Source organism: Corvus cornix, chromosome 1 (assembly GCF_000738735.6).
Source record: "Corvus cornix cornix isolate S_Up_H32 chromosome 1, ASM73873v5, whole genome shotgun sequence".
Taxonomy (NCBI): Eukaryota; Metazoa; Chordata; class Aves; order Passeriformes; family Corvidae; genus Corvus; species Corvus cornix.
The window spans coordinates 69,506,684-69,578,772 of record NC_046332.1 but is presented as its reverse complement, the minus strand read 5'-3'; the positions used below and the strand labels follow the sequence as shown (position 1 = coordinate 69,578,772).

The 72,089-nt window shown below is 36.9% G+C and overlaps 1 protein-coding gene across 5 annotated transcripts; it reads left to right on the top strand.

Annotated features, from left to right (window-relative positions):
- The first annotated feature begins 12,591 nt into the window (after nucleotides 1–12,591).
- On the top strand, nucleotides 12,592–64,939 carry RBM26 (RNA binding motif protein 26). Of its 5 annotated transcripts, none has more exons than XM_010409889.3 (22): nucleotides 12,592–12,975; nucleotides 23,807–23,925; nucleotides 24,629–24,765; nucleotides 25,665–25,753; nucleotides 26,341–26,552; nucleotides 28,384–28,644; nucleotides 30,791–31,030; nucleotides 32,515–32,682; nucleotides 33,032–33,172; nucleotides 34,206–34,317; nucleotides 35,079–35,238; nucleotides 36,634–36,798; nucleotides 40,261–40,392; nucleotides 41,397–41,468; nucleotides 44,586–44,714; nucleotides 46,879–46,953; nucleotides 47,595–47,765; nucleotides 51,488–51,592; nucleotides 54,110–54,319; nucleotides 55,989–56,075; nucleotides 59,275–59,388; nucleotides 62,772–64,939. In XM_010409889.3, the coding sequence occupies exons 1-22, from the start codon at nucleotides 12,905–12,907 to the stop codon at nucleotides 62,859–62,861; spliced, it is 3,060 nt and encodes a 1,019-aa protein (XP_010408191.1). In that variant the 5' UTR covers nucleotides 12,592–12,904; the 3' UTR covers nucleotides 62,862–64,939. The 5 variants fall into 5 exon arrangements, with proteins under 5 accessions (XP_010408191.1, XP_019147719.1, XP_019147718.1 ...); XM_019292174.2 differs by having other exon boundaries at nucleotides 26,341–26,579; nucleotides 32,515–32,655; XM_019292173.2 differs by having other exon boundaries at nucleotides 26,341–26,579.
- The last annotated feature ends 7,150 nt before the right edge of the window (nucleotides 64,940–72,089 follow it).

The window sequence follows — 72,089 nt, the reverse complement described above, 5'->3', positions numbered from 1 at the left end:
TGGTATCTATCCACAGACTTTCAACACCCTCTTGAATAAATAGTGAGGAGCACTGTTTTTTAAACCAACAAGATTATAATAAATGTTGACAAGAGTCAGATTCAGGAGTTGAAAGATACCCCTTTCTGTGTGTCTGTGTCTACGCTTTCATTGCAAATAAATTTAAAGGAATTAGAAGTCCTGTTGCAACCTGTGACTTCATTATTATTATCAATATTTTTAAAACTTCTGATTTATGTGTGAGTTTTGCCAAAGCTATTTGAACATTAAGGAAACTTCCCTGTCTGACCATCCAGGAGCCACTCTGGCAGTCACAGTCACCACCTGAGACTGTCACTGCTCGGACTGAGGTCCCTTCACAGTGGGTGGCTCTAGGGAGCTGACAGCTGCCTGTCTTGATACCCCACACATCCCACTCTCACACAGTCAGACCAGGTTTCCATACTGGCTCAACCCTAGGATTTCCATAGCAGAATCTCAGATATCTGGATCCTTAAAATAATTTAATCATGGTGCAGTCATAGAATAACAGGCCAAGCTGGTGCCTCCAAGGACAGACCCTGAACAACGAGCTCCCTGGACTTTCACACCCTCACAGTCTGTGCATGGTAAAGTCTGGGGTCTTCCAGCTGAGTCCTCAGCTCCTGCTGTGTCTCTGACTGTCTGGTCACCTGGCTGGGCCACAGGTCCCTGTGCCCTTTGTTCTGCAGAGGGCCAGCAGTTCATGGCTTCTTGCCTGGGGCTCCAACACCCAGAGCCCAACCTGCAGCTCAAACTGCACCTGTATCCCGAGCTACCGGCACTGAATGTATTCCTCAACACAAATATCAAAGTAATTTCTAGCCAGGATTTCTTGATTACAGATCAACATGGAAATATGAAAAGGACACAGCAAACAAATATATTATTCTTTATAAAACATTCTCATATCTCTAATTCCACGGCCTAAATTTTAAAATGCCATCAGTTATTTTGAACGATTTTTTGGGAAACTCACCTAAATTATAAACGGGCCTGATTTTGATAAAATGCTACAATCAGAAAGTATTATGCAATCACCCCCGGAATATCTGTCCCTTTTCAAGTATCTCAGATGGAAAATGAAATTTAAGTACTTGAAACCACAGGCTGATATTCATAAATGTAAGATGAATATAGAAGAAATCCTGTTACTGTTCAAGTTCTTCCTAAAATTTATTGACTTATGTAGGGACAGTAGTGTACAAATTCTTAATGTAATAGTTGCTCAACAAACAAGAAACTTTTTTTTGATTTTTTGTTTTTAATAAAGGCATAATATTAAGAAGTTTAACTAGCTTCCCTTGAATTTCCTTTTCTTTTCATCCTACTTCCTCCATTCAAAGCTCTGTCCGTTGGTTTGTTTCCATATACTTAATTAGATTAAACTAATCCACATGTATCTTAGTATATTTATAGGATATATCATTCCCTCAATACCCTTTGCTGGTGACAGTAGTTTCTATTTTTAGTTGAACAACATATTTACTGAGTGCTGGTGCAAGTGTTTGGCTTCAGATTTGTAACAGAGTCAAGGTTTATTGAGCCAACAATTTCGTGGACATATTAATATGGCTGATACTGAGGATACAAATACTTGTGTACAAATTCTGTTTATATTTCCAAGAATTATATATCTAAAATTCCGTCAGCTTCAGTCCTTTGGACGTGCATAGGATTGTTTTGGTTTTTTATTAATTAAAACACAGCAAAAACATACCTACATAACAAACAAATAAACAAACAAAAAAAAAAAGGAAGAAGAGCAAATACCAATATCCAGTTCTTTTTTTTTTCAAAACCTGACAAAAATTTAATTTCACTGCATTTTACTTCATTTCATATAATTTCATTGCAGGGTAGCCCTTACCATTAGCCGAAAACATTCCTAAAAATGCTTGTTTAGAGTAGAAGAGTTTCCGCCAGTGGAACTGTCTCCCATGAGTATTTTGGGAGAGCTCTCCCTCTAGTGGGAAAAGAGAAGACTTTTGGGAAGAGGTGTTTTTCCGTCACACCACATGACAGATATACACGATGGGTCGATGCTCCAATATGGGAAGAGGAAAGAAAAAAAGGCATTTTGCTTACAATCAGAAGCTAGATGCAGGAAAAAAATCATTGTGGACCACCTCAGAGTGTTTTATGGAACTGTATAAAAAGGTGATTATCATCTTCTGCCTTTCCCAAAGGGAAAAAACCCCCAAACAAAACCAACAAAAAACCCCAAACAAAAACAGTTCTCTTATATCAGATGTGCGGCATCTTTTATGTATAAATATATTTGAAAGTCCTTCAGAACTTAATAACATGACTGCATAAACAGCAGGTAGAAAATCCTCGTTTATTTATTGATTATTCTAGGAAGTAGTCCAGTTTCAGATTTCTGAGAAAATTCCGTGTTCCTGTTGTATCAGCATTTAACATATAAGCCTAACTAAAACCAGAAAAACTGTCTCGACTGTCTTCCCTTCATCCACTGTGATTCATCAATGCTGATAAGCTTCATCCATTTTGATAAGCTATACCTTCCTCAGAGGCTGCAGAAGAAAATGTAAACATACTCTGGAAAAGGTGTTAAAAATGGGAAACCTTCATTTACTTTGTGTGGCTACACCAGCCATTCACTACAACCCTTTGAGCCCTGTTATTCTGCCAGTTCTTTACCCAGTGCACTATGTACTGCTCATTCCACAACTGGACAACTTGTCCAGAAGGATGCTATGAGGGACAGTATACAAAGCCTTACTAAAATCTAGACATCTACACCCACTGCATTCTCTTCTTCCATGAGGTGGATGACCCTGTCTTAGAACGATATCAAATTATAGTTGCACAGGAATTTCTCTTTGTGAGCCCATGTAGATTGTGACTGATGACTACATTATTCTTTAAATGCCTTTCAGTAGTACCCAGTATAATCTTCTATATGATTTTACAGAAACTGAGGGTAGAATAAAATGTCTCTAATTTCCTGGGTCTTCCTTCACTCTTTTTGTGGATGGGAATAACACTGGCCTATTTCCAGTCAGTAGAGACCTCCCCCAACACCCAGTACCTTTGGTAGATGGTCCAGAAAGGTCCTGCCATAACATCCACCTTCAGAACTCTGGGATGAATCCCATCAGGTCCCATGGACTTGTGAATGTTCTGCTGATACAGCTGGTCCCTTACAATTCTGGTGTCCACAAATGGAGAACCACTGTTCCTGCAGCCCTGTGACTCGGTGACTCGGCACCCCAAGGCTTATCAGTAATACTAAAGACTGACTCAAAAAAAGCATTAAATGCCCCTGTCTTTTCTTCATCACCATTTGTCAGGTGACCAGCTTCATCAGGTGTTGGTTCAGTATTTCCCTTAGACCTCTTCTTGCTATCAACATACTTTAAAAAGCCCTTTTTATTGTCTTGACACAACACTGACAAATTTCAATTCTTGGACTTTCGTGTTTTCTCCCTACAGATGAGAACTACAGCTCTATGATCTTTCTGCAAAGCCTGACCTTGCTCCCAGAGAACATACAATTTCTTCTTCCACCCAAGTGGCAAAAGGAGTTCCCTGTTCAGCTAAAACAGTCTTCTGTCCCACTTGCTTGACTCACAATACCATGGCATTGCCTGCTCTGGGGCTTGTAGAAAGTGGTTCCTCAAAACTGACTTGCTCTCATAGAAAGCCCTAAGTCCTCAAAAGGCAGGGCACTGCAAACTGGCTCCCTCAGCAACGTAAGGCTTGCTCATTTCTAGTCCAGGATAGTGACTCCACTGATCTTTTTTCTCATTACACTGAAAATTTTAAACTCCACCACTTTGTGATCGGTGTAGCCAGATGATTATCATTCGTACTACCATCACTTCTCCTACAAGTCCTCTATATACAGATAAGAGGTGATAAGATCTTATCTGTTGAGTATATAAGGAACCATGGGAAGACACACAGAGAGCGATGAAGTGACCTGACATGTTGCCTTGTGCAGTCTGAGTGAGAAGCCAGCCTCCTGCTCCCTGAGCGCCTGCGATAGACAGTCTGTGGCCCTGAATGACAGAGCTGGCCATCAGCACAACTGGCAGCCTTCACTCGGGCATTGCCTGACTTGTAAGCTGTCATCCTTGTAGTGCTGTCAGTGCTCTTTGGACACAGATCTCAAACCAAGGACATAAGAATGAATCTTTTTTCAGTACTACAAAGCCATCACACAGATTATACATTTTAATTTTATTCGGGGAATTCTTTAAAAAGCTTCACCCAAGTCCTGCTACAGGAAAGCAATGCAACTCTTCTGTATCAACTGGTTAAGTAGTAGAAATGATTATCAGGGTGAAACAAGGCACTTGCTGATGGTTTTCTCTCCAAAGTCAGGAACATCTAAGTGGTATGAGAAATTATAAATGAGAAATCTAAGAAATTATGACAGAGGTGAGACATGGGAAGTTCTAACAATTGCTATTAAAAAGTTGGAGAGAATTTATGTACCCTTTGTGTCTTTAAAATAATGCTTTTAATACCTGAAAATTTCTGAGTAAACATAAGATCTGAAGTTAGACTAAAACTATAAAAACACACTGAAAGACATGTTCTAATATTAGACTGCAGTGAATCAAGTTTTTCTCCTGTATTTGGATTCTGGTAAACTTCACCTTCCTCGATGTCTGCATATGAAAATGCAAAAATACCCCTTAAAAGTTTTTAAAATGTTAAAATAGTATACCAGCCATTCATAAAATTGCAAAGAGATTTTTTTCCTTGCTTTTTTTGTTTTGTTTTGTTTTGTTTTATAGGAATTGAGGAAAATATCCAGTGTTTAACTTCCCCTAATTAAATATTATTAAAAAACTTGGGAGAAAAAAACAAGAGAAGAAAAAGAGGATTCCACAATGTCTCCTCTTACAACAAGTTTAGTGATTTTCCTCTGGAAATAATCCAAGCTGCCTCTAAAAGCATGACCAAGAAGCAGCAATGTCTGTGCTCCCTCTCCTGGCTCTGCAGCAACATTGACCTGGGCAAATTCTAACCAGGCTGACATCAGGCCTGAGGTCTGTGCACAACAGAAAGAACAAAAATGTAAAGCACCGTACTGTTTCAGTTTCTTCACTGAGAAAAACTAAAAGTTGCTTCAAATGGAAATTAAAATTATTTAAAAAATATTTTATTTCCAAGCTTCTCGAAAGTTTTTTTCCAAGATCTGACAGTTAAAAAATATAAAAATGCCTTGCACAAGGGACAACAGCACTTTTCCCATATTTGTAATGCTGCAGGTAATTTTTAAGAATAGTTAGTTGCACACATCCTGATCTCCATGGTGGGTAATCTGAAATCTTTAAAATAATAATTTATCTAATAAATTTTTCACAAAGAAGATTTAAATAACCTTTTTAATGCTAATATTAGATCCTTTTTAATTGTGTAATTGTAAACCCAGTAGCTCCCCAAAACCAAATGGTACCAGAAATAAAAAGTAGATAGCTTCATCCTCTCAGGAGTAGTTTATTTGTATATTTCTGTAGGACGAACTCATAGAACCAAGACTTTGTCACTTCACCGTATGTGATTATGTATAGTCTACAATGAAGAAGAATAGGTGGTGTGAACAATACAACTTTCACCTCAAATGTGACAGAAGGTATCCTTTAAAATTCTTTGCAGTGGTTCTACTACATTTAACACAGAGAGCTTAGATCTGTAGTACGAAGCCATCCTTGCTGGATTAGTCATGTGGCGTCTCACAGCAATCTTTAACAATGGCTGGTTTTTTCAGTTTTAACTCATAAAATTTTTTATTTATAATTGAAAATAAATTAGTGGTTTCAAGATAAATGGATAAAGTGCATCCTGGCACTGGAGATTACTTTTTCCATTTACTACAATTTGAATATGATCTTAGATAGCTGAGCCATCTCAGAGGCAACAAGGTTCATACTGTGACTCAGGAATGCCTTCTCTCCGGCGTGGTGTACCCTACACAAAAACTCTGAAAAACAATTTTCCTCTACTCTTCTTCAATTTAATAAGAAGGTGAGCTGGGCATGAGGGGTAGCAGGAAGGACGAAATAGAGATCCTGCTTGCTTCCTCCAATGTTTTTTGTATTAGTAACATCTGAAATGGAAAGGATACCATATCTTTTTTAATTTTTTGCACAAGATTTGCGAAGCAAAATACACTAGACAGCACTAAGTGAAAATCTGCTACTTCAGGAATCAACTGTCCATATACTGTGTAGCATGACCCAGAACTGTAGGCTTATGGCCAAAAACGGGACAGTGCATTAGGTGGCGTCTAAGACACACTGTAGACAGGACATTGAAAATAACATTTGGGATGGACCAACCTAATTACTAGGGAGGCAGCCTCTCTTCCCTAACAGGAAATCCCACCCACAGCATGTGTTCTTCATGACACGACAGCTGAGACCGCAGCAGCACCAGCATCGTCACAGTTGCCTCCAGCCTCAGCCCCTCCTTCACAGCAGTTTGCCCGAGGGAATTGGGGAACGCAGGTAGCCTCTTACCCCACACACAGGCATAAGTTCAGGTGTGGCTCTGCCCCATAATCATTTGCTCGTGCAAACAAAGGATGACACAGTAGCTTGAGATTCCATTAAGAAGATTTCTGGAAGAAGAAGTTCTGCTGGTTGGTGTCATAGGGGCAGAGTTATGAGCTATGTCTTTCCTTTCCTGCTACTCTGCAACTTGGGAAGGAAAGGAAGGAGGTATTAATTACACCCTGGCCCCTTTTCCAGTCATCCTTCCCACAGGCGCAAGCAGGGGCTAAGCTTAATTTTGCTGCCATTGGCAAAGTGGAGCAATCCTGCCTCTGTTGGTACAAATTAACAACCAAGTCCACAACAAGCTACCCCTGCATTAGTACAAACTAATGAGGTTCGACACCACCAGCATCTTGACTTACAAAAGCAACAGTTTCTACTTTTCAAAACACAAGGACATTTAGAGATACACAATACAGGCTTAGCATAGTGTGACTTCAAAGTGTGAAGTATTCTGATAAATATCAACTAAATATCCCACTACTGGTCTCTATATTTAAGCAATAATTAAAACCACAGAATTTGTAGGTTTGACTTCTGATGGTTGTGACTTGTTACAACCTTGGCTTCCAAGAAAACCTGTTGAACAACTGTTAGGTCAGTTCAAAAAAGCAATGCTCTATTCTATGACTTGCAATCTCAGGCTAAATGCTACGTGCACCAGCTATGAATACTTCAAACACTTGTGGCTTTGGGACACTCTGCACAAAGCCTTTTATAGAATTGTAGGGTGGTTTAGGTTGGAAGGGACCTCTGGAGTCCTCCCCTGCTCAGTAGGGCCACATAGACCACTTTTCTCCAGCTATGTCACCTATCTGCTTCCTGCAGCAAGAGGAGGCCGAAGAGATATATAATCCCAAAGTTTAGGTCTGCTGTCTAGAAAGACTATGGACAAGAACGTTGTCTAATGTCCACAGCTTATTTAATAATTGAATTTCTGGTTTCAAGGTTAGAGGAAGACATTTACATCTTACAGACCATCTGCTCTGAGAGCTTTTACAGGCCCTGTTTTTTAAGTGGCAGTGGCTCTGTTTGATTAAATTCACTATGCAGCAGTCAACAGTAAAAAAGCAAAGGACTAAACATTCATATAAACATTGATCTTTTTGGATCACAGTCAAGTAAGAGTATTACAAAGCTGACCTGCTTTGTGATACCTGTGAAAGCACAAGTAGGTGTATTCATGGGGAAATGCAGAAGTGCCTCAGCTTTCAGATACTCAAGAACTGATAAACATTTCCTATTTGTGAAGGATGGAAGGAGGAGCCCTCAGGTCTGGATCAATTCTGTGACATGATCCTCAAAACTCATACTGACGCCTCCTGAAATGAAACTCGCTTTAGCTAGCCAAGGAGCATCAGGAGGAACAACATTTGGCTCCTTAACACAGAGTAAAGACAGTACATGTACAGATACATGTCTATATAGCAACCAATGGCAAACCCCAAAACTCATTGTAAGTACAAACTAAAAATCTGAACAACATACAAAAATGGTTTAGTTCCATCAATCCATCTTGATGCCATCCAGTTTCATCAGCCCTGCTTTTTTAGACTGTGTGTTGATGCTAGGGGCTGTAATATGCTGTAGGGACATAGAACCCTTGATCTTCAGATCATCCACTCTGATACATCTGAGGTCTATAATGCTGAAATGCCTTTTCTGGGAGACACTAGAAGCCCCAAGTCTGGAACGGGTGTATTATACCTCCTATGCAAAACCAGAATCACATTTAACACCAGAAAAAACCCTCCAGTCAGAGATGAATGTTTAAATACAATTACAAATGCAATTGCATTTTCCTAAATAAAAAGGTGAAGCGTTAGAAGCATAGATTGAAGAATTTTGTAATGACGTAGACCAGTCTGGCTTGTCTTCAAAAGAAAATTAAAATCACTTAAAAAACAAAAAAACCAAGCCAAACCAAAACAACCAAACCATACACAAAAAAAATAAAAAAGAAGAAGAATTAACTTTTTTTTTCTGTATGACAGAAATACTGACTAATGAAGGCAGGATAGGTCTGGCAAAAAGATGGATGATGTGCCTAAATTTATTCTCTTCTACAACTATTTTCTGTATTTAAAAAAAAGGGACAAATCTGAGTTAAAAAGACAGTTAAGAAAATATCTATGGACAGTTAAGAAAATGTCAGCTTTCAAACAAAAATCTTTAACAGTTAAAAATTGCAGCTTTACACATTGATAAAGATTGTTTATGAGCACAAGTTCCATGGCTTTGGAAAGGAGTCAGAGAAAAAAAATCTCAAGAAATGTCAGGAAGGATCAATCTCTCTTAACTTCACTGGCCACATTCAGCTCTCACGTTAGCAGGTGATCCAATAAAAATGTGGATAAATACAACTCATTGTTTTTAGACATCAAAGGTCACTACATTGTGTTTGATAAGATTACTGAAAACTAAGTGTACACCAAACCTATGAACTTTGGGAGTTATTATATATGAAAACATCTATACTACTCTGAAGAACTTAACAAAGGTTTCCTAAGCCAAAAGGACTGTTAGGAGTCTGTGATGCACGAATAAGTAAAAGCATTAGATTTGTATTACTTTATTTGCATAACAGCTTATTTATATTTTGAGTTTATTGATGTTAAAATGCAACATTTATATTAATCCACAGAATATATATGTCATTTTTCATAGTTTTGAAATTATGACGTAGTTACTTAGTTCCTATTAAATGTTTGATACTCATAGGTCGTATACATGATACAGATTGTCACTATCACATATCAGCTGTAACTGATTTTTTAAATGAAAGTGTTAAATTGTTGAAACCTAATGACAGCTGTTCAGCGTGTTCTTTTATTGCTTTCCAACCTTTTCAAAGACTCATTTTTCCTTGTTATCTTCTTCAGGGCTTTTTTGTACAGGTAGGGATGAAATTTAGGGTCTGTTTTTTTCCTTTGGACTGTATGTGAATTTTACATTGAAGAGCTACAGGAGAAATAAAAACTTACTTGTTTTATGACATTGTAGAAGTTAATTATTACTTTGACCCTTTGTACAGATTCTCCATTATGTTGCATTAAATGAAACATGATCGTTACAATTTTTTTTTCAGTTAAAGTACTGATTTCACATGTGAATGAAGTTTGAGTTAAGTAAAAACTATTCCTTTTTTGTGTGTTTTAAAAACTGCTACTAACAACCTAAAGATACTGTATCTTAAGTAGAAACCACCTTATATATAGAAGACACTTTATTTTTCAGAGGAAATTATTGCCTCAGACCTAATAAATAGTTTTATTTTGTACTCCTCTAATTCCAGCTGTGAAATGAAATGAACATTGCCCAAAAATGCTACAAAACAGTGCAGTCACTTCTGAAGACGTGGGATGTAAATATTTATAAGGCTTTTAATATTTCAAGTCTGCAAACTCTAGAACTGGGAAAGCCAGCATTTATTTATTTATTTATTTATTTACAGTTACAATGAATATAGCCACAGAAGTGTGATAACAGCACATTTCTGTAAACACAGAAATGTTCAAAAACTACCACATGCAGGCAAGTCTTATCCAGTGCATAAAGTGCATTTGTGAAAACCTTTTTGTGATCACTAATTTCATTTAGTTAGAGCATTGTGCTTCCAAATGGTTGAAAAAGCAGTTTAGAAAATGAAATATCAAACACAGAAAAGTTGTTACTGTGATTATATCCATACATTTATGTGGGGAAGCCTTAGAGGCTGTGTTTTTTTGCTGGCTGTTGTATATCCAAGGATCAAAGGTACTTGCAAAGATGAGAGTGGACTGATGCAGTGCTTGTCTGAATTATTTCCATTAGACACTGACTTTTGCAAAGAATTAAGGGACAGATCCAAAATAAAATTAAGATTCTTATCACAATGCCTAATCTCTGTGCGCCTGTCCCTTCAGAGACCCATCACAATCCCAAGCTTAGTGACCTTTTCTACATGTTCACGAGGAGTTTAACTTACAAGTTGGTGACTGTGAGTCGAGGACTTTTTACACGTTAACAGAACAGTTTCCAGAATATTTCAGGCTCTGGTGAATTTCTGTCTACTGACTGGATGTGCTGTTCATTCTCCACTGTGCAGGAAAACCAAAGTATATCTTGTAATTGGGAAGTCCTCACCAAAGTACCTACTAAACTGGCAGCTTATTTAGTTGGCTTGCTACACTCTCCAGTCTTCAACAAGCTTTCAAGGATGATAATCAAGCCATAAATAATTGTGTGCAGGCAGCCTTAGCCTCTTCCAGCTCTCATTTAGCTGTCTTAGTGACAGTCACTTGAAGTTCCTCTCCCTCTGTGAACACCAGGCAGGCAGTTCAGGAGTCATCCCGAGAAAGGCAGAGTGAATGATTTCCTTGAAACACTTGCCTTTGTGCACTGCCTGTGCACAATGCCTGACTCAGGAGCTCAGGTGCGATGCAGATCTTTCGAAAGCCCAGATCAATCTGACTGAGGGACATTGAGCCGGGACATTTTCTTTCAGCACTCGGGCACCAGTGAAAGCAGCACATACATAACTCTCCATGGGAAGGCACCACACTGGTGGGCACAGCTGTGCAGGGAGCTGTTCCATGTGTTCCCACTGCCACAGCCCGTGGGGATGTCCGAGCAGCGGCGTGGGCTGGGCTCCCCCACCAGGTGCGCCCTGAGGAGCTGGGATCCCCCGCGTCAGGAAGATACGGAACTTTGCGGCCAACTCTCATGTTTTAAAAAAACATTTTTTTTGGTCCCAGCTTTTCTTAAAAAAAAAAATTAAAAAGTAAAAAAAAAAAAAAGGGATGTTTTTCCTTTTCCTATCAGTGGCAAACATTTCTGGGAGTTTGCACATGGGGAGCCGAGAGAGTATTGGCTGTGCTTCCCCTCCTGCTTGTCCAGGGTGCGGTTCCTTATTGCAGCTCCCGACTGGCTGCGAGACTGGGGGCTGCTCTCCACTGGTGGGAGGGTGGAGATGGGCAGCAACTCTGTCCAGTTGAGGGCTTATTACAAGGAATAATCCCGAGCACCAGTACAGATTGAGGGTGACCTGCTAGAAAGCAGCTCTGCTGAGGAAGACCTGGGGGTCCAGATGGACAACAAGCTGTGCATGAGCAGCAGTGTGCCCTGGTGGCCAAGAAGGCCAGTGGTATCCCGGGATGCATCAGGAAAAACATTGCCATTAGATAGTGGGAGGTGATCCTGCACCTCTACGCAGCCCTGGTGAGGCCACATCTGAAATGTGTGTTCTGTGCTCCTCAGTACAAGAGAGACATGGAGCTCCTGGAGCAGGTCCAGCAGATGCTATGGCCTGTTCAGCCTCAAGAAGAGACAACTGAGAGGGGGTCCCATCAGTGTCTGTAAGTATCTGAAGAGAGAGTGCCAAGAGGATGGAGCCAGGCTGTTCTCGGTGGTGAGGAGCAATAGGGCAAGAGGCAATGGGCAGACACTGATGCACGGGAAGTTTCACCTGAATCCAAGGAAAAACTTCTTGATTGTGCAGATGACTGTGCACAAGAAGAGATTGTCCACAGAGGTTGTGTCCCTCAATGGAGTTATTCAAGAATGATCTGGAAGCAGCCCTGTTCAATGTGCTCTAGGATGACCCTGCTCGAGCAGGGAGGTTGGGCCAGCTGACCCACTGTGGTCCCTACCAACCTCACCCATTCTGTGGTTCTGCGATCATATTAGGTAAGGCTAACAGCGTTTCCAGGAAACAAAACAAGTACATGCGCATTTCAAACACCAGTCGGGAATACAAAATGGCATTTCTTTTGCCACTAGAGCCCTGTTCGGTCCAGCCACGGCATCAGGAAACGGGTGACCGCTGAAAGACACCGAGGCCGCCCCTCGAACCCGCCTCACCCCCGCACAGCGGCCTCCCCGCTCGGCCCCGCCTCCCGGCAGCCCCCGCGCCGCCCGGCCTCGCGAGACTCCCGGCTCTCGCGACAGCGGGGCGCCGCCATCTTACCCGCTCGCTCGGGTGCTCGCTCCGTCGGGCACTGCGGCTCAGGGCGGCGGGGGGGCCGCCCGTCCCGGACCGCGCCGCCGCCACACTCGGCCGCGTCGCCGCCACACTCGGCCGCGCCGCCCTCCGGCGGGGGGGACCCGCGCAGCGCCCGGGACCCGCTCCCTGGCAGAGGAGCGGCGAGAGCGGGGCCCGCGGGAAGCAGCCGCTGCTCGACTGGTTCCGCCCCCTCCGTGTCGCTGGGCCTCCGGCCCCTGCCAGGCGGCCTCTGCCGAACCGGGAGGCGGCGGAGGGTGCGGGGAGGCGCGGCGGGAGCCGGGTTGCCGGCCGGCGGGGCGGCGCGGACCCGCCGCCGGGGCTGCTGCTGTTGCTGCTGGCGGGGAGGCGGGGGCCCGGGCCGCTCTGGATGGTGGTTAAAATGATCATAGAAAACTTCGAGGCGCTGAAATCCTGGCTCAGCAAAACCTTGGAGCCCATGTGAGTAACCGCGACCGTTCCTTGCCCTCTCGCCCCCTCGAAATAAACCTTCCCCTGCAGAAGATGGGGGTCCGCAGGGGCGGGAAACGTGGTGCCGGAGAGTCCCGGGAGGGCATCCCGGGAGATGCTCTCTCAGTGCTCTTCTTGTCCGGCCGCCTTGTGTGAGGGGTTGCGTTGCTCTCCCGCTCTCCCGTCGCCTTCCTCGGCCGGGAGGTAGGACCATCTCCCTCCGGAGGATGCAGCTTCCCCCCCTAGCGACCGCGTTCCTGTTCCCTTTGTAGCCCAGGGAGAGCGGGAGACGCTGTGTGTGCGTGTGCAGCTCGCTATGCCCCGCGCTCAGCCCCGGAGAGGCTACGGTAACGAGCACGGCCCGCTGCCCTATTCTGGGACCTTCTCCGAGAGAGCTCAGGTGCCACTGGGACGTCTTGCGGGATCCTGGGATCTTCCCAGTAGCATTTCTTACAGACTCGTCGCACATCATTCTTGGTTATTTTGGATATGTGACACACTCTGGTTTTCCTTCCCCCCAAATAAAAATTGCATCAGTAGAGGACTTGGGAGTAGGAGCCCCAGAGAATAATTTACCTGTTTGTGAATACCTGCGTGGCCTCTAAGCATAACATTCGTGTGAGTAAGTGAGGCTCTTCTGCAAATATATCTTGCTTCTCTGAATAGTATTTTAGTGGAACTGAGGTGTGAACTTAGTTTTAAAGGTTTATCTTCTGGAAGTGTGGTGTCTGTAGATCAAAGGATACACTTTTCTTGTCATTCTGAGCCACTTTTTAACATGTCTGAATTAAATTGCTGGAGTTTGATTTGAATCAAATGAACTAGAACTTCTGAATTCAGTCTGGTGTTAACTTTTGCCCTGAGGTGTTTGCCCACTGTAGGTTTTACTCTTGACGAGTTCAGATGGGGGCGGGGGGGGCAGAGTTTGCTTTATGGCTTCCATAGCCATTAGTTAAGTATATGTGTGTACGGATACAGTTTGTAGGGCTTATGTTGAAATAACTTGGAAAAGGTATAATATGCTGGAACATTTTAAGGAGAGCTTCACTTGGGTTATTCTTTTGTTTGTTTGGGGCTTTTTTTTTTTTTAGGGGGTGGGGGGGAAGGTAGTGGTGCTGCTTTATTCCATGGGGTCTGATCCACACCACACTGAAGTAGATGAACCATGAATTTACTTTTAGTGGACTTTCAATTAGGCCTGCAGCAAATTACACTGAGTGTCTTTGTTGTAAAAGGTTTGACGTTTAAGATTTTATTTTGGGGGGAAAAAAGATCATCGTCTTGTAAAGCTGTGGTTTGGGGAAGGTGAATTACTTTTTCTCTTGAGTCAATATAATGCAATATTCAAATAATGTACCTTGTTTTGTTTTGGGGTAGTAGACTTTCCTAGTCCTTGGCTGCATAATGCTCACTGTTAGTTTCTGGATACTTTCTTGTATGAATATTTTGTTGATGGAAATCAGCAGTTCGATGTTAGTATTTTAGAGTGTGCTGGTTAAGAGGTTTGGAACAGACTCAGGTTGGTCCATGTTCCTTTGTTTGAATATTAAACCATGAGATCCCCTAGCAATAGTCAGCAGTTAAAGGGTGAAATTGAGATTTTCAGCTTTCGTGATCAGTGCAATTTTCTGCTTTTTTTCACTAAGAGGACCAGCATGTATCTATTAGGTTAAATGTGGTATGTGAGCAGATCAAATGTAGTTGTTGATCTGGAAAACTATGGAGAGCTAGGGAGTTGCTGGTCTGAAGGATGTTGACTTCTCTGAATTTTTAGCTTTGGGAGGAAACAAACCAGGAAGGACTGTCATTCAGTTTTCTGCATTGTTGAATAGATACTGAAATTGGTGGAGATGTATTGTCTTTTCTTAGCAGTCAAATACTCTTGGAGGTGCTTTTGGTGTCAGCTATCTGAAATGTGTGACTACAGCCATAGCTTCTGGCTGTATGAAAATTTCAGTGTGCAGCTACTTCTAAAGAAGTAACTGTTGCAATACTAGTACAGCGAGGTTCTAAGTGCTGATCCTCTGGAGGTGTTGCCATAGCCCAGAAATGATTTTTGACTTGTCTTTTCCCGTTAATGAAACAAAAGTGCCAAGTGTTTTTGTCTAGTGGCTCTCTCAGAAGCCTTTAGCTGCAAGATACGTAGCTTAACCTCCTAACTACACTAAGAAAGACACCACTGTATTAGGTTGTTACGGAGGTGGTTTCTTGGTGGTTTTAAGGGGAGAAGCGCATTTAAGAAGAAACACAAATAAATTTTATACAAACACGTATAGATCTATATTAATGTGCTAGTTACCTCGAGCTGAGTGTAGAGTTAGCTGAGTTAGAGCATGCTGCACCTTCTAAGTTGCCCTTTCCAAGCAGATAGCGTTTTTTAATCAGGATGTGTAAGTTACTCCAAAGGCCATAATGCATGTCCTTCTGAAACATAATGTTTCAGAATTAAAATATAGCAGTAGCCACAAAAATTGTGTCATTTTATCTTTAAACTGCTCTAAACCGCTAACTTCTTAGTATAATGAAACAAGTGTGTTACATAATTGTATGGACTGGACATGATTCAGTTGTTGGATTGCTTTCACGTGGAGTCTCTGGGAAGCACTGTTCATAGACAGGAATGTTTGAAGGAGAGGGATGGTGGAGGATTTAAGATTTGGAATTTTTTGTTAGTGGTAGGTTGTTGGGTTTGTTTGTTTGTTTTGGACTACTCTAATGCCTTTGGCAAAGCCTTGGTGATCCTCCATACAAAAAGGCCTTATCTGAGTTTTGTCTTGTTGCAGTGAGGCGGAAACTGCAAATGCTGCCATGCTGGAGCATTTGCACAGTCCAGCTCCGTTTGAGGGGTGATAGGTCTCTAGGAGCTTTCTACAGCTCTTCAAGAAGAGGCTGCTTTTGTGGTTTTGGAAATAACTCTTTGTGCAGCTCTGTTTGGTGTACAGAGAATTGCTAAATATACACATGGAATCATTGCAGATACAGCCATGTAAATGTAGTACCAGTATAAATAAAGTGGCAAGAGGCTTTTTGTGCTGTGGCTACTGTGTTTGACTAGAATTATCTTGTATGTTCAACTCCAGTCAGCTCTGTAAAGAAGGCTTTTGTTACTAGTCATCCTCTTTGCTTGCAGACAGCAATGAGCTAAGTTTCTAGTGTTACCCACTTTCATGTCTGTGGCATGGTTTCTGTCAAGTGTTGGAAAATAATGTTAAACTTGGAATATAACTGCATGCCTGTGACTTCTGATTTCTATACTAACAAGGCATTCACTGAGCCTGTCAATCGTGATGGGTTTCTTTTCTGCAAGTCCATTCCAGATACTATATAAACTGTGTATATAGTCCTTGCTGGAATATCAGGATCTGGCTTGGCAAAGTTCCAAGTAGGGATTTCTTTAATTTTTTTTCTTGAATTTGTTTTAATCTCTGCTTGTGAAAAAACTAGCTTTTTGTACTAATGCTACACTCACAATTTCGCTTTTAAGACATTGTAATGTTCTCCCCCTTGCCCTAATTCTCTACAGTGGAAAGTTTCCTTGGTTTTAATTACTTTGTGTAAAATAAATTAAGATATTTCTGTGGCCCACTGAATTTTACTTTCTGTTTGATTAAGGCTCCCATATCTAATTTTTTTACAGTTCACTGTATTTTTATTTTTGTGAAGGTTTCTTCCTGTACTAAATCAAACTTGAAAAAAAGGTGAAATGCCTACAACATTTATGCCATATTTAGGCATACCTCATTGAAATGGAAAGGTATTTTGCATTGGTGAATTCTGTAAGTGAACATGGTGGTGTAACAACTTACATCAGATGAAATAAAATGAAAATTGTTTAAAGTATATTTTGAATATATTTATGATTGGAATATTTTATGGCAAATTATCTGTGTTCTATTGTGTTCAGTTATGCCCTCACTACTCTTTGTTTGTCAAGCTTTTTAACCCTTATTTTTTGGCTTCACATGTTACTGACAAAAGGTAGTGAATAAAAAAGGTTTAACTTTTAAAAAAGGTGGTGTAAGGAATATGCTAGTAAGCCAGGACATTGAAAGCATAGAAATAAGTTAAAATGAAAAACCTTGTCATTCCTTTCCACATACATTTGGCACACTATCCTACCAATAACACTTACTGGCCCACCATGAAATTTCTCCCATTTTCTGTGAAACTTCCTAAGAAGTTCAGAAGCAATAAATGTTTCTCTACATTTCATTACTTTGTTAACACTTTGCACGAAGTTATTTGTAACCTAAATAACTAAAGCACCAATACACATCACTGGTATGTCACCTTTAACACTAGTTATTTTTCTACATCTATTATGAAACTTGATAGTCTGTTCACCTGACTGAGAGCTACTGTATTTGAGAAATCAAGCTTCCTAGCTTAGAGTGCTGATACTGCTACGCTTCTGTGTAAAAATATTATGTTAGTATTAAAATATTGGTATTATTGGGTGTAGTTCAGAGCAGAAAATAAAAATACTCCTGTTACAGGAAACCTTTTTTGTTCTTACCGTGAACATCAGCAGTGAAGTGAAACCCCTTTGACTGCATTGGAAGTCATAGAGACGCTCTGATGAGTTTTGCTTTCTGTAGTGAATGGGTGTTGGAGAGCCAGCAAGCTGACAGCTGTTCTGCCTCATGAGAGCTGTCTTGAATCTAGGGGTGGCATTCTAGGCTGCCAATTACTGGTTGCAGCTGTATGAACATGTCAGATCTGGGTATCATAATAATTTAGAACTGATTTAATGGCATCATTAGCTTGATTAGCAGCTTTGGAGGCTGCTGAATTCCTCAATGTGTTTCTATTGCGTTAAGTACTGTTAGAGAGTTAATGAGAGTGAGTATCGTAAGAGTGGTCCTTCTCAGCCACGATAGTGTCTTAAGAGTTGGGTCTTGCTGAATGAGTTTGTAATTTATTTTACTTACTGAACAGTGTAGCTTTTAATAGAATTTCTTTTTTCTTAGTAACAACAGAGTGGTACAACTGCCTGAATTAGGCTGCCTGCACTGCCCAGTATGCAGTGTACATCTTTCTGCACCCACTCAGCCCTGCAAGTACAAAGCATTTCTCTCAGCCTTCAAACGCAGCCATGTCCACCTTGGTTAATGTCAAGAACTGAGCAGTTTTTTAGCAATCAGTCTGCAGGCAACAAAACTAGACTCTGAAATTTAGGTTGTTAACGCTCAGGATCAGAGCACAACAAATAGCGTGCACCTACATGTTATTTCCTTCACAGCAGCACCATTCGTTGCCTGGAGGACTGCAGAAATGCTTTTGAGGTTTCACTGTGTTGCGGTAGTTTAAATTTATGAAGGAACTAGTTGCAGGATTTGCAGCATCTTTTTGGTTTGTACATTAATTTTAAAACTGAAGAAAGAAACCCCTTGTGTAGTTTCTTTACTATCTTAAAAAAGTAGTGTGTGCGTACAGTATAAGCTCTGTTAATATGGGCTCTTGTACATACAGCTACACCAATAATGTGATTTTGCAAACACCTTTAATATCTATTCCCCAGGAACTCCATTTCTCAGTTAGGCTAATGTATATAGATGCATGGTAATTAAAAAAGTCAAAGGGGGTTCTCAGAACGTATTTTATATTTAAAAAAAAAATCTGAGTATTGGAAACGGATAGGTTAAAAGTTTAATGAATTGCAAAGTATTGAAATAAGAAGAAAAGACTGTACAGAGGGGTGAGTCAGTCAAATTACTTTTCTTTTTTCAAATAATATGTACAACAAAAAAATTAAGGCTCAATTTTACTCTGACAGCTTCAGCTTTTCTGGTTTATCTTTACTTGAAAGAGTAGTTTCAAATAATGACTCAAAACCAGGTGAGGTCAGAAACACGGGGTTTTGAACTTTCCTGGGAGCTTTGTTGAACCGTTCCTTCTGTGATTGAGCAAAATATTTGCTTGGGAATTACTTTCCTTTTTGAAGCTTTTATCTGTTGCATAGCAGTTGGAGGTATACATATAATTCTCTGAAGAACATGCAAAGATCTAGGAAGAGAATTCTTCTGTCTGTGCCTGTATATTCAATAGTGTTATTAAAGCAGGATTGCATGAGCCATCTCCCTTGTTTAATAGGGAGAAGTAGGCACTGTGTATTTTCTGACTTGGAGAGTACAGACTGCAGAAGAGTATTACTAGAGGTAAAAACATTTAACATTGTTAGTAACAATGATATATATTCAGAAATTGGGTGTAAGAAAACATGCTATGGTGTTTAATTGCAGCACACAGTGGGATGTACTTGCTGCAGTGGAAATGAATTCAGATTACTTGTGCCAGCTGGAGTTTGTTTGTTAAAGAAAACACAATTGCAAAAACAGGAGGAGAAATTTGTGATTACAGATGCATATTAGTGCTTGCAGCACTTGCCTGCGGAACGTTGAGGGGATGGAGATACGGGAATCAGAGTTGAGAAATGTTTTTCTACCTGTTTTGGTGGATGTGACCATTTTTCAAGTAGCCAGACTCTATCATAAGAATGAAGTTATGTATAAAGTTCTGTCACACTTCTAATGCGCAGATTGTGTTTATGGTGAGGACTGATGTACCACACCATGTTCAAGTTCAGCTAAGGATTCAAACCTGTATTAATAACTGAAAATGTATATCATTCAGAGAGCAGTAGAATCAACATGTGAATTTACTGATTATTTTTAGTGCAACTTAGAGTACTTGAAATATGTTGGTGGTATTCTCATTTTTCTGAGTTGTCAGTTAAGGATCTTTCACTATTTCAATTTGCAAGAACATAGCATGATACATATATTGTGTGATAAATCCTTGTGCTACACAGTATATTTGCTGCCATCAGTACCTTTCCTGTTTTCTTTATTCTCACGTTATTTGTTAACAGAACAAAGTCGATTATAAGAGCATAAAATGCAAGACAAAGAGGTTTAGAAAAAGCTAAAAATATTCTAATAAAAATTCTATAGCTAAAATAAAGCTAGCTCAAAATGGGTGAAAAATCCATGTATGCACAACAAAGAGCAAGCATATTGCGTATCATTCACACACAAAGGCTGCTATTCTGTAAGAAAGTACTGTTAAACTAGAGAATGTAAGATCTTGTTTATCAGAAGAACTCGAGGCCCCATAATCCAAACCAGCGGATTTTGACTAAACCAGTGGATTGAGAATTTACAGAACATTTCAGAATTAAGTTTGGGTGAAAAAGTGGAAAGGAATTGCTTTGTAAAAAAGCAGCTCTCCCCAAACAAAATGATTAAAGATCATGTCTAGAGCTCTTGATAGCTATAAAGAATCAGGCAGACCTCCTTTATTCACAGTTCTGTAAACTTTAAGTTTCTTTTTTACTTATGAGACCAGTTGGTCTTCTCTTCCACCTCTTGAGGTTGCTAGCAATTTAATTTTAGCATCATCTTAAAAAAAGGCATTTTATAAGAGTTTAAAAAGCAATAAAAGATCAGATTATAAACTTGTTAGATCTATTTAAGATACTGTCTACAGAAACAGTCTTCACAGTAGTGTGGAGAAAACAGATTAATTGTTTGTGGGTTTTTTCAAGCTTTGAAGAACAGCTATAGAAGAGACTTCTGTTTCAAGTCAGTACTTAAAAAAGGACGTCAGCCTCTGTGTAAAGATCATTTGCAGTTAGTTTAATTTTAAAAAATGAAAGCACATAAAATCATAATGTTGATTTACAAACACATCTTCATCTCACTCTACCACAAAACTCATTGTATTCATTATTACTTAATTAGTGTCAATTTGAAATAATTTGTCTGTTACTATTTTTTAAAAAATAGTATTTGTTAAGTAGCCAAAATTGAAAGCATGTAAATTCTTACTGTTTTAGAAATTCTTCTGTACACACTGAATAATAATAATTGTAGAATGCAGTACAATTGTTTTGCATTGTTCATATGTGGCCGTACAGGGTGTTAATGCTGAAACGTGTGCACGAGTGCACAGCAGAAAGTGATCCTGTGTTTTGCAAATTAAAAGTACATTTTCACTGAGAATATTTTTACAAGCATATCTTGGAGGTGGGTGAATGAGTTCAAGTCCTGGGGTGGACAGGATTGCTAAGATTTCCGAAGTCATCATGGTAGGGAGGATGAAAGCGTTAACTGTTCATTATTTTTAAACAGCTTTTGTTTGTTTGGGTTTTGAGGTTTTGTTTGTTGTTTTCTTGCGGTTTTGTGGGGTTTTTTTGGTTTGTTTTTTGGGGGTTAGTTAATGGTTTGTTTATTTTGTTACAGTCTAGGTGTCTTTCCAGAGAAGATTTTCTCATTTTTATCCTGCTCATGAAAGAAGAATTGGTTTAAATTGAATATGAGGTTGTATAGTCAATACTGTAGGAGCTGGAGAATTAAATACATTGTAGTAGCTAAGAGCAGTAGGCTTTTACCTTCTAGACTGACTTGGGGTTTTTTCCCCCCTTGTTCTTTATTTTTTTGCCCCCTCACTAAATTTTGAGTGCACATGTGTCATTTAAGTAAGTTGTAGCAGATTTTGAACAATGACAGGTGACTGTTCATATTATCAAATGAGAACCAAGTTTGTGGAAATTCAAATTTAAAAAGAAAAACTGAGGATAATAATGTGAAAATTGTCTGCTCTCCACCTGTTATGATGAAAACAGCACATTAATTTTCCAAGTTATGAGTCAGCTTGAAACTGGGAAAGTATTGAAAATTTGAAGTGCCATTGAAGTTGCATGTAGAAGCAGTAAAAAAAGTTAGTAATTTTGCAAATTCAAGGATTGAGAGGATATGAAATGCTGGTCTTAGGGTCTGCTGAAGGCTGAGAGAGCACCCTCATTGCAGTCTATGATGAATACCTGTTCAACACTGGACTTCTAGATAATCTGCTTGGCTGATGGGCTCAGGTGTTTGCAGCGTTAAAGAGACTCGTTAAAGAGTCCTACAGCTCTCACTGTAGGAGGTTGTGTGCCTGCTTCCAAGATGACTGACTTGGTGCTTGGGCAGTATTTTCGTTTGGGTAAAGAGTTGTTAGAGCTGAATGTGGCAAACTAGATGTGAAAAATTCCTGAAGAATTTTCCGTCAGTGTGCAGTCTGGTTTTTGATTCACAGTATATATTTTCATTTTGTTCATTTAGCGTGTGTGGGTTCTTTTGGAATGTAGACTGATTCTGAACTCCCATTTCCTATATCTATAAATAATGCAGACTAACATGGGATACTGTGGTGCATCCAATAGCAGCCCAAGTTGCTTTTTCAGCATGAAATTCTACTATTGCCTGCTTTCTAGAGGATGCTGGGTTACGTTTGAAGCTCTGACCTTTAACTTCAGGGCCCTGTGTGCTGGGCCCAGGCTATCCATAAGTGATGCTGACAGATCGGCTTCCTTTGCTTAGTGGATATGTTTGCATGGGGGATGTTGCTTGCTGTGCAGGAGATAAGTTTCTCTGGTGAGAGGAATTAGGTGGTGTGATATGTGCATTTAGGGATTTGGTTTCTTTTGCCTAGTGTCCAAAGTAATGTCATTTCAATGATCAGCATTTAGATTAATAATTAAGCTTCAGCATTTGTATCTTACTCACTATGGAAGGGATTTGGAGCTTCTGTTTTATTCCTTTGTTATGACTGTTGGAGCTCTATGCTAGAGCAGTATTTGTGTAATGTTCACATTCAGTGCAACTCCCTGACCACAGATTAATTTTTCTTATTGGTTATTTTTTTTAGAAAATATGTACAGTTAGGATGTATCAATGCAATTTTTTTTTTCTTGTAGCTCTTTAAAACATTAGTACAAACTTTAATTACCACCCAAATAAGCTGTTTGTATCACAAGACTGGTGTGCATCCATTAAATCCTGCCTTATTTTGTGAGGCCTGAAGTCTTCCTTTGGTATATGCTAAATAACGAGATTAAATTGTTTAAGATCAGTGTCTCACCATGTCATTAGTTACTGTTTTTGAAACATGAATGGTTTTCTGCAGAAGTCTCACTTGCTTTGGCAGGTTTTACAACACCGCCACAAAGTTCATTGTAGATCCCTATTGGTGAAACATTGTAAAAAAAGTATGCCAGTTATATTAAATAATGTTCTGCTGAATGTGAATACATGGCTTTCTTTATCCTAAGTTCTTTGTTGATGTGCGTAAGACCATCAGCTTCTACATTGAGGTGCTCTCTACTTAATCGTAGGTGGAATTCAGATGTCAAATGGATAATGATCCCCTAAATTTCCCTCCATTTTCAGTGTACTCCTTATGGGGGTATCTGTTACAAATATTTGAATTTAGGCTTTTGAAACCAAGTTTGAAACTGAAAAAATCAGTTTCAGTTTTTATGGTGGTCATATGTAAGTAGTAGTAAGAATGTTCAAAAGTGTATTTAAGTGGATACTCGAGAGTCTGATTTTTTTTTTTTTTGGTAGCGCAGATCACTTCTACTGTATCACTGTATTAATTTGTAATTGGATAGACTGACTTTTCCCAGTTAACAGTTACTCAGTGTTACATTCGGAATTATTGATTCCATCTTTGGGGAATTAGGGAAGTATTTGTTGTCTTTGTTTTTAATACTGTTAGGCAGTTGAATCTGTTTCTTACTAAATAGTTTGTTCTAGTTTGTTCTGATGTTTTCTGTGCAGTGTTGTTAGGAAATATTCTAGGCAATTGTTCTCTTGAAAAGGAAAGTGGTGCTTAGAAATATTATGTATCTGGACTCTGTTTTGAAAAATACACCTGAGTATTTTTCAATTGCTGTGGTAGGAAATGGTTTTGCTCTATATATGTATTGGTCATGCCAGTTTCGGACATTAATTTCCATAATTAAATTGCTTTTTTTCCCCTAACTAATCTGTTGCAGATGTGATGCAGATCCATCTGCCCTAGCTAAATATGTTCTGGCTTTGGTAAAGAAGGATAAAAGTGAAAAGGAGCTGAAGGCATTGTGTGTTGATCAGCTGGATGTATTTCTTCAGAAAGGTATGGGCTTTGTCATAACAATTAAGATTGAGTGAAAATTCTGTCTTTTTCACTTTATTTAAGCAATCATTTACCATAGAATCGGGCATTGATCTCTTTATTAGCTTTGTTACTTTGTAGAATGTAATTCAGGTTTCATAAAGTAATTTTTAAAAGCCCAGGTGTATAGGTTAGCATAGCATAGGTAACATTAGGTATATGTTTTGTTAGTACTTATAGAAGCACAGAATTATAGAATGGTTTGGGTTGAAAGGAACTGTAAAGATCCTCTAATTCCAGCCCCCTGTTGTAGACAGGGACACATCCTGCTAGACCAGGTTTCTCAGGGCCTTGTCTGACCTGGTCTTGAATGCTTCCAGGGTTGGGGCATCCACAACTTCCATGGGCAAGTACTGAAGCTCTGTATATATATGCCAGAAATACTCTTCCAGATGTTTTATAAGAGACATTAAATAATTCAAGAATTGAAAACTTTCGTGAAACATTGTTCATTATTGACATGTTTTTTGACTCTGTAAATGTCCTTTTAAATCTAAAATTAGGAACACAGTATTTAAAGAAAATAGTCTTTTTTGTTTTTAACCTTTTGTTGAATGCTGGTTTTAGTTGATTGTCTGGGGTTTTTGGGTTTATTTATTTATTTTTAAAGCAAATGTTAACCGTGGTTTTGGATAATGGATATTTGTACACTCTTTACTTTTAGAAACTCAGATATTTGTGGAAAAACTGTTTGATGCTGTGAATACAAAAAGCTACCTACCTCCACCAGAACAGCCATCATCAGGAAGCCTGAAAGTAGAATTTTTTCAGCATCAAGAAAAAGAGACAAAAAAAGAAGAGGTGGGCACTGATTTTAATTTAAATGTACATATTTTTCCTCATTCATGTAATTTGCTTATGTGTTTAACTTCATAGTGCTTATTTGTTTATTAGTAAAAGTTACTAATAATTTATTCTAGTTCAAGTCAATAATAATTTCTGTTTATTAATAATATTATTAGTAATTACATGAAAGCGTTAAAATAAGTCAGAAGATTTGTGCTTGGCATGTTGAGCACTGCTGCATGGTTTTTCTAACACATGTGGGTTCTTCAAAGGTAAACCAAAGTAGTTTTGATGAGGCAAAGGTAAATGAAGTTATTGAGTAGTGTAGGAGCTGCAGTATAATCTACATTAGTTCTCTGGTCAAGATTGCTGTTGTAGTTGTGCTGAACTTTTAATTCACCATAAATCCAGGCTGCCATTCTAAATGGCAATTCTCATTCCTTCAGCTGCTTGATCCAGATAACATCCTTTTGTCACAAGTGTTTATCTTGTGCATTGGGCCAGAAGAGTGAGTTTGTGCTTTTCAGTAGCAGCCTGGGTTTGCCTGCATGGAAGTGTTTTAAGTGTGAACTGAACCAGATAACCTGCTGATGAAGAAAAGACTTTGCTGTTGGTCGTTGAATATGCCTTCTTAAATCTTCCCAAAACCTTAAAGTGGTTTTTTGTCTACCTGCAGTAAAAGCAGCTGTATTTTCAGTGCGACACGATAAAGATTGATAGTTTTATTTTCTCTCAAACAGTGCTTTGAATGTTCCTAGAAATAGAAATTAATACAGAAGGTTCTCTAATTACATTAGAGACTAAAATGTGTTACTGCTTCTCAGTGTTCAGAATTTTTGGTTTTATTTGGTAGTGCAGAAGCCTGCATTATAGTGTGCTCATGTTTTGATCTAATATCTATGCTTTGAATTCAGATAGTTAAAGAGGAAGAGCGAGAGAAAAAGTTCTCTAGAAGATTAAATCACAGCCCTCCTCAATCAAGTTCTCGCTACAGAGACACCAGGTAAAAAATTTTGCTTAACTCCTTTTATTATATCAGTAATCAGACGGATTTGGATTTTTGTGGTGTTACTATAATAAATATTTTGTTTCTGTGTTGTCATCCAATAAGCCTAAAAAGAAGACTTCTATGGCTTTTATGCAGATGTAGGTAAATGGCGAGTGTGTAATGTCACTGTAACCTGTCTTTCAAGTTGTGCACTTCTATCACCCTTTAAATTTTATGAGTAATTTTGATGTTAGATTTGTGGTTTATATTGCAGTACTTATTCGTCTCAATACTGAGTTTGAATTTTGATTTAGAAGCCTTCCCTTCAATAACTCTCTGTGTTTCCAACTTGGGAAACATGCAATATTGGGCAGAAACAGAATTTTATGTATGTTTTAAAATCTTAGGTATGGTAAAAATAAAATGAATCAGCAAAACTTATTTTAAAATCCTTCTGAGAAGAAAGGAGTAGCCATAAATTAGATACAATTTGTAGCTTTTCTCTAGTTTTCCATTGACATTTCTTAAAGTTTTGAGGTAGTTAAGATTTCAAATTACGGCTTCGTAATTCTTGTAATTAACCTCTAATATTTCATTTTTAGAAGCCGTGATGACAGGAAAAAAGATGAACGTTCTCGGAAGAGGGACTATGACCGAAATCCTCCCAGAAGAGATTCCTATAGGGATCGATACAACAGACGAAGGGGGAGGAGTCGGAGCTACAGCAGGAGTCGAAGTAGGAGTTGGAGCAAAGAGAGGTTGCGAGACCGTGATCGAGACCGGAGCAGAAGCCGGAGCAGAACACGAAGCAGAGGTACCAACAGTTGGTCTCTAAAATACGGTGAATGTTTTCTACAAAATTTAGAAACTACACTTATAAACTATGTTCAAAATGTACTAGAACTTCCTCTATTGTTCTTGTCCCTTATTCAAATTTAGCTTTGTTTTTTGTGGAAATTAGGCTTCTGTGATTGTGTTCTCTTGTTTTCCTCTCTTTCCCTCTGTTCTTCTTTAATACCTTTTTATTAAGGTGACTGTGCTGGCCACTTTTTAAGCATTGTTGCAAGAGAGGCAGAAAAATCCAAGTTGTTTCCATTTCATTAAGTTTTAGGAAACTTGGAATCTGGTTTAGGGAGATACAGAAATTAATGCTCGTTTGCAGAGGTGGAATTGGCAGAAATTGTCTGTTTGGCAGCAAATGACTTGTCAAGCAGAACACTACAGCTCAGTTCTTTTGGTCTTGTCCCCTCCTTAGTGTCATAGGTGAAGGGCTGAAATCACTACAGTAAGTATTTGCGTTTGTGTACATATCTGTAGGACTTCAGGCTTCAGTACAGTACTTTGTAGAATTACACTTCTTTAAAAAGGGAGTTGCTTTTTCAGCTGAAAATAATGCTTTTTCCCTCAATAGTTTTTAATAGTAAGTTGGAAAAGAGCAGTGAGAGTAGTTTTATATCTTTGTCCTGTATTAGACAATGTAGGGGTAAAAACAGTCTGGTAGAACTGTCCTGTGTATTACTTTTCTTTCTGTAAGACAGGCCTTGGTAACCCAGACTTCAGAGTAGGAATACAGATTTCTGAAAATATGAGAGCAGATATTTTCCAAACAACTTATTAACAAGCAAATTAAATAACATGCAGCAGTTTAACTAAAAGATTACAACATGATTAAGTCTTGATTTAAGGATTATTTACATAAACTGAAATGACAGTACCTTATGGACAATATTTTGTTGTGAAAGCTTTGTTTCTTTTTCTTAGAGCATGAAGAAATGCCTGTTTTACCCACACTGATGAGCCATCTTTGAGATATTTCATAATGTTCCTTCAATGTGGAGTTATTTAAGTCTATTAACTTATGTCATGACGTAACTCTTCTGTTTTAATTGGGATATTTACTATTTATTTGGTGGTAATATTAGAAAATGAAGAGAATAGTTAGTATGTATTCAGAATAAAAGGTCATTTTACTTGCTGTATCTGCCTGGGAGTGTTCCACACCTGTCAAGTACTATTATTTCACCTATTACGGCAAAGCTTTTCATGCAATAAATACATGTAAAATGAAGATCAAAAAATGAAGATATAACAATAACATTGTCTTGAAACATTAAAGATTTCTAACTTTTGTAGTATTTTCAAGTGATGGTTACTGATTTCTTGCCATTGCTTCCCTTTATTGAAAACTTTCCATCTGAAATTCTTAGAATATGTCCGTCACTAAAGAAGATGTACTCTGCCTGAAGTTAAATAGGATCTCTGCTCTACTGTGGATATAGCTGTTATTAAAATACCCCAGAGTCTGACTATGTACTTCACAGATTATTATTTTTCTGATTAAACCTTTGGAATGTAGAATCATGGAATAGCTGAGGTTATGGGAGACCTCTGAAGGTGGTGTAGTCCAACACGCTTTATCAAAGCAAATAAACTGGAGCAGGTTGCTTAGGACCAGCTGCATTATAAATAACTCCAAGGGTGGAGACTCCACAGGCACTTTGGGCAACCTGTAAAACATTTCAATTATCATGTGTGTGTATTGAGTTGATGTAAAATAAAGATACTTATAGAGTAGTGGCTGCTTCTGGTGAAAAGGTGGATGTGGAATTACCCAATATAATTTTTATTTTTACTTTTTGTTACAGAAAGGGATTTGGGAAAGCCAAAATATGACATGGATAGAACAGACCCATTAGAGAACAATTATACTCCAGTTTCTTCTGTGACAAATATTTCATCTGGCCACTACCCTGTCCCTACACTGAGCAGTACTATTACTGTTATTGCTCCTGCTCATCATGGAAATAACACTACTGAAAGTTGGTCGGAGTTCCATGAAGAGCAGCTGGACCACAACTCCTATGGAAGACCTCCGCTGCCAAAGAAACGCTGTAGAGATTATGATGGTAAGTCCATGGATTTTTAATTGCTTCTTGCACCTATGATTGTTCCCTTTCTGAAAAGATTAGGGTAATTCACCTTTCTTTTTCTGATCTTTAATAGAGTGAGGTTTTTGTATTGCACAATTCTTGAATGCAAATTTTGTGCCGCTTCTTACTGACTTTAGACAGCATGCTCTTTTAGTGTTTGTATATTTATTTTGCTTGCTAGAACTTTCTTTCTATAAATGAAAAATAGTATACTAAAAAGTTACAAAAAAAATCCAGTTTTAGCCAGGTTTTCTGTCTTATGTTCCAACCAAATACTGTATTTGATGGTTTTGACAATGGTTAGCTCCTTACTGATCTCATCCTGTTTCATTCCATCCTATCTAAGAGACAATTTTTAACTTGAAAGGTCTAGAGCTGAAACTTTCCAGCCTCATGTTAGACCATTATTTCTTTCCATGTAGATGTTTCTTAAAACTGGCTAGGTTTTTTGCTTATCTCTGTCTTAAGCTTTCATTTTAAATGTCTTGTGCCAAAATTCACACAAGAGGCTGCTGCAGCTGGCAGTGTCTTAACTAAAATCAGCCTGTCAACCTGTGAGCTCAGAAGAGTTGAAATCTCCCCCTAAAGTTGCTTCTGAGGGATTTTGTTGTTGTTATTGTTGTTTACCACAATGAGGAGTTTACATTCTAGGCCATTTACATTCAGAACTCCGATTAGAATTTTTTTTTTAAGTAAGAAAAGGGGAGACTGAGCTTTCAAGTGTTGGCAGAGTTGTACTTACGAGGAATAGTTTTGCCAGTGTACATCACAGCAATGCTGTGAAGGAAGTGCAGTTGTGAATGTGTCATTTTGTTTTGAAGTTTTCTCTCTTCAGTGACTACATGGTTCCATCACACTGCTCTTCCTATCTGCACTTTCACATTTTCAACTTTACCCTCTGCTGAACTTCTGGTTTTCTTTAGTATTTCAATTTAATGTGTTCTATTAATTCTTCCTGAACATGAGGTAATACATACCTCTTCTCCACATCATGTTTTGAGGAAGTGGGCACTCCTCTTTCTTCCTCTTTTTACCAGGTGTTTCAACCTTTTCCCTGTATTGCATTGACTGGTATTTTGGTGGTGTTTGTTTCTGTGGGTGCTGTTGCTAAACAGGTAATCATAGAACAGTTTGGGCTAGAAGGGCCCTGTAAAGGTTATCCAGTCTAGCAACCCTGCAGTGAGCATCTTCAACAAAACCTGGTTGCTCAGAGCCCAGTCCAGCATAACCTTGAGTGTTTCCAGGGTGAGGCATCCACCACTTTCCTGGGCAACCTCTTCACTCTTTCACCACCCTCATTATAATAATTTATTTTTCTTATATCTGCTTTGATTCTGCTGTCCTTTAGTTTAAAACTATTACCCCTTTCTTACCACTTCAGGTCCTACCAAAATGTTTGAAGTACTTAAAGGCTGCAGTGAGTACTTAAACTCAGTGCTCTGAGCATTCTTTTCTCCAGTCTGAACAGCCCCAGCTCTCTCAGCCCTTCCTCATAAGAGAGGTGCTTCAGGCTTCTAATGATTTTTGTGACCCTTCTCTGACCCGCTCCTATGTTTGACTTGTGTGTAAAAGAAAAGAAGTAAACATATATTAATTTTTATTTATATATAATTAATATTTACAAATGCATATGTTATATGTGAATAGCAATTTTTTATGTAATCACATTAAACTATGGTAAAAGCTTATAATGGTTCCTGAAATAATTGGAAAAGAGGAAAAAATGAGTCAATTTTCTCATGTTGGAATTTCATAATATTAACTTCTAACTTTTAGTAGGGCTTTCTTAATCCTAGTGTCTGCACTTCTTGCTTAGAAACAATGTTAATGTGATGACATCTAGGTTTTATTCTTTGCTTTCACCATTCGTTATAATTCAGTGCAGAATTAGTTCTTCAAGAAGAATTGAACGCTTTTGTGTTAGCAGGTTTCTGCAAAGTCCCTGTGTGCTGACTGTTAAGAATAAAGTTAAATGGTCAATTTCATTTTCTAATCGAAGCTTCTGCTGGTATGTGAAGCTCTTATTTTACAAACTGCTGCATTACACATTGACTGTCTCATATCTACCCTGAATCAAGCTACAGCTGTTGAATACTAACATCAGTTCTTTTTGATGTTTCAGAGAAGGGTTTCTGTATGAGAGGAGACATGTGCCCTTTTGATCATGGAAGCGATCCAGTAGTGGTAGAAGATGTGAATCTTCCTGGCATTCTGCCTTTTCCAGCACAACCCCCTGTTGTCGAAGGACCACCTCCTCCTGGACTTCCTCCCCCTCCACCAATTTTGAGTCCTCCTCCTGTTAACCTTAGACCTCCAGTACCACCACCAGGCCCCTTACCACCTAGCCTTCCACCTGTAACAGGTAATTTAAAAAGATTAAACCCCATTTTTTGACAGAAAAGCCTGGATCTTACTTGAGTTGTAGGCAGTGCAAAAAGCTGTTTTGAAAAAGCTGAAGAATCCCAGCTGTATTTTAGAAAGTTGAACTATGCTCTACTATGGCATAGCTTACCTCAGAATTACTCTTTTTGATGATAATTGTTGCAGGCTTGGTTGTTGTAAAATTTTGCACACTAAATGTGACCCTTTAATATAGAATAATATTTTTATTGTATTTAAGCATAAGCATGACATGGCAAAATTCAATTCCTTGAGTATTACAGGAGAAGTTGTCCAAAATTGACTGCTGTTAGAGAAGAAGGGAAAATCCTGGAAACAACAGATACTTACTGTTTCATTTGTATTAATAGAGTAAAGATAATTAATGACAACATCAAATTTATACCTGAAAATACAATTTGGGATTAATTTTAAAACTAAACTTGTAAAGTAACTTAAGTAAAATTGTCCACTCTGTTTACTGTTTCACTGGAAAGTACTTCATCTGAAGCACTAAAAATTACATGGAGATTATGTGCCTGGCTGTCATTTATAAAGTAACTAAAGTTTAGTGCTCACTTGCCTTGTGTGGTTTAAGAGCTGTTTTCTTAGTTTTATGTGACTATTCCTTTCTCTCTTTTTTTTATTAACTTAGGTGTCCCACTTGGTAAACTTATTCAGGAGTAATTGATATTTGATATTGCTCAGAAGTTTCTTAAACTGTTTTAGTTTTCTGTTGATAGTATATTTAAGAAAGATGTGAATGAATGTTTTTATTTCAGTCAAGATAGAATGTAACTTTCTCTGGGTTGGTCAGTTCTACCTTACATGCTATTTTCAGATCTGCTTGACAAGTTCAGATCACTTTATAACACTTTCCTGCTCTTGTCAATGATTAAACTGAAGATAGGGCTTGACTGCTTAGCTTTGGAAGTGTCACATTACCTGTTGTAAAAAAAGTCAAACCATCCAAACAAAAAAATCCCTCAATTTTAAGAAGAGTTCTATTAGTGTTGAAGGTTTCTTCTTGGGTGTTTGGAAAAATAATTTCAGTCACGTTAGTTATTGTCATCATAGAATATTTTTGTTATATTAAAAAATAGTTTTTTTATTTTAAAAATAGAATTTGTTTATTTGATGAGTTTTTATCGCGCTTTAAAATGCTTTTATTGGTCAAGATGAATACTGGGCTAGCAATTAAATTTTGCTTGTAAAAATAAGGTGTTTGGAGAAATGTTAAATGATTTAAATGCTTTTCTCTCTAATCCAAGTTCTGAGTCATTTGCTGTTGGGGGTGGTTTCATGTGAATTTATGGTACAGCATCAAGTCTTGTAGATGTGCCATCTCAGCTCCTTTTATTCTTAAATCGCCTTAAAAGCATTTCAGATCAGTTTCCTTATGAGTAGAGTGTAATGAAAGTGTAGTGGATAATAAATGAATGTGGTGTTTTCCTTTGTTTTTGACAGGACCACCCCCTCCCCTTCCACCATTACAGCCTGCTGGCATGGATGCCCCCCCAAACTCAGCAACCAGCTCAGTTCCTACTGTTGTTACCACGGGTATTCATCACCAGCCGCCTCCTGCTCCACCCTCTCTTTTCACAGCAGGTGTAGTACTGAGGCTTTGCCCACAAGGTTTGCTAAATAGAATAACATTGATTCATATTATACTGTACTTTATAGAGTTTATAATGTCATAGTTTGGGAGAATAAGTTTGTAACGTATAGACTGTGACAGTAAATTAACATTCTTCTTTTCAGACTTAGTTCAAGATGGAAGTAAAATTTGCATATAAAGTGTGAATTTTGACTGGAGTGTAATATTTTCATTGTGTTTAAGCAGAAAACTTGGCACGACAGTTTTTTATTATAGTGGTTATACAACTCTTTTATTGTAACTCTATCTTGTAATTAAATACTATATTTGAAACCTTAGGGGTTTTAACTGCAATTTATTTTAATTAGACAATTTCTTTGTTACCAGAAACGTATGACACAGATGGCTATAATCCAGAAGCTCCAAGTATAACAAATACTTCAAGACCTATGTATAGACATAGAGTACATGCCCAAAGACCAAATTTGATAGGACTCACATCAGGTGATATGGATCTACCACCCAGAGGTACGGTCTCAAAGCTGTACTTAGTTTAGCTGATTTTCTTATTTTAGTTCAGATTGAGGAACTTTTCGGAGAATGTAATACTGGAAAACATCACATTTTTCTAAAACCTTCTGGAATTAAGAGATGTTTAATTGAATAGGGAACTATGTCTATAATTGCTTTTTTACAGTGTGCATTTTTACAGGTAAAATGAAATCTCTTGCTAGAGTATTGCACAGTTTTCGCTTAGCTGTAGTAACTGGTCACTTTGTATATCTTTTGTATAGAAAAATGTTAATGTTTCTGTAGTAGAATCTTAGGATGATTTTTGCTGCAGAGAAGAGAGAGTAATTTTTATCTGGTAGAAGTTTTATGCATGAGTAATCTTAACCTCGCAGTTCCTGTGGCCCTGAGAAGAAGCAGCAGCACACAAAATGAGAATGGAAGAGGGATAAAACCATTTTTAATGTGCTTTTTATTTGCATTTGTATGTATTTCTATTTAATCTTACTATGTTTCTGTTGGTGTATTTTCAGTGAGGAGTCCCCCAGTGTGATTCCTGTTCTTCAGCAAAAGTGACTCCTTTCCCACTCCATCCATAAATCTTGCTCCTAGGTGTTAGTGCCCTGGAGTACTTGTGCATTTCCTATCGTGACCATTTTTGTGTGTGCCATCTAATAGTAGAATGGAGGTGTTAGCTGGAGTGGTGTGAGCTTCAGAATATTGCATGGGACATTGTGCATCATTGTGACTCAGAGTGCAGTCATCTTGAGGCAGATGCCTTCTGTCACAGCTCTTTTGTTTTCTGTATGTGTGATGTTACAGTGTCAAAATGAGTGCTATTAGATATTTTGATCTGTCACAGCATCTGTTGATAGTTAAGAAGAAAAGTCTGTGACCAAGGTTTGATTCAGTCAGAACAAGAATCACAGTAATTTCAAAATAAACAATTGTGCTTTTCAGTGCAAATTCAGTGTGAGCAGAATACTTTTTTACAATCAAATACACAGAAAATAAATTCTAAAAAAAGTAAAATCTTCTCATCTATTTACAGAAAAACCTCCTAATAAAAGTAGTATGAGAATAGTGGTAGATGCTGAATCCAGGAAAAGAACAATTGGTGCAGGGGATGGTGGAGTTCCTACAAAGAAGACTTGGTTTGACAAGTGAGTGACCGTTAACACAGTGTTGGCTTAATAGCTGGAATTTCATGAACCGCTTTACTGTAATCTGAAACATATGTGTATCTCTATGCATTACAAGAAAGTTAAACTGTGAGTACACTGGTGGTACTAAAATAAATCACGCTCTAGTGTGATCTGTATTTGACTGTCTTCTATCAGAGGCAGTATACAGATGGATGAAGTTGTTTTGGATGATACTAAGATCTATTCCTTGAAAGTTGGCACAATCTAAGAAACAGGGGAGCTGCAGGATGATAGTTGTTAGAAATAACAGATTTTAGTTGTGAAATGTGAATTTTATCATTGCTGTTTTGATTTGAGTTGCTGGGTATGTTGCTGAGAAAAAAACAGAGTGTGCAAGGTTAGAAGGGATTTTAAGAGATTGCAGGAGAGCCCGGAAGTAATAGTAATTTGAATCAGTAGTGGGGAAATTTTGTGCCATAGCTAAGAAATAGTTTTTGGAGAGAAGCAATATGGAAGTCAGGAGTTACTGACATGAGAAAATAAGTGTGAATTATCTCACAGATTTATGTGCTGGGGTATGCTGAGAATATTAGTGGGGAAGACGGCAGGTGTATGGGTGTGTGTCCTGTACTCTCCTTCACTTTTCTAAAATTGCATTATTTTTTAAGTCTGTAGATCTTTGTGTCTCATACACACATGCTTCTGTGTTAGCATATAGAGTTTAACATTGTGTTTGCTGGTTTGCTATGGATTTCTGGCTTGATTTTTATTTGTTGCAGGCAAAATTTTAACAGAACGAATAGTCCAGGTTTCCAGAAGAAGGTGCAGTTTGGAAATGAAAATACAAAACTTGAATTGCGAAAAGTTCCCCCAGAACTTAACAATATCAGCAAACTTAATGAGCACTTCAGTAAGTTTGGAAACTTAGTCAACTTGCAGGTGAGAGTCAACAAAGAGAAACCAGTGTGCTTTGGTGTAAAGACAGTGGTAGTTGCCAGCAGCAGAATGCCAGTTGGTTTTTTCCTGGTTCCCTGAAACTCTTCATTATTTTCCTAACTTGTTTATTAAACAAGATCTCATTGTTTTTAATTACATTGCCATTGAAGAAGCAGAAATGAAATGTTCTAGTCATTTTTTAGATTTTGAAAAAATGTGTTCCTCAGAGGTAAGACTTTTAAGATACATTGTTTAAAACATTGAAAATTGATTGCACATGGGTTTTTCTCAGCAGTTTTCTCCAGTTTGGATCTGTGATCATAAACCCTCTGTGTTTTCAGAGATAAATTGTAAATACAGAATACCTGTATTTCTCATCCAGAAAGCAGTCCCTGTGATATAATTGCCTTCTAGTCCCACAGTAGTGATAGTTTGTTTGTTAAAATTATTTTGTGGTTTATTGGAGTTGCACAATACACAATTAAAGAGAGAGGAAAGTGATGAAAGAACTAGGGCCTGACTTAGGCTGATGTTACATATTGCAGGCTGCACGTGTAATGTCAGTATTTCATACCCAGTCTCTAAGCTACTCAGTGTGACCTTTCACCGTGCTTCATCATCAAAAAGTTTCAGATGCTACCTTGCATTTATCTAAACCCTTTCTTGTTTGCACTGAGGGCTGGAATGAAGAGGTGTAACAATGTTTTTGTGCATACTGATACGGTACGGAATAAACCTTCTGTGCCTGTCTGAACACTGGAGGGATTTTAAATCTCTCTTGATTGCTATTAAATATTTTTTCAGCCTTTCTGTAATTTACCTAAGAATATGGGTGTATTAGCAGGCAGTATTACTCATTAAGGCAAGTAAAATACGGATGTGTATAGAGAGACACATAGATAAGCATATGGAGATTGCAAACTATGCTCTTCTTGGAAAGAGTATAATCTTGGCTTTTGAAGCTAAAATAATATATTAATGCTCAAAGGAGGAAAATCAAAATGAACTTTGCTGTCTAGCTCTGATATTAAATAGGGACATTTACTATCTCACCCATGCATTTTTTGTAGTAATTTTCTTTACATTGTCAATGTTTCCTTTTGTCCTTCAAACGACTACTTATATTTGCAGACAGAAATACTGGTTGACGGGGGGTTTTGCTTTACTTTGTTTGTTTGAGGTTTTTTAACTATTCTTAAGGTTTATTAGCATAAAGTCAAGGTTGCTTTTGACACCAGGCCTTTTAAATGGACTCAAGAATGGGAAGTATTTATCTAATGACACATATTGGGTGTAAATGGTAAGCTTCTAAGCCTAGAACTAATTATTTAATGATCATCTAGACACAAATGAGAATCCTCTGTGTGGTAAGTTTTGTTCTTCCGTTTTAAATCTTAGGTTGCATATCAAGGTGATCCAGAAGGTGCCCTTATTCAGTTTGCCACACATGAGGAAGCAAAGAAAGCTATATCAAGTACAGAAGCAGTATTAAATAATCGTTTTATTAAAGTTTATTGGCATCGAGAAGGCAGCGCACCACAAATCCAGACTGCCACACAGAAGGTAGAGGATTTAAGTCTGTTCTAGCATATTATGTAAAATAGAATCTTGGAAGCATTTTTAAGAGAACGTTTATATCAAGTAAACGAAATCCTTTTGAAATAACGACTACTTCATATCAAGCATTTCCAAAAGTCACTCTTCAGTTGTAAATTTTTTTACTTGATATTTAAGGTTCAGGAGTTGATTAACAAGATGAGACTGAAGGTATTTATAGAAAGCCCTTCAGTGATTTTTGGTGAATTCCACTCTGTTATCACCTCAAGCAAGATTTGGTGTAGCTCTCTGCTGAATAACATCTGTTTTGCTTTGATTAGTATAGGCTTTTTTATTTCTTCTGGTGAGCATAAGAAAGGCAGCAGAGTTACATTTCTTTTCTTGAAAAATGATCTCCATTTTCTTCCAAAAGGTGCTGGTTTTCCCTCTTTCCTATTCCCTTTCCTATTGAGCATGCATATTATTGTGGAAAGTAGCAGAAGAATTTGTTTTACACAGAGGTGCCTATGTGTATATACAGGTATATATACACATAGATCTAAGGACTTGAAAACAACAGTGGAAGAGGAGAACTTCATTAGAGAGACTAATTTTGTAGGAAGCGATCGGGGACATGTTTAATTAGGGAAGAAGTTGCTGATCTCTCTGATATCCAGGGTCAGTATGTCTGGGAGTGGATCGGAGGTGTATGACATGAGGTCCAGACTGGATATGAAGCATTTCTTTACTGAGAGAGTGGTCAGCCAGTGAAACAGGTTTTCTAGAGAGGTGGTTGATGGCCCCAAGCCTGTCACTGTTTAAGAGGTATTTGGACAATGTCCTTAACAACATGCTTTAACTTCTGGTCAAACCTGAAGTGACTAGGGAGTTGGACTAGATGATTGTTGCAGGTCCCTTACAACTAAAATACTCTAAATCTACATTTTTTGATTGAATTGCAGAGGAACACCTACTGGAAGTTGTCATGTTTGTAGCAGCACTGGCAACATTAAAAAAAAAAACAAACCAGTAATTACTGTTTGAGGGGTAGATTTGTAACCTGTGTCAAGCTAAATCAGACTTTTCAGCAGTCATAGTGGCTGTACTCAAACAAGAGGAACCTTGGGTTCTCGCAGGCTCTGTGGGTTATTGAGTAGAGTCTTCTCAGTTAGCAGCTGGTGTAGCAAATCCTTCAGAATATTTGTGTATCCTGCTTTATTAGATTGGTGATCAGTGTGGAACAAGTTCTGCACCTCGAAGTATGAGACAGGCTCTGTAGAAGAATGGTCACTTGATTATATATGCTGATATAATGTGTGAATGACTTGTTAGAGGATTCTTTCAATTGCTGCTCTGAGAATTCCTGCTTTCTCTTCATGTGTACTTCATCATCATTCAGAATCAGTGACCCAGTTTTCCATGGCAATCCTGCTGTACAGCACTTTACCCGTTTCCTTTCTCTCCTCCTTTTGTAACAAATGCCCTGATTTTTATCTACAAAAATTCGGTTTTAATGACATCCATCTTACTATCTTCCCAATTATCATCCTTTAGATTTTATAGATATCCTTGATGCTTCGTCCAAAGTAGTGCTGCTCAAAATGGTATTTATTTTCTAAGCTTGATTTCCATCTCAGCCAGAAGAGGGCAGTGGAGTATGCCATTTGCATTCCTGCAGACGTTCCCTCTTACTCAAAAGATAGCTTGGACTATGCTGTCAGCTTATTTGCTGATGATGCTATCCAGAGTGTTATTGGAGTATTAACTCTGTATTTCCAAGCAAACATCCGATCTATATATTTGTTATTTTTAGCAGTCCCCTAATTTTTAGCCATCACACCACCTTTACTAAGTTAACCTTGCTGATCTTGCTGATTTGAGAATGAATTCCCTTAGTACTAGGGGCAGTATTAAGTGTTCTTGCCTCACCAAGAACAGCCATTCAGCACATGTCAGCAGACTGCAATATGAAGTCTGTTATCGGTGACAGAAGGTACACAGTAACAAGAAAAACTTAAAACAGGAAATCAAAATTTTAAGTGCAAGGCTTCTGTGTTCTTCTACCCCAAAATATAACAGTTAACAAACTGTTGAGTCAGTAAACAGGTATTTTTTGTTCATAAGTCTTTCAGAAGCATGAATATTTATTTCTCTTTTCATTGAAATTAATATTTGCTATCATATCAGTTAGTAGTATGGAAATTTTATACTTCTTCATACACTATAAATATTTTTATTTTTGTCATGATTTGTTGTGTTAATTAATTATGGGTTAATTAATTTCACCTGTATTTGTAATGGCTTCCAACCAGATTTTGTCTGCCAGGCACCAAAGACAGGCTTTTGAATTTTCTTCAATGTAAAGTCAATTGACTTTTAAGTTGTCCCTTCATCTGGTCCAGCACAATTGCTTAACCATTGCTATTTCATCAGCAGGATTACTTTGGAAAATTTTTGCTGTAGAATTTCTAAGAGGAGTGGAAGTACTTAGGTAAAGATGGTGGGAGTCAACCATAATAAATCATCAAACAAAAGGCTTCTGCCAGGAAGCAGAAATAATATGCTTTCCACATCTGAGGTAGATAAAACAGGAAGTTCTGGGCTTAAAAGGCAGCACAAAGAGATTTAGGTTAAATATTAAAAAAATATTTTCTAATGCCTAAGCATACTGAAACATTTTTGCCTAGAGAGGTGACAGGACTTGTTTCATCAGAAATCTGTAAGAACGAGATAGATAGATAGATACTGTCAGTAATGGCATAACTGACTTTGCCCTACAGTGGAGAAATGGATTAGGTGACCTTCTGAGGGCTATAAATATGACAATAAGCTTGCTTGGAAGCATTTTTTTTGGTCTTAACTGTTGAATGGTTTTGTCAAAGAAAAAAAAGGAAAGCTGTTAGCTGTCAGGGTATCCATGGTAGGTTCAAAGATTATCTGCTCTATTTTCTTTTTCTTCAGTCTCATGACTGCATGTTTCTATAACCTTTTTTTTCCTATTTTGTCCAAGTTAAACATACAGGAGATAAAAAGTGACGTATCACTGTAAAAAGTGAAAGTCTTTGCCATACAAGTTTGTGTTCTGTCTTTTCATAACTAAATGGTTGATGGTGAAAGAGTTGTGAGAGGAATCAGAAGACTTCTTTATTATGTTTTATTTGGTTCTAACAGGTAGAGTTTAAGTTAGGCTGAATAAATGTAATTAATAGAAATAAATCAGAGTTGTTCGGTCACTTCTGTAAGCTGCAAGTGCATAATGGATATTATTGCCACTTGCACTGCACAAATATGCAGTATAACATAATAAATCTCGTGAAGAGGTAATTTTTCCCATCAGGTGAAAAAGCCTGAATTGAATGGTAGAAGGGAAGAAATGCAAACGGAAATGCCATTGCAGTAATTTCGTTGTGTACTAACTGAATGACGCGTGTAGCAGCCTTCTGTTGTTAACCTTACGCTGTGCCTCTGGGGGCTGGGGCGGTGTTCCAGGTGATCCAGCCCTTAGTGCAGCAGCCCACTTTGCCTGTAGTGAAGCAGTCGGTGAAGGAGCGGCTCGGCCCGGTACCTCCGAGTAATATTGAACCCGCGGAAGCACAGGGTGCCAACACAGAAGTCGCTCAGGTTTGTGTTGTAGTGAGAAATTCAGTTGCCTGTTCTTCCTAGAGTAGGTTCTGTAGTGTATGAATGTACCAGTTACTGTTACTCCTATAGTGCAAGTGTGCATTTACTGCTTGCAAGTGCATCTGCTTATATTGTTAGTGGTGTTTTCGTGTTAAAAGTTTTCCTCAGTGCATTGACATTTGGCTTTTTTACCTGACATGGTACTAAATTTTTAAGTATCATAGCTTTTTACATAGTTTAAAAAGAAAAACTGAAAGGCTCTGAAATTGTTTCAGTATTGTTGTGTTACATTGCTGGTGTCAGATTTCAAAATAAAGTGAGTTTCTATGCAAAGAACTAAAAGCTAATTTTTTTTTAACGTATATATATATTTTATCTGTTAAACACCTAAAACCATTAGAGAATGATGGTCTGTATCTAGAAGTGCTTTCAGGATTTGTACATCACCCCTCATACAAGGAAGAGTGTCGTGTCGCCGCAGTACCAATGTGAATAATGACAGAATCTGGTGTGTTACTCCCATTAGAAATAGTCTTTAATGTTTTATTATATTTGCAACATTTCATTATTAGCATTATGCCACCGCTTTGGTTTTATTTCTGGAAAGGAAGACCAGCACAAATCATAACACATCTGTAGTTTAAATTCAAACAACTTTCTGCATTCGATGCAGATGCAATCTGCAAATAGCAGATTATAGAACACAAGAACTGTAGTGTATTTAAAAGGGCCTGTGCAGATAATCCTCTGCCAGCTAGCATGTCTTGGACCTCTTGCAAAAAGTACGTAGTATAATTTTTGATTCCAAATTTGGCTTCATATTTGTCTTACCCAATTTTAGATGTGTATTAATTGCAGAAGCAAATAATGAATTTTATCAACTGGTTGAATATTTTTCTTGTAATGTTGCTTAAAAGTCTATGGTTTTATTATTTAAGTATTTTTTCTAGATTGCTAATACTTGTAGTGTGCATTTGAACTATAATTTTGCTTTGTTTTCTTAGAATGTGACTAAATTATCTGTGAAGGATAGACTGGGTTTTGTGTCAAAGCCAGTTACTCCAACAACTGAAAAGGTAAGAAAATGTCTCATATTCTCTTCTCTCATATTTCAGTAGAATTAATTTTTTTATGGAACCCTTTGTGTGAATATTAAGTTTGTTTCATAACTATGAATAAAATAATTTGTTAAGGATTAGTTTTAGGCGGTATAATATATCAAAACTCAGCAGATGGCTAAATTATGATAAGAAGAATAAGACATAATAGGACAAAAGCTGCTATTTTGTGGAGTTTGTTTAATATAGCAGGTTCCTTTTATTCAGTCATAAAAATAACTAGGTCTGTTCCATAATCCTGAGTTGTATAGAAGTATACAGAAATAAATTTTAAAACTAAATAAATTTTTATACCTCATATGAAACTATAGAAAGCAGTTCTATAAAAACGTGACTTTTCTTTTTAAGGGGTCTTCTGTGCCCCTTAAAAGGTGATGCTGTAAATATTTACCCTTTTATTTGGTTTTACAATTTGCAGTACTTGTGAAAAGATAAAGGTGGAAATTAATCAGTATAGAAAGGACAAAGAGAGGTAAGGTGGGAAAGGTGCATCTGAATTGTGATTATGAGCTATGTATTTTGGCCAGTGGTTCCAATTTTCAGAATACAAAGTTGTTGATGTGTTTACTATAGTAGCAAAGTTTGTAATGCATGTTTCCAGATCTATTTAGCACTTAAGGGACAGGCTTCCCCAGTGTTTATAACATTCATTTGAGAAGACTTGTCGTAGAAAGACAGCAAGTATTACCCTGTAACAGGATTCCTCTGTCTAGGTATATATCTTGTCTATTGGGAGTTAGCTTGACCTGAAATAAATGAAGCATCCAGTGTATTTCCCCACATACATCCCCTCCCACCCCTTTTCAGTGTGATCAGTATGGCAGTTGATGGATTAAGTGGAATCTAACGGGTAAAATTCGCTCCAGAGATATCTAGCATACAAAGTTAACAATACTTGAAGTTGGTCATATTAGTTGTAATATTAGAGAATGGGTCTTTGTTTCATTTCAAGCCGAGCAGTCTGCCTAAATGCACTGATCTAGGCTTCTTAAATGTATTTTGTTGTTAATTTGATTAGTTCCATTCTTGGCACTCTAAATCTTGCTGTGTATACCTGAATTACATTTTACATACAAAATATATGCTTCAGCTTGCAGTTTGAGTGAAAATACTTTTTTTTCTTCATTCTGTAAGAGTTGAGCTATCCTGAAACATTTTTCTACAAAGAGTAAATTCATGCTAGAATGTTCTTCTGTTGTGTTGTCTTATAGTACAGATGTGATTTTGCTGGGCTGTTCACTAGGTTTGCTGTGAAAAACAGCAGTTTCCTTTGACATTTTTAGTAGGTTTCTGAAACTTCATTTGACTTGTTTTTACCTACTGCTACCTCTTTACAAGGAAATACCTTGCTTAGTTTGCAGTCACTGTATTCTATAACCATTAGAAATTAAATGACTGACATCCACCAAAAAAACGAGGCATCATGTCCTAGATGGTTTTTTGTTCCTGATGGAGTGCGGGGGGGTTTGACAAGAGCTTTGCAATGAGAAAGGGGGATAGCTATTCCCAAAGAGCAGGAGAAAAAGGTGATAAACCAGTCATTATGAGGCATTTTAAGATCTGTATGGGGACTTACAGTTTGTGGACTTGTGAAGAGATTCATGCTATTCACACTATTCCTTCTCTTGAATAGTATGAAGAAATTTAGAAAACGTTAGTGTTGGTTTTGACTTGTCTGTATTGGTGCTGTGGCATCTCCTTACATCTCCTACATAAAAGAGATGAGGAGGTGTGGTTTACTCTGCCCTGAAGACGGTTCAGGGCAAAAGGAATGTGTCAATATTTTTTGTCTTTGCTTGATCCTCCGTTTGTTTGTCTTGTAGCCTGTCCTAAAGCTACTTCGTAATAGAAATTGTATGATTGGAATATGCATACTTTAATGTTCTTTAATAAATTTAGAAAAAATCCTTCATCTTTGTAATGGCCTGCTTAGAGCATTTTGTACCACCTTTTATAGTACTCCATAATGTGCGTTGACTTGTTCTTTCTGTAGTTTTCTATGCACTGCATACTCTTGAAAACACTTTACTGTGGGAAGAAATATATAAATATCATACTGAAGTGCAAAGGATTTATATGAATCATTCCTGTTATAAATTCTTCTAATCGCTTGGTCTTTTCTGTCTTTGTTTCTTGTCTGTCTCTTTATTTTTCCTCCTGTTGGTGGACATTGTGTCTATTTTATGGAGTGCATGGTGACCCATAGAAAATCTGCATGCATCTTTTAGTTTTTTCACATACATAGAAAGTATTTTTAAACTCCTGGAAATCATACCAATTGCATAATTTCTGCTGTTTGTTAACAAGGTGGACAAGATCATGCCTATATTATCTCTAGGATATAGCTGTGGAGTTTTCAATACTAGCATCCCCAAAATATACTTTAAGGAACATACTAAGAAAACAAAATAGTTGAAATCTTCAGGTATTGTGGAGATGTGCATAGTATGTTTTAGAGAGATTGTAAAGCAGTCATCAGTGTTCTCAGTAAGTCATGGAGAAAGTTCATTCCTCATTACAAATATAGGAAAGAGAACAGAGGGACATACGAGTCTCTTCCTTTGCTGTATGATGTTGAAGCACATCCTTGTGCTTGAGTTACTTCTTGCTGATTGTGCAAGCTCTACTTTGCACCAACTGCATATGAAAAGAAACTGTTGTCTCTACTTTGGACCTTAGTCTCTAAAATCATGTTGAACTTTTGCTTGGAAAATTCATGCAGCCATTAAATACTGTATTTGAGACTTCAAAACACAAAAGAAAAACAACAGTTATTCTTGCAAAAATCTCAATCTTCTGTTTCCTTAGTTATGCTCAAATACGTAAATATTTATGTATTTGAAACTTGGAAGTACATACAAAATCTCAGTGGAGAGGATTTATAAGATGATGTTTATAGCTTCAGAAATTGTTTAACTTCAACAACTCCAAATATAATTGCTACACCAAATTTTTATATTCCATATCATCAAAGGAGACAAAAGAAAAGATGCTTATATATTTTTAAGCACTCATGCGGGTTTTTTAAAAGACTGAAATTCACTGGCAAAAAAATAAAATGATTTCCTCCTATAGGTTTTATCTACTTCTACTGGCTTGACAAAAACTGTGTACAACCCTGCTGCTTTGAAGGCAGCACAGAAATCTTTGCCTGTTGTTTCCACTTCCGTGCTAGACTCTAATGAAGCACAGAAGAAAAAACAGGTAAATTAAATATGCTTCTTTATAAAATGGACCTAGGTTGGGAACTTGTGACCTAGAGATAGAGCACTATGTATATTCATCTCAAGAACATAGATGAAACTTGTTGCAAGATTAAATTCACTATGTTTTTTTCCCCTACATATTACAAGAAAATTCAGCATTGTTTTGTTATTTTTCAGTGTATGTTCAGGCAGTGTAAGCAGGTTTAAAACTGTAGAAATTCAAAATGTGACACACTTTTTCCTGGAATCAGAATCTACACGTTGAGGTATGACTTGTCTATTGTGAGTGAAAGGGAGTATAGTATAGTCACTGTTCTGCTCTCTTAAACCTTTCTGGAACTGGCCTTTATTCTCAGTGTATTTCGTACTTGCGAACAAAATTGTTTCTTTGAGAGAACTGAGAATTTATGACTCTGCATTTTGTTGTTTCAAGCTATAGTTCTTCTGCACCAATTTTTATTTTTACCTAGTGCTAGGCTTTCTCTTTTCTGTTTATGTTAGAAAGGAAACGCAACAAAAATGTATTTGGCCTTAACAGGTCACTCAGTTATATTTTAGCTTGCTTAGAATTTTAAAGAGAGCCCAGAAAAGCTCCTTTTTCAAGTTTATTCTTATCACTTAGAAAAACTAAATCACAGGACATTTTTTGTCTTACTGTTTTTTAACCACAAGTTACGAATACAATAATACGTTAGGTCCAAACATAAGTGTTGAAATCAGTATAATTGTTAAACAAAAGATTCTGGTCAAATGCTAGTAAATTGCTGTAATTTATGTCTAATGTAATTTGAACTAGCAGTTTGTAGCTGCATGTGAGTTTTGCCATTGGTCCAGACTTTAAGGAAAGCAGTTCTAATTTTGGAATTTCATTTCATATTTGTCCCCTAACACGTTTTTTACAATTAGAGTCTTTACCTTTCAAGTTAAGATGCTAAATGCCTGTAAAATGGCAAAAAACTTGTAATAAAATTGTTGACTCATCATAACAGCTGTAGAAGTTTTCTTGAGAAAAGACACTGAAGACGTGCCTAAGTGATTGGCTCTTTTTTCATGTGATCTTGTGCTCCTTCCTGCCTTCAGAGATTTCTGTTACAATATACTAGTACTTGTGGAAAAACATGATTTTGTGGGACTCACTCCCTTCTTTTCCTCCTGTCTCCCTAGCTTTTTTTTTGCGTTCATCCCCTTACCTTCCTTTCCCTTCAGAATAATGATTGCACACTATATTGGAAAACTAACATTTCATGCAGCAGAATTTGTCAGTATTTGGGAAGACGTACAGAAACTTGACTATTTATTTTTCTATGGCTGTTGTGCATTTACAGTCTTGTTGTGCATTTTTAGTCTTTGTATAAGATACTCCACTTGCAATCTGATCCCAGTTGATCCTCTTCTGCCTCTCCTCTACTATTATATTAAAGATGTTGATATCAAAGCTCTTAAGGGTTTTCTGCTGTCTGAGACTTCTATATTCTGTATTTGAGAACAAGAAGCAACTGCTTTCTCACAAGCACCATTAGTAGGCGCTGAGCACAGCAGGGGTGGCAACTCCTCCTGCTTCTCATTCCAAGTGCAATTATGTCACTTATTGATCAGTTTCAGTTCATTTTGATTTGCCCATTACCTGTCAAGGTTCTGTTGTTGGCACATGGAGTAGCTGTACTTGTCACTTCCCAGTTAGAGTGTTCAGACACAAAAGAGGTGCTTTTCTTTGGGTGACACTTCAAGTTTAGAAAATAGAATGTGTTTTCTTTTTACTTGTAACAGTTTTGGAGACTGTGTTTTAATTGATGAACTTGATTTACAGTTGCTTTCAAGATAATTGTGCTTGCACATTTAAACACTTGCATGCTGTACCTCTTGAGGTAGTGTAATGTGTTGCCTTTCAGCTTTCAGTGGAGTTGTGTAAGGTGTTACTTTGTATGTGAGCAGTAATAAAGTCTTCCCAGCACAGATCTAACTAAGATAATTAGATCTTTCTTTAATTTGGTGATGTATTGTGTTCCAAAACATAGTTGGAAATATTAGTACCTTGCATTTCCTGTCACTAATTTTTTCCCTGTTATTGTAAGTTAATACTGTGTAGTTGCCAGGTATAGTATATTATTCTGGCATTATGTTTCAAAGTCTAGAAACTTTCTGTAATCTTTTTATGCTTCTAGGAAGCATTGCGACTTCAACAAGATGTGAGGAAAAAGAAGCAAGAAATCTTGGAGAAGCACATTGAAACACAGAAGGTAAAATATTAGCATTAAGACAGTCACCAATTCAGTTATAAAATCTCAGTTCAGTGTAAAATATTTCAGAATTTGTAAGAATGAACAAAGAAAGGGCCTATAAAATAAGCATTCTCTTAGAATGATATTAGCATATTATTTTAAGTTTATAGTCTTAATCTAATTTGTCCTGTTGTTTTACTTAAAATAACCCTACAAGCTTATGCATTCTTATCCAATTTTAATTGGTATTGCCTAATTTGGGAGCAAAATGCATATGTTTGGGAGAAAGGAACGCCTAAGTTCTGTTTGACAAGAGCAGGTGAGAATGATGTAGAAAATTATGCATGACTGCACTTAGGCTTAGGAAGAGGAAAAAAGCCAAAATGTCATTTAAGTTGAATAAAATTTTCAAATAATTCAAGTGTGTCAAGCAAATCTGTCCAAATGAATTGGAAATATCAGATATTCATTAGGAAACAAATCTGATATTCAAAGATTTTAATTTAATACAATCTATTAAAAGTCCTATGTGTTGATTTGTAGGTTGCAGCAAAAGAACTGCAGTGGTTTTTTTTTCCATTAGTTATAATAACCACTGGAAAACAGATCTGTAATACTAGTTGCTGAGTAAAAAGACTTTTTTTTCCTGAATTGGACAGATGCTGATTTCAAAGCTGGAGAAGAATAAAGCCATGAAGTCCGAAGACAAAGCAGAAATCATGAAAACACTGGAAATTTTGACTAATAGCATTACCAAGTTAAAGGATGAATTAAAAGGTGTATCACCAGCAGGAGGAACTCCTTTAAAAAGCATGAAAACTAAAACTCAGGTACTCAAGTTTTGATCAGCTTTTTAATAGATGAATTCACATGTTTGTTTCAGATGAATAAAAATATGTAGTCCAATCAGCAATATTCCAAACCCTAACTGGTTTAATTTTTAAGTCCTCTTTGAAGTGAGATTGGTTTTGCCTTCTTTTCAAAGGAACACAGTTAATTTTAAAACCATGCTGTTGTCTAAAAGCTGTATTTGCCGTTACACAGATACTGCATCATCTGGAAGATCAAAAAAACCAAATCAAAAGTGTTGTGATTCTTTCTTTTACTTTGTCCAATGCTTTGTGTATAGTCTATTGCTTTCTTACATTTTTAATAGAAATTATAAAAATAATATTTCTTATGCAAAAAGATTGTGGTTAGGCAGCACAAATATCTTCTGGTCAGGTTTAGTACACAAAACAAACGGTACCGGTACGTAATTTCCTGGGACTTTTTATGTCACTTTAATTTGTCTATATATTAACCTTTTAAGATTGAAGATTATACTGGTCAGTTTTCCTTTGATCTAGGTGCCCATATCTGGGTTTTCCTGTGAGAAGAGATTTTTCCTCTGCTATCATTCTTGTTGATACATGGCTGTTACCAGTTTACCAGCTGCCTAAAGATGCAATTATATCACCTTTTTAAAATGGAATATCTTGCTTTTTATAGAAATATTTGTTCCTAAACTGATCACAGCCTTGAAAAGAAATACCAAAAAGAAATACTGAAATTACTTCTATGTACTCAACTGTAGCTTCTTATATAGATTTTAAGAAAAAATTGAAGCATGTATTTATCCTGATGGATAAATGGGCATAGGTTGTTAGGGTGGGCAGACAACAGAATAGGTTGCTGAGAGAAGTGGTGGAGTCACCATCCCCGTGGTGTTTAAGGCATCTGGATCAGGTGCTGGGTGATAGGGTTTAGTGGTTTAGGGTTAGGGTTTAGGGTTATAGTGGTAGTGCTGGCTTGAAGGTTGGACTTGATCTTAAAGGTCTCTTCCAACCTTGATGATTCTATGATTCTTGCTCCAGGTTTTTCCAGTCTCAGGATGTGAGATTGATGAAGGCAAGTCTTTCCAGTAAAGACTGAGGAGTAGGAGATATTGAGTACCTCCACTGTTTTTATGTCCTTTGTTGCTAGGTCCTCTTTAATGTTCAGCAGTCAGACCACATTTTTCACAGCACAGTGTTCCTCTTGCTGCTGATTGCTGTGTTAAAGCCCTTCTTGTTTTTCACCCCGCCTTGCCAGATTCAACTCCTGGTGGTCTTTAGCTTTCCAAACCAGTACCTGCATGCTCAGACAATTTCACTGTGTTCCTTTTGTGCTCCACCTCTTGTACATCTTGGCTTTGGATATAAGTTTTGTTAGAATCATCTCGTTCATCCAGGCCAGCATCCTGCCAACTTTATTTCCTGCGTGCTTTGGAACTTGGAGGATGCAATTCTTGAGAATCATGCTGTCTTTCCAGAAGATACCTAGACCCGTGGTATTCAAACAGGAGGCTTTTTGTAGCAGTCTGAAGAAGGCCTCATCTACTTTTACATTACTAGATAGTGTGTAGTACACACCCACTGCAATATCACCAGCATAGATCTGCCACCAGTCTTGACTCATAAACTTCCAGCTGGCTCATCATCTGTCCCCAGGCAGAGCTCTTTGTGTTCATACTGCACTCTCTAATGAAGAGCAACTCCTACTCCTTACCATCCTTGCTTGTCCTTAAGAGGCTCTGTCTGTCCACTGTACAACTCCACTCATGTCTGTTTTTCTATGATATTTCTGTAGTCCCAGGGAGATTGTAGCCCTGTAACTACACACAGACATCCAGTGCCTTCTCTTTGTTTCACAAGTTTTGTGTATTAGTGTATAGGCTCTTTAGAGAGGCATTGATTTCCCAGAAAAGAAAGGAGATCTTGCCCCTGTGATGGTGATGTGTAGGCCATCCCTAATTTGTTGTATGGATTGGTGTGTTTATGTTTCAGGTGGTTCTTCTTCAGCCCAGTTTTGTTTATCTAGAGATCTTTTCTGCCTACATCACCCTTCGCTTGGGAACCTGGTCCACCACTTCCTTATGTGATAGTTGTTTGTGCTAAGAAAAAGTGAGGCAATATACTAATTTTGAAGTTCTAATGAAGTTTTTGAGCTGCTTTTCCATTTCCTTTGTAATATAGAAAATGAAGAAACATTTTAAGTAAACCCACTTCATAGTAGACAAAGTATCCATTATCTGTGTGCAGTTTTGTTAACATTTGAAATAGCAAAACCAATCAGCCCCATCTGACTTTTGTGGAAGTGAGGATTTTACAGAGTCTTTGGTTAAAATCTACAACTTTGACAATTTTCTGAAAGACTTTGGTTTTGATTCTCTTGCATTTTTAAGTGTTTAAAACCTGGACAGCTCTGAAGAAGACTCTGAAGACATGAAAGATGAGGCCCATGTGACTGTGCCATTATCTTTACCTATTTTTGCTTCTTCCAGTTCATCAGATTACAAAAGGCTCTTCCCCCTTAATTGAGAAAACTTTGCTGCCCCTTGATGTGTCCTGAAGGAGGTATTTTCTTCTTCAGACTTGGCACAGCTCTGCAACAGAGAAGTCTTCATTAAGACCACTAATAATAAACGCAAAAGTCTTTATACACCAGCGTCACTGGCTGCTCTGTGAGTGCTGACTGCTGGTCATTATTAAACTTCAGAAGCGCTTCTTTGTCATGTCATTGATGTATTGCAACACAGTGGGATTTGAGAGAAGCACTGGTTCCAATTTTGAAAATTTAGAAAACCATTATACAAGAGATAATGGATTTTTTCCTGTGGTTGCTGTAGATAATCAGAAAATGGGGCTGAATGGACTTGAGGTTGAAGTTGCCAGTTGAATAATCCAGCTATTTTTCTTCTAAAGCTTCCAGGAAAAAAACAAAGAAACAAAACCACCTTTCTTTATCAGTGTTGATACTTGGTTTCCAACTGTCACAAGTGCGAAACCTTCATCTCTTGACAGGCAGCCTTTGCAAACATTCCTTGCTGTTGTTTCGAATCAGTGGGTGTAAACGTAAACTGTTTCACAGTCCTCCATAGTTTTAGCCTTAATTTGTGATGTCACTGAAGTGTTTGGGTGCTGCTTCTTCCATTAAAAAGAAGAAAGCAGAGGTTTCACTTTGGATCAGAACTTCAGATTAAATTTTCATGGTCACATAAATCTTTCCCTGCACTTCAGTGGTTGCAGTGAACATGTCTTAATTTGGGTTCAGAGATACCTTTCAGTTTCATATATGTTTTCTGAACCTTATTAATTTTTTTTAACATACTGTGTCCTGGAGGGTAAATTCAGGTGCATCAGAGACCAGTCTTTTGTTAGCAGAGGTCTTGTTACTTTCTGTGTTTTTTCCACTGTGGTCTGAACAGAACTACCATTTGTGCTTTTGCATTATGACATTGTAATAAATTTAGACGCTTTTTCTCAGTACTTATTATAGATTTTTTTTATTCATTCATAGTTGTACAGCTTTTTTAAAAATTCTTTTTCTCATCATCATAACCATATAATCTTGAATTTTTATTGTATGTATCTTGAGAAAAAATTAGGTTGTGCTTGGTTTGTTTTTGAAGGTGGAAACCCAGTGTAACAAGCAGTATACCTGAAAAGTTACAGCTTTTTATTGAACAATTGTTCCCTTAGTAGAGAATGTGAACTGTGGAACTTAATAATTTATCATAACAATTTCTTAGATGCAGAAAGAGTTACTAGATACTGAACTGGATTTATACAAGAAGATGCAAGCTGGGGAGGAAGTTACTGAATTAAGACGAAAATATACAGAACTACAGCTGGAAGTATGTTTGTCTCTTCTTTTGTAGCAATTAACTTTTAATCAAATATTTTCCTTTATGTTTATTAGCTTGTGTATTGTATTATGAACTGGTTTTAGCCAGAGTACAGTATTAAGTTGCATGTAGATGGAGACAATTAGCAATAATATTTTAAAAAAACACTTCCACTACTTCAGTGGAATTCAGAAATAGTGTTGTCCTTAATCGTGATTGCTAATCTGCTTAAATTCTGTAACTATTTAGATGACATATTTTATAGATGTGTGGTAGTAATGCTTTCTTGAGAACATGGAGTGTTTTTAAATTGTTGCCTGAAGGTCATTCTGTGTTTGGCACAGAAGAGTTAAAAAAACACTGCCTGATCTTCTATTCTTAAGTGTTAGCATCCTCTTAATGAGATTAATCAAAAAGCTTGAGGTGCCAAAAGTAATACTATTACAGTGTTGGTTTCAAGAGGATAACTTTAAAAAAACAAATAATGTTTCAAGAAGTATTCAGTGTATAGAAACACAATTTTTTCTTCAAGTACTTGCTTTTAAAAAGAAAATGGAGATGGCCGTAAAAAATTCTTCATATGTCTGTCTAATTTTGAGAAATTACGAATGCTGTGGGTGTTATTCTGTGTGATAGTGCACTTTCTTACCTATACGCTTGTGTAATACCTGCTTAAATCACCTGATAATCTTATCTCTTTTTACTGTTAAGCAGGCCTACTGTTTCGCTTAAATCGCTCTTGTCTTAATGAAGTTTGGTCATGTCTTATGTATAACTGCCTATGAATGCAGCGCACATACGTGCGGCGAAGTTGCATTAAAACCTTACTTTAAAACTAAGTTGTTATGCAGATTTGGTAATTGTGAAAATAGTTTTGCTAATAAACCAAGCCAGTTAAATAGAGATGACACAAAAGTTAACAATATATTTTCTGATGGTGAGTAGTACTTTATAAGTGTACTGAAAGCTTGTTTATAAATTCTACATTTCAGAATATATGTGACTTAAATGACATGTAAAATATGAATAGAAAAGTAGGTGCACATTCAAAAAAAAGTTCCGTCATAGCTGAGCACGCCAGTCCTACTCCAGTTCTCATAAAGTCTGTTTGTATTTTGAGTTGGGAAAAAAAGAGCTCTTTCAGGACAGTAATATTTAAGTTATTTCTGAAGCCTTTAGCAAATACTAGCAGAAGTAGATGGAGAAAAACAGGTCATTGGTGATGCACACTTACATGTTTCAGGGAACAGCATGAAATATATCCCTTGTACAAATTACAAGAGGTGTATGGGGTTTTTTCCCCTTGATGTTTGTTTGATTCTTCGGTATTCTTAAAAATTCTTTAAAAAACAGTTTATTCACACATTGTGCTTCTGACTTTGACTCCCACAATATTTTATGTGTTGCTTCTTTGACTCATAACCTGTTTTTCTGTTCCAGGTGACCCTGCCTTTACTGAAAGAAAATCCAAATAGTTTACAGCTTGTTTGTTGAGTCAGCGTGCCCCAAATTATTCATTTAAACATTTTTAAATGTTTAAAAAAAACACAACGAAGAACAAAACTAAAAAAACCCCAAACCACTCAGAATTTTGCTTATAAAAAAATAAAAAGCAAACTAGATACTATTGTAAAATTGTCTGAAGAATTTAACATATAAAGCTTAAGAGATTGATCTCATGAGGGGTGTCACTGACATCCGTTAAAGTAGTGCCATCACTGTTTGGGTTGTAAATACTGTAGGATTTATTAAAAACATGATGATTTCATTTAATATTTGATTCACATGGCAGATTTATTTGCATTTGAAAAGATTTTTTTTCCCTGTTATAAACGTTGGAATTGGATACCTGTAAGTGGGGTTTTGAAACCTAGAGTAACTTTTGCAAATTATTTTTTAAATGACTGTCAGTGTCACTGGCCCTTTGATTGTTCTTGAAGAGTGTATGCCACTTCTTTAGAAGGGATACACACAGGTACTGTGGGAATGGATATTACTGAGTGTCTAGAGCCAAGTGTTCAGTGAATATTTTGTCTTGGGAGGGGCCCTTTAGAAGCCTTTGTTTCACATCTCACAGTTTTGTGGCCAAAAGCTCTTAAGCTGCATTAATTCTGGTCAGAATAAAAGTCTTGCCTGAACTTCAGAGACAAATTGATAAACAAAATAAAGAGACTAAATAGTTAGACACCATATCAAGAAATTTTGGTAATGGAATTTCAGTTGTACTGCAGTTTCTTTTTCCTATGAGGAGTTAATCTTCACAGATAAGGGCTCTTTTGATACCTGGTTCTTGTTTCCTATTTCCATCCTATTATTGATCTGGTAATAATAAACTTTTAGTTAATTACCTTCTGAATGTTATTTAAATGTTCACCTTCCGTTATTTTAAGACCTGCAAGCTGCTCTTTCTGGGGCTTTCTTGGGGATGTTGTTTTAGGAAACATCAGAATATGTGTTTGTTAATTCTGTCTAAATATGTAGGGTGTGAATTTTAATCTCTCAATATGTTACGTATAAACATCTTAGGCTGCCAAGCGAGGGATTCTTTCTTCAGTTCGCGGTAGAGGGGTTCACGCGAGAGGTCGGGGTGCATCGCGTAGCAGAGGCAGAGGAATACGAGGCCGGGGCCGAGGCAGAGGAGTTCCTGTGCACGCAGTGGTGGATCATCGACCCAGGGCATTGGAAATCTCTGCGTTTACCGAAAGCGACAGAGAAGATCTTCTGCCTCATTTTGCGGTATGTCACAATTTCACTTCTTTTTCCTTTGGATGACATTCTCCTGTTGAGTGACTTGCTTTCTCCTCATTCTGTTCATCTGGAAATATTATGTAGGAATGAATCTTTAGCATGATATGCAGAGGATGCATTAGGAAAAGGTAAAATAGGAAAATTACACTATTGCTTCAACTAGTTGTACCTGTAATCGCATACCATTTACAAGGCTGGGGTTTTTTTCTTAAAAAGAAAAAAAAGTGGCTTGTCATATTTATTTGCTTAGGATATATGTAATTTTTTTACATATTTTTAGGTACAGAAAGGTAAAATAGCTGAAGGGATGGTGAGAACAAAGGTTGATTTATTGCCAAATTTTCGGTACCTGTAGTGTGTTTATCTTTGTTGAAGTATCTTAACAAGTGCTTAATGAAAATTTTCTTTGAACATTTTTAGTGCTTTTCCCCAACTTTGAATTTAAGAGTCAGAGTGAAAATTGTGCAATTATATGTAGATCTTGAAAAGGCATCCAAACATTTCTGTCTATTCATGTACTTAAGCTTAAGAAGTCAGAGCTTTTTCTACTTTTTTTTTCTGTTTTCAGTCTAAAAAATGATAAAGTGATATACGTAATTTTTAGCAAATTTTTCTTTGCAAATATAATGGTGAAAAATCAACATAAATTTATAAAAGCCCTTATCCTCCATTTAAAAAAAAAAGTATAATAAAAGCAAGTTTGTTTTATTTTGTGGAATAAATACTAAGAATATAATGTGACTCTCCATCTGTACCACCCTCCCCCTTGTTTGTTTGGGGTTTTTTCCCCAACATTTAATTGCAGTGGTCCTCTCTGAAAGGAGAAGTCCAGGAGCCAGTTTGTCCACTAAATTCTACTCCATTCAGTGTACTTAATATTTCCTGTCAGGCAGTCATGCAAGAGGATTTAAAAAAAAAAAAAAAAAAATCCAACAGGGACCTGTCTTTCTTTTTACAGGAAACTTAATATCTTTAACAAGCCAAAATATTCGTTAAAAAGGAACTTAGTAATATGAGCAAATAAAATCTCATTCACAGTGTTAGTAGGATAACACTGAGAAGAAGATCAATTACTTAATTTTGCAGGTTGCAAGTTTGCTGTTTTAAACTTCCTCCAAATTCCACTGAAAATACTCTGAGCTGTATTTCTGTTTCTGTGGTATGATACCAAACTCTGTGCACATCAGCAGTGCAGTCCACTTGCACAGATGGGGTTTTTTGTTGGTCTTTGCAGCTTACAGTGATGGCAGCATCAAAGGTAGCAGTACCATAGTGGCCATTAGTGGAAGAGATGGGTCATGTTATTAAGATGTTGAAATACAGTTAAGTTTTGAAACTCTTTCTACAGTTCCTGACTCTTAAGAAATATTTCTTTGTGGAAGAGTTTGATAATAGCCTAGTGGAATCATATCTATCATAGTTTTACCTCATACCTGTAGGAATTGAGAAATCCAGAGACAAAAGCACTTCGGTGTTTTAGAAATGCAAGTACAAGTAACTGTATTCTTGGCTAAGACAAATACAATGGCATTAAGACTGTGAAATATACTCTGTTCTAATGATCTACTTTTTTTTTGAGGGCATTTGATTTAGGACTGCAGTTTTAGAGGTGGAGAACTATTTTACTAAACTTCTTTTAAAATTTTTTTATCAAAAGCAATATGGTGAAATTGAAGATTGCCAGATAGACGACTCTTCTCTCCATGCAGTGATTACTTTTAAAACAAGAGCAGAAGCTGAAGCTGTGAGTATAGTCTTTCTTGAAAATACACTGCAGCATTGAACTACTTTCTGGTTATGTTACACTTCTGTATTTGATTAAATGTAATACTGCTAGCTATTTTAAATCTATTGATACAAAAGTTTTAATTAAACAACAATGTCAGAACTGTATAATACTGAATTAGTTAGGAATTTAAGAGTTTATAGCAAAGTGAAGTGTAGGATGTATGAGGGAAATTAAGAGAAACATTTAGGAATTGATAGTTAGATGTCTGGGTTTATCTGTTTAATTGCCAGTTTTTTTCACCTGAAGACTTGGTACCCTCATAGTCTTCCAGAAATTTCACTGACATCCTGCAGAGTGAACCTATATATTTGCTTTGGGATCAATTTTGTTTACCTTTGTCTGAAAACCTGTGGTAGTGTGAATGGAATTTGATCTGATTCTTTTTTTCCCCCCTTTTTAGCATATTTTTTAGAAATTTATGAAATTACAGAAGCACAGAATTGCAGAAGTAACTTTTAGAAACCAAAATCCAGAGTTGACTTACATTATAATTCAGTATCATTACGTGTGGATCATTAGGACTTTATACATTTGGCTCAGCAGGACTCTTGCCTTACTTGGTCCATGGTATAGGCATTATGTGATCCTGAACAAAACAATGAATATAGTTGTTCTGCAAATGATTTTGTTTTCTTTAAAATCCTTGCATCACTGTTGGGAGGGAGTATTCCTGAAAATAGTAGGGACTCCAGAAAGAATGGATTCATATTTACAGTATGGTTGTATGGAAAGATTTCATTTTATGTTTCTATTTTGCACAAATTTTATCTTGAGTTTACCTGAACACAGTTTTCATACCTGGCCAGGCTATTCTCTTGTTCATCTTGAGACACCAGTGACCTGATTGACAGAAATAACTGCTATTTACAATGCAAATTAAGCCACTGAGGTCAATAGTTTTGAACACTTAGAGTATCATTTATGGTTAGATATTTTGAGATCCATGTGCCAAAGATGTTTTACAAAAACACAGAATTCTGTTTTGTTTGTGAAACTCTTAGCTATAGCAATGATGAGCACTAACTGTATGAGATAGTATTTATTCTGTAAAAAAGGAGGTACAATTAATGGTACATGGTGTATACTGACTGATAGGGTAAAAGAGTATTGTACAGCTGTACTGAAGGAACACAGTTCTACAGTGAACAAAAGTTACGTTCAGAGATAAAAGCTGTTGTAATTAGTATACTCCCAAATGAATTGAATTAAAGTTGGGATTTTAGTTTTGGTGCTTCCTGGTATTGGGTACTTCTTTATGCAGCTTTATATTCTTTGACGCTGTAGTTTACATAAGAAATACTCTTAAGTATAGAGAGAAACTTCTACTCCCCTGACAAGAAAAATAGGTCACCTAGAACAATAATCTGCTTTTATGGACTGTCCAAATAAAGTCTTTACTTCTCCCAGATGGAGTACGATTCATTGCAAGAATCTATTCAGTATCTGGCTACAGATGCTTGTTTATCAGCAAAATACATATTAGAACACGTTTTGCCTAAAAATTGGCACGGAACATCTTCTCTTCTTTTGCTGAATTTCTATATCTAAAAAGCAGGGAATGGTAGTATTTTGAACCAAATATAGAAGTATAGAGACAAGAAGAAGAAGCACCTGAAAAGGAAGGTAGCACAGAACAAAGATGTGGACGGGGGGAGAAAACATACGTTTGGTGGTAAGGTTGAAGTCAGCATTACATACATCTCTTTTTTTTTTTTTTTTTAACTTTTTTGGTGAATGCACTTCAGTGCATTTAAAAAGCAGTGTGTTTTTCCTCAGTCACTCTCAAATAGAATAGGTGGAGTTTTCAAGGTGAAGTTCAGAATATGCTTCAGAAAGTGGGGGATACTTTAGATGGATCAGGATTTATGATCAGTGTTTGAGATGTCCACATTCTAGAGAGCATTAAAACTTTTAATTGTCAAACAACTTTGTGTATAATTTCACCTTCATTACTAAATGAAAATTTTATGAAAATGGGGTTCCATCAAATCTAGGAAAAGCTGTATTTTCTTCAAGATATTCTTATATAAAAATATATTTCCACTGGAATGTCTGTGTTTACAGCTAAAGCAGACTTTAAGGCTGGCAATTTGAGAAGTTGTAGAAGGTAATCATTAAAAACCTCTGCCGAGACAAATTGTGAAGTAAATGCAGCTAATATTTTAGCTTCTTAAATGAAAATAGGCCTAGGCTTTATGATCATATATGTTTTAGCCTGGAAGGAAGAGGGAGATTCCCTGTTGTAAAATGTTGCATTTTTATGTAGTAGTAATTTCTTCCAAAGATTACAAGTTATTTCTGAACCTAAATGTCACATATAAGTACTTTTAAACATTCTAGTTGTGTGACATTGTGATGAGACCATGGACAAAAAGCTCCTGAGCTGCATTTTAATAAGCATAGAATCTTTTAAATTTATCATAAATTTATATGTACAGATTTAAAATTTATACCTGGGGACTTTAATATCACACAATTCATGTTCAGATGTCATTGAACATGTAATTGTTTCTACATTTCACATTATGCTGTACTTTCAGATTGTACTATAAATCTTTTGTGACCATGACGGTTATTTCGGAATGTTGCTAACGCTGAGTTATGCTCATTCATGTTACTTTAATTTGAACATACTATTTCCAAAGCATCCACTTAATGCAGCTGGTACTTAGAAAGACATGAATATCCCATAAGTTAAAAATTTTTGCATTTCAATTACAACAGCTTTACAGGAAGTGGAACATTTTCCAGTAGATTAAATTGTAATCACAAAGGGGTTTTTTTTAGTTGTTTGGTTGTTGGGTTTTTTAAAATGTATTAAATCATTTGTGGGATGTCTTACTTTTTCCAGTAAGTTATACATTAACAGTTTTGTATCTGTCTTTGAAAGATGAGGAACCCAGCAAAATAATACTAAAAAACAGGAATGTGTTGGTTCAGTATGTTACCCACATCACCAAATTATTTATGGTTTTCCAAGCTTATTTTCTTCTGAATGTATTTTCATCATTTTCCTCAAAGGATGTATGAATTCCATGTGCAGTGAATGAAGTAGTTTCATTTAACCTGTTAACAGTAATTCATATGAACATAACGCAACTTAGACTTTCTTTTGTAAAGTCACATATAACTAAGATGGTTAAACTCGTTTTAGGCTGCAATTCATGGATCTCGTTTCAAAGGACAGGAGCTCAAGTTGGCATGGAACAAGCCTGTTGCTAGTATGTCAGCTGTTGAAACAGAAGAAGCTGAACCTGATGAGGAAGAAGTAAGCGCTTGCTTTTTTTATTTTTTATTTTTTTCTTTTTTAATATGAAATAATACAGCTTTTTCAAAAAGAAAATTTTATCTGTGGATTCATACTTGTATTTTTTAATCTAACTTGTATTTTGATATCAGAAAGTAGACTTCTTTATATTTCTTGGGGTTTAGGGTGTCAAAAGTTTAGATACTTTACTTTTCCTTATGGAAATACTTCATTTTTTACACAACAAAAAACTCTAGAGGATATACCTAAAAAATGGAAGGCATGGATTTGGACTTAGATGAGAGAGATTGAGGATTTTGCCCAAAACACAGGTTTGTGCCATCTGCTTTTGGTACTGATTTCTTAGAGGACCATATTTCAGACTTTAATTTCTCTTTATAGAGAGGTATGGCTTGGAGGATACAGGTGAAGGAATAATTCAGAGCATTTTTTGACTTCGTAGAGACATCTGAAGTACCTTTGCTGAGTGTTAGTCTTCATCATGGTCCATGAGAAATACTAAAGCCTTGTCCAAATAACCTGAATTGGTTAATGTAGGAATAGTGGGGCAATATGTATTAATGCAATCTAACTCATTACACTCAAAATACCAATGTTTGTGAATTCAGAAAAATAAATGCCAGCTGGGGATAAAGTCAAGCAATCTTCTTCCTATTTTATTTAGTGTCAGTTAACTATATCCACATAATTGGCATAGAAAAGCTGAAGTGGAAGTGCACGTTGTCTTACTCAATGAGAGTATTTTGTCTGTATCTTTTTCCTATGGCATTTTGGCAGATCTACCATAAAAGCAGCTTCAGAAATTGCTTTGATATAACCACATTTGGTTAGTTTTCTTACACTTGGTGGTGTTCACTTTCTGTTTTTTTCCTGAAGAAAGCCACTTTGTCTGCTGTCTGTCTCCAAAAATGCTACTTTTTTTTTGTGTACCAGTTGATGACAGATACCTCTACCTCTGTGGATTCATATTAGACATTTGTGCATTCCAGTTTACTGAGTGCTACTTTCCTCATGTACACAAACCTCAAGCATTGTCAGATGGTCATGAGCTGTGAGTGAACAAGAGACTACATTGTGGAATCTTCAGAGCATCTTAGGTATTTTGTCACATCTCCTTCAGGGAGTTACTGCCTGGGAAGATCAACAGCAGTGTGTTGATGCAAGGAGTCTGCATTATTGAGAGGTCTCCTTGAGCAGCCACTTCACTGAGACTTTTTGTGTAATGGAGGAAAGGCATGCAGGGATATGCAAACATTTCAGCAGAGTAAAGGAAGGGAAGTACAGATTTGTTGGTAGGTGGACTACAGAGAGATCTGCTTTTTAACTGCCTCAGCTAATTATTCCTTTGGAAAATACCTAGGAGTTGAACTTGGCTCAAAACCTTTAGCTGCTCAGTGGTTTTGTCAGCTTGCTACTTAACTTTGTTTTATAGCAGCTGTTGTAAATACATGAAAAAGGTTTCTGTCATTATTCCATATCTATCACTACTGTGATACTGTTAGTTCAGCTGAGGAGTACTATGCTATAGAGGCTAGCAGGCTTAAGACTTGAATGAAACTGAGTACCTTGATGTCTCAACAAAAAAAACAAAAAAAAAAGGATCTATATAATTCAGCTGAGTGAGATTCTTAATAACAAAACAAGGTTCCTAGTCCATTTATGAAAATAAGAGGAAAGTCTTTTGGACTTGAGTGCTTTAGAAAATCCCTGGTGAGTAGCCAGCTAATTATGAAATCTAGTCTTCCTAGACTCTTTTGTTGTACACCTGGGTGCCTAACAAAAGAATTGACTCTGCTGAGTCAACAACTGATCGTTATGAAGAGTATGAAATGTGTAAGTAGAGATAAGCTTTTAATCATTAGGGGTTTGCAGTTCAGGGACCTCTTGAGTCAAAAATGTGGTGTCTTTGTAGTTGAAAGGCCTTTATATATGTTTATTGTATTAATTTATCTGATTCCTTTGGAATCAGAATAACATCTGTAATGTCCTGTAACAGGGAATGCTACTGTTCAACTATGTCTACCCAGAACAAGTATTGTTCTATTGCATCTGCCACCTGCATGTTCTCTCTTCGCTTTCTTTAAGATACTTAATATACAGGGATACTGTCATACCTCCCCTCAGTTATTGTCTCTCCTTATAGTTGTTCCCCTATATGGAAGCCTGGCTTTTTGGTCATCTCTACTGCCACTCAGCCTTGTGCTTTGTAGAGTTCTGCACTGTGCACTGCCCAGGACTCCTTCTCTTTGACTGTAGCACTGTTGTATTTTAGCTCACTGAACATCAGGAGATACTGGGAAAGAATCTAAGTCCTCAGAAGCTTCTGTGATTTAGTCAGGGTCAGACTACACAGGCATACATTGACCGACAGGTCAGGTGTCAACAGAACTCTTTGAAACTATGCTTTCTGTAATTCTGCAAGAGTAATGAAGATAGTTTCTCCCTCTTGTTAAAGAGCTTACAGGAAAGAGAGAAGGCTTAGTTTTAGGCTTTCTTCAGCCTAGAGCCTCTTACCTCTCATAAAACTTCATAATTTTGCAAATCAACCTTCACACCTCTTGCTGAATTTGGAAATACTGTAGCAAAAGCAATTCCTTAGACACAAAGAATAAGCAAGGAAGACCACAGCTGCTATCTAACAGATGGACAGTTTTGCTAGGGAAAGATATCCTTGTGTTTTAGTCCTTTCTTTAGCTAGTGCAGAGTTTACTGTGTTAGATGTGGTCATCAAAAAAGTTTCAAGACAGGATAGTTTATATACACCCCTGTGTCTATATGTAGATAGAGACTAAAGCAACTTATATTCAAGGGCTTTGAAGTCTGTCAAGTTTCTATGTTGTTACAGAAAGGAATTGAAAATATAGTAATATAGTTTGTCTGAATTTCTCTAAATACCTGTCTCCCTGCCTCAATCATTTGAATTTTTATATTGATTTCAATCTTGATTAAGGTGTCAAAATCAAAAAATCCCAGATTCAACCTTTTTGATACTATGGGACAGGTAGATTAAGCTCTTGGATGAAAACATAGATACTGTGAACATGCAAAAACCGTTAGATTTCAGTATAGCATATTACATTTCATGGGAACATAGCAGTTTGCACATGAATGATAGATACATTGAAGAATCAGAAGAGCTGTCTAAGGACGAGGTGCATGCGTCATGGTCATTTTGAAGTCTGTTGAAAAGAAAAGAGTTTAATTTGCCATTTAGTAATATATGTATATTAGACATATACATCCAGTGTACTTTTTTGAAAGCATTAATGTTTACCTATTCACAACCAAATTTTTTTATTAAAGTGCAAATACCAGAGATTTGTATTTTGCCTTTTGATTTTTAACATTTTCTGATACAACAGTATCACGTTTTTCTCTTGAAGTTTCAGGAAGAATCTTTGGTGGACGACTCGCTGCTTCAAGATGATGATGAAGAGGAAGAGGAGAACGAATCTCGTTCATGGAGAAGATGATTCAACTGATCAATGATAATGCTAGAACTGCACCTGTGTTGCATTAGTATTACCTAATGTACTTCTGCATCTTTGTATTAAAAGGGGTTTTGTGATGAAGCTGGATTCAGATATAGATTAAAAAGCAGCTGGTTGGTTATACATTTTGAGAGATTGATGTTTGAGTTACATTTCAGTAAATGAATGCTAAAGACATCATACTAGGAACATATGCAATGTTTTTATTACATAGTTCTACAGAAAGTTACAGAATTCTTTGGGTTCTTTGTAATTTACTGAATTGGTCAAACACAAATGACCAAAAGTTGTTATAACATAGATAATTTTTGTTCTATTCCAGATACGGAATGAAAATTTGCATTTAAAATCTTTGTGAATGTTTTCAGAAATGAATAGATAACAGTACTAAACCGAAGTCTCTAAAGTTATGTATTCATAATATTGCATAGTAGTATGCTTAGGCTTTACTATGTACTAGCCTTTTGTTGGATTTGTGTACGTATTTTACCTATGGGTTTTAATGATAAAGTGTATGACTGCTTTGCATATAAGTCCTTATGACTTTAAGATGTTAAAAAATAAAGAAATGGAATGGTCTTAAAAAAAAAAAAAAAAAAGAAAAAAAAAGCAATAACCAAAAAAGCTAAGGCAATGGTCCTTCATGACGAAAAAAAAAAAAAAAAAAAAAAAAAAAAAAAAAAGAGAAAAGACCATTCCAAATGGCAACCCCCACCCCCATGTTCACAAAAGGAGCTTGAATCACTATCACTTATACTAAAATAATACTGAAAATATGAAACTAATCTCAATCGTGCTTTACATTAACACATGGTGTACTCTGCATAAAAACTTTTGGTTGTTTTGAATTTAAAGTGATGCGAGTCAAATGGTAAATAGAATACTACTCCAACAATAAGGAATTTTTTTTTATCTCTGCACTGTGCAACTGTAGAAGAAAATTTGATCCCACGAGAATAACATGCAGTAATGAAATATAATTTAGAAAAATATGTGAGGAGAATTAGAGTATTTGGTAGATACTCTAAAAATTTGAGTACACAACTAATGCATCTTTTATATTCCTGTGTTTCTATGATTACATTTTTTCATTTCAAAAGTAACACTTGGAAAATCCTAAGTTCACACTATAGCACATATTCACCATTCAAAAATACATGATATATTAGTGTACCCCACAGAAAATCTTCATTGGCTCTTTCTAACAGGTCATTCTGGTATGCGAGGTGTGGCGTTTCTTTGCTTCGTAGGAAGGGGAATTCCCCACTCCTTTGCAGTAAATGACCTCTCACAAAGACATGTTTTTATATCCATTTAATGGCATTTTGCTGGACTGTTTTCAAAAGAAAACCCATTTATTAAGTATTAAAGTCTTGGGTTTTGTTTTTGTTCTGAAGGTAGTGGGTGGGGTGTTTTGATTTAATGTTTTCTTTCCCTCTCATTAATTCATTGATGAGTTCATCATAAAACCACTGTCTCTACATCTCTGAGATGGACATGAGCCTGTACTTCTGCTCACCTAAGAGTTGGACTTCATGATCTTTGTGGGTCCCTACCAACTTAGAATATTCCATGATTCTGTGAGAGTACTTCAGTTAAGAGCGTGTTTTCTTTAGTCCATGTTTTTGTCTTTTCCTGGGAGGAGGGGGAGAACTGGTGTAAGTCATGTCCCTGTCCTTTTTTTTCAATTCCAGAGTAGGAATGGAGGAAAGTAGAAGTAGTAGCATTCCAGAGAGGAGCTCCAGCTGTAGAATTTTTGTTCATGCTTTTCAATTGAAGGGATTTTAAGGACTGGATCCTGGTTTGGGTTTTTTTTTTGTTGAGCTTTTTGTTTGATTTGGTTTGGTTTTCCCCTCTGTCCTGATGTGTATGCATATCTTGTTGCAAAAAATATGCACTTAAATTTTTGTATAGTCCTAGTTTCACATTGAAATGTCACAATTGACTGCCATGCTTGTTACACTAAGTTCTACATTTTGCCATAAGGAATTGTATTTGGGAAATTGATTTCCTTTTACACTGAATTTCAGGCAAAATAAAATATTTTAAGAACCTTTTTATCCAGTGCTCTGAATGAGCTGTTCTAATTCACTGAAGTAAGTACAATCTTTCCTACTTTCCTTTTTTAATTAATTTAGTACATTTGAAGGGTGCCAAATTGACAGTCCACGAGGTGGAAATTTTTTGTGTGTTGTCTTACCGAACAGGTACAGCACAGGAAAACACTGTCCATGCTCCATAAAGTGTTTGTGTGGCCTGCTTTGCTGCTCAAACCTGCCTTTTCATTGCAGTCACTCAACACAAGCTAATGACAACTATAACTGTGTTTTTTACATGGATGCTTCTTACAAATCATCTGAAATTGCTGTATCATATAATTTTAAAACTTGTGTTCCAAGTTTGCCTGTTTGTTTTGAATTCAGCCTGGTAATGCATCCATCTAGGATTCACTTCATTGAAATTGCACCCTGGTTTGCTGGTAAGGGGATGAAACCTTTTAAAATTCTTTTTTTTTGCCTTCCTTCTGCAAACTTCCTACTGGTGTGTATTTTATTCCCTGCTGTTACCTTGTGACATTCTGAATGGTTTAAAAACACCTGGATCAGAATGACTTGGTTTATTCTCACTTTAAAACCAACCCCCAATATTTGTTTCAGTCAAAACTAATCTGTGGTTGTGTTATTCAACATAAGAAAACTCTGTCCCAGTTGCAGTCTGAATGGATTCTGTACAGATTTCTGTCATTATCAAATTATTTTCTTCATTTGATTGGCTTGCTCTGTTTTCCTTGTCTAGCTCTGCTCCCTTCCATCTTTTTGCTACTACCTTAGCCAACGCTTGTCACTTCAGTTCAGTCAGATCCTTGTTAACTTAGCTTTCAGTGAAACCTGTTGTCACCTTCCTTTTTTGACTCAACAAACCATCCTGCTGGCTTGGTTTTCCTCAAAACAGATTTTCAAAATTCCCATGGAATAAAAGGTAAGCATTTAAGAAGGTATTTTTTTTTCCACTTGGATGCTAAAGGGCTTGAGTAAGATGTGAGCTGACATGCAGTTCAATGGCAGTATTGTTTAAAACCACATTTGGTTGAACTACAAAAAATTTGAAGTAATGGGAGTCAGTAATTCAGACTATATTATGATTGCTGCAAAACAATAAATTAACAAGAATATTTCTTTGAAGCAACACTTATGGCCATTACTACCTATATTTTTCCTTCTCTTAACGCCAGTCATACACTACAGTTGTACGAATACATAAAAGAAATACAAAGGGGCAGAGACCTTCAGTGAAGTGCCTCATTTACTCTAATTCAACATAGATTTTTTTATGTTGCAACTAATGAAGATATAGTCAGATTTAATCCTGCATTACTTATCTTTTATTGCACCTAGGACAATAAATTACAATTAAAAATTAAGATTAGAACAACTGGAACAAATAACAGAAATTTGAAGGGTTTCTGGGAAAACAAGTGAAAGTCAATTTTATTGTTCTTCATCATACTGTTCTGAGTGGAGCTGTATCTTACTGTACTGATATAATAGCACGTGATTACTTTCAGATGAACTTGTTAAGTCAGACAAAGTAAAAGTTCTTGATCAAGATTAAAGAAAAAAGCTTCATCTTTCTCAAATGTGCCAATATAGCTGTAAACTTATCCTTGGGGATGATGAACCTTTAGTTTTTGTGGGCTCAGTGTAAAGAGGTCAGTGTAGACCTTTATAAACACACTAGTGTGCTTGTTACACAGGTACCTAAATACTGTACTTTTATAAAATAACTATTTTTTATTTAAGTATGCCTCTGCATGTTTTATTCTGAACAGTGTTTTAACTCTGAGGATATCAAAAATACTTGCAACAAAAATAGACTTTGGTGATTCAATCTTTATTTGAATTCTCTTGACATCTAATGGGAACTCTAAAGAGAAGGATTTCAAGAACATACCACCTATACCACCCATACCATCTATTTTTCCTAATAGATAATTATTTGTAAAATCCTTCTATATGTGTTAATGCTAGAACTTATCTTGATTGTACTTTGTTCTTGATCTGTGTGAGTGACGATTAACTTTTTTTTCTTCTTCTTGCAGTAAGCTTGTAATCCTGAGACCAGTTGATGTCTTTGAAAATCATCTCATCTGACCCAGTGGTATATTGTAGTAATTTTGATGTTAGAGTTTTAATTATTGAATTCCGAGATCCTTCCTGCTTTGTTAGCAGAACAGACTAAATCAGTTTCTCGCCTCTCTCTGCCAAAGACTGGAATACCATATTTAGCAAATTTGTCTGGTCTACATGATGAACTGGATTTTAGTATTTCCCTATCAGCAAATGGAATAATAAAGTTTGAGATGTGTACTCTTCAAAATACATTTTTCTGAAAAACGTTTTCACTAGGCCTGTTTGTTTCATTTTGACCTCTTGGACACAGAGAGGGTAGAATAGTCTTTTTACTCGTTTACACTATTTTATTTTTTTGTGTTGCAGATGTGCATAAATGTTTTATAGTAATTTGATGGGTAAAAGTTTTCTTTAAAAAATCAGATCTTTTTGTATCATCTACCATATACACTTGTTTTCAGAGAAAGGGGAGAAAAGTAAATGGGTTACAGTTCCTCCTGACAAGCTGTGATGATTATTTCAAATTAGAAATGTTTACAGGCCCCAAAACTTCAACAGTGCAGATGTTCATTTCCCAGTCCTGAAGAATGACTTCTCTTTATTAAAGCTAGTGTTCTTTTAAATGCAAAAAGAAAAGAAACACTAGCTTCCCAAAAATGTTTTTGTGATGGTCTGCAGCCAGACAGGATATTTCCCAGCTCTAAGGCATATGAACTCTTCTCTCTAACCAATAACTGGCTCTCTAGGGAAATGAGAAAAGTTTCTTGGGTTTTAAAGGTCATAATTTATTCTTCGTCTTGCACAAAATTTTGTGCAATAAAGATGTTTGATCCAAAGAGAAGACAAAGACTTCACAAAAGTTTATGTTGATCTATGCATGTAAAAATCTATGTCCTTTGCTAAAATCATGTGCATGTTGCTAATGCATATATGGTGTAGCTGAGATCTACCAAAGCACAGAAATGCCTTTAGGGTAAAAACCCTCATTTTTATAGAGCTTCCCAGTTCTGCAGAGCTCTGCTGCATAAAAGCCAAGAGAAGTGTCCTTTCCATTTAAAGTACCTTGTTTTAACATGAAGAAATGTTCTTCCTCACATTTGCAAACTGTCCTTTCTCTGCTTAAAAAAAACCCCTGCTTCTGATTTCGTGGGGTTTTTTTTTTCTTTTCCTTGAGATAAAGCCTTGTATTTTCTCTTTCGGCTGCTAGAGGGCACTATGGCTACACAAGTAAAGTACAAAAGCTGGAAAGTGCTCCCATTTTAACACTTCTGTGATATTTTTCCTGTTTCAGTTCTCATGCTAATATTTGCATTTCTTGCAAAAACCTGTATACATCTCTACTATGTCAGCAGAAATTCTATTTGTGTGAACTGAGACAAAGTATCTCTCTTTGGATTTAGGTACCAATGATAAAACATGACTCCAGGTGTTTAAATCTGAATAAAACAGAAGAATGTTTCAGTGTTGCAAGAGGCATGTATCCGTTGCCTTTTCTGCTCTGGGAGTTGAACTAGGTTTGATAGATTACGCTTGAACTTACAGAAAACTTTGGGTAGCTATATCCTGTTTGTCAAAGCTTTTCATAAGAATTAATCTTTTAAACGTGTTTGTGCTCTGGAATAGGGAAAGATAAAACTTATTGCTGGAAAGTGGAGGGGGGCAGAAATGGCACACAACACTGGGTTTTCATATAAACTACAAAAGAAATCACCAGCCTAACATAGTTAGAATAAATTTCACCACTGTATACAGTCATATTTGCTTTATGATAGATTCATCTTAAATACATCAAATAATTACTACTGTAGCTCCACCAACTGGTGCACTGTAATTACACAAAACAATTTTTCAGCTATGATGTGGAATACTTGCTCATCCTTGTGCACCCACTATACTGTCTCTTACTGTCTTGCCTGGGTGCACCAGGAAGCTGCTGGTAGCCCATGCATTGGAATACTGACTGTGCAGCTTGGAAGTCTGAGAGTGCAATGCCCATGCACACGAATCAGATGTAGGCCAACACCGTGCAGGACACGTATTCTCATTCTGTGTTGTTTTCTATTCCCTTTCAGTCATTAGTGCAATGTCAAAAAGTGCTGTGGCACCACAGATTTCGTTACACTCCTAACTCACAAAATAGCTATGTGGAGATTATCATATGCTCTCTTTTTTTCTTGAAGGGGGCTTCTGTATCAACACCTGTGGATAAACATCACAAAATGCCGCAAGACTTGCAAGAAGTCGGTATCTTTGAATTCACCTAAAGATGGAAAACTTACCAGAAGTGACTGTGAGAAGAGGAATTCTGGTTGTAAAAATTATTTGGTTTTATTTATCATGATTATTTCTTTGCATTCAGATCTTATAGATTATTAAAATTTACCCACTGCTGCTCACAGAGAGGTATTAGGTAATGTTTAAAATGATACATCCCCCATGTGATATTTCTACCAGTTTAATAGAAAATCAAAGAGTATTTTGATACAATTTTTAATTATATTTTTCCACCTACTTTCTCTGTGGTATTACTTTACCTCAGAAAACAGAGAGTGTGTTTGGATACTGTTTATTTATTTGCATAGTTCTACAATCTTCAACTTTTCCATTGATGCTGTTTTCAAAACTCCCCTATTGGTTGTACCATCCTTCACATATTAGGCAAAAAACCACTTGTGTAAGGTTAAATAGAATTTGAAATTTTATCAAGAACACAAAAATAGAAATATCCAGTAAGCAAGTGAGCAGGCTTAGAAAACGTTCCTGCAGCATAGAATTTTGTATAGATCTTAAGAAAGGTGGACTTTCTATACCCGAGTAATTGAAATCTTGACCATCTTTCAAACAAGTTCTTACAATGAAAGCAAATGTTACCTGCTCATAACTGCTTATGTACTTGAACACATTTTAAATGGGTTAATCTTTCTATAGAGAGAATAAAAATCTGATTTTGCTGCTACATCCAAGAGTACATATTCAGTATCTGTGGGGTAATCGGTCTACTTTTAAAATACTAAGTCAATAATTGCTGAGTATTTGTTTCCAGAATTCAGAAATTTGGACTCCGGTGGTCCTACAAGCTACTTCTGTTGGATTTTTTCTTTGTTTTGCTTTTTTGTTGGTTTTGTTGGGGTTTTAGTTTGTTTATTTGTTTGGTTTTTGTTGTTTGGTTTGGTTTCAGGTTTGGGGGTTTTGGGTGGGACAGGAGGGTTGTGGTTTTGTTTGGGTTGTTTTTTTTTTTCCCCGGTGGTAAAATTTCATCAGATATTTTGCAAAACTACCTCTTCTTGTTTAGTATTTGTAATTCTTTGTTCCCAGAAGCAACATCCTGTGTATTGTGTATTTAGATAAATTTGGCTACATCACATTAATACATCTGTGAGAGTATTCAGTTAGTGAAAAATGTGAGATTAAAGAGCAAAAAGCAATAGCTGTAGCCTTTATGGTGGAAGAAGCAAAGTGCAGGTCAGCAGACTTACTGCCTGACCTGAATTATAAAAATAAGTTTTCTATTAGAAGTTATGTAAGGATATTGGCAATACAACAGAAGATACAGAGAACTTTTTGCTGTCAATACATAGTGAAAAATTAAGGAATGTAAGTTATATTAGACCTTGTTAAGTTTTAATTGGTTAGTTCTCTCTGTATTTGCAGTTTTGTATTGGTGAACTCCCACAATATTATTTGCATGTCTTCACTAAATTTATGTTCTAATAACTTTAATATTAAAATAATTTAAAATATATTTATTTCTTCAGTTCCTGTGTTGAACTGTCTCCAAATATCCTTTCAAGTGAATTTAAAGTAAGTACTATTTTTTTCCATCCTTGTTTTCTGTAATCCTTTCTCTACTAAAAATACTGAGGTCTTTGCTCTTTAGTAGCTCTTCTCTGCAAATCTACTGTGTATTGAATTTTTTGAAGACAGCTTACCAGGAAAACACAGACAAAACAGAGAATAAGTTATAGAAATTGGAATCTGAAATACCTAAAATATTAACCAAGAGTATTCAGTACACTACCATTTTTAAGATGGCAGTATGTCATGCTACAATACTATCTGTAGATAAGCTTTTGTTAAACTTTTAAAGTAATTTGAGTAGGTAATGACTAGTGTGTAAGTAGTCTAAGGCAAGATTGATGGCACCTTGATTGGCTGTAGCAGTTACTAAAGTTCACATTTTATGACCTCCTTAAAAATATTAATTTAGAAGCTTATGAATTACTCTCTGGAGTCACTCTGAATTAACAAATACTGAGCTAGTTTTTAGCATTTGAATCTTTCTGTGAAATAATTTCTACCCACTGTTGAACTTTATAGTGTTTTTCAAGAATCCATTTTCTAGATAAAGCAGTATTAACTCTTTGATGGCCAGCACTAAGTTGTGAAAAATGTTCTTATAGTCTTGTTCCATGCCAGGATCAGAGAGGACCCTGGCTGGTCACTCGTGCCCATCCTCTGTGCTTGACACAGCAGGTATTTGAGTGATAATATAGTAATTGAGGAACTGGGCTATGCTTTAAAAATGGGATAATACAAATGAATTACCTTCCTAATCTACTTTGCCAAATGACTGAAAAGATGTTACTGGTGGGGGATGCTGGGGCAGGAGTGAGGAGGTGAGATCAGTAGACATCTTCGTCCCATTATTTATTCTGTTTCAAGCCATGCTACGTTCACTGGAAAAACTCATACCACTGTGCTGTTCTTGGTTACGTATGTTTGGCTTCAACTCTTGGTTTGTCTCTTCTCTTCCCCTGATTTACAGGAGCCAGGACAAAACATTTAATAAAACCTTTAGTGAGCAGAATGTGGAAGCTGAAGTGCTTCCACAGAAGATCAGAAGAGCAGTTGAGAACAGAAGCCTTGCACTTGCACAGGACTCATCACAAACACAGGACATGCTGTCGTTCATCTGTGACCCACTAAATTGAAAGCTGCATGGCCCTGCATTTGAGCTGACTCTCTGGACCCGTTTGCATTCTTAATAGCCCTACAAACAGGGACTTTGCTGTAGGAGCTCTTACTCGTTTTGGCATATCCCTCAGTTGTTCTGGTGGGGGGAAGGCAGTCTCAGATCAGT

Excerpts from the sequence above, each read along its gene's own strand:
- RBM26 (XM_019292173.2), top strand. The coding sequence starts at position 12,905 with ATGGTGGTTAAAATGATCATAGAAAACTTCGAGGCGCTGAAATCCTGG. Across the intron at positions 26,580-28,383 it reads CAGTTGGTCTCTAAAATACG|AAAGGGATTTGGGAAAGCCA; the intron begins GTGAATGTTTTC and ends TTTTTGTTACAG. Across the intron at positions 54,320-55,988 it reads ATCTTCTGCCTCATTTTGCG|CAATATGGTGAAATTGAAGA; the intron begins GTATGTCACAAT and ends TTTTATCAAAAG.